At 36.6% G+C, this 60,948-nt stretch overlaps 3 protein-coding genes, 1 long non-coding RNA gene and 1 pseudogene across 19 annotated transcripts in view; 2 read left to right on the top strand and 3 right to left on the bottom strand.

The window, feature by feature from the left end:
- Positions 1–722: 722 nt before the first annotated feature.
- On the bottom strand, positions 723–4,199 carry LOC147478574 (transcription factor bHLH144 pseudogene; annotated as a pseudogene). Its single transcript, XR_015208634.1, has 4 exons — positions 4,001–4,199; positions 3,613–3,720; positions 3,328–3,517; positions 723–2,229 (listed from the first exon to the last, which is right to left on the bottom strand). The product of XR_015208634.1 is annotated as a transcription factor bHLH144 pseudogene (transcript).
- Positions 4,200–5,047: 848 nt separating this feature from the next.
- LOC147478573 (callose synthase 7-like) lies at positions 5,048–15,829 on the bottom strand. The gene is given in 16 exon segments (XM_086584652.1): positions 5,048–5,472; positions 5,714–5,899; positions 6,358–6,408; positions 6,498–7,295; positions 7,537–7,667; positions 7,670–7,765; positions 7,839–7,951; positions 8,352–8,435; positions 8,589–8,707; positions 8,795–8,917; positions 9,105–9,216; positions 9,352–9,559; positions 9,740–9,808; positions 9,911–10,021; positions 10,113–10,222; positions 15,710–15,829. Coding segments are annotated over 16 exon segments (2,649 nt in total). The 5' UTR covers positions 15,808–15,829; the 3' UTR covers positions 5,048–5,232.
- An 11,721-nt stretch (positions 15,830–27,550) lies between these two features.
- On the top strand, positions 27,551–30,574 carry LOC147478572 (replication protein A 70 kDa DNA-binding subunit D-like). Its single transcript, XM_086583395.1, has 14 exons — positions 27,551–27,713; positions 27,809–27,974; positions 28,058–28,331; positions 28,415–28,499; positions 28,585–28,706; positions 28,787–28,868; positions 28,963–29,095; positions 29,169–29,332; positions 29,421–29,541; positions 29,652–29,834; positions 30,002–30,094; positions 30,202–30,294; positions 30,377–30,466; positions 30,569–30,574. Exons 2-14 carry the CDS (start codon positions 27,822–27,824, stop codon positions 30,572–30,574), a joined length of 1,599 nt encoding a protein of 532 aa, XP_086439521.1. The 5' UTR covers positions 27,551–27,713; positions 27,809–27,821.
- Positions 30,575–42,567: 11,993 nt separating this feature from the next.
- Positions 42,568–43,865, top strand: LOC147478571 (xyloglucan endotransglucosylase protein 8-like). The gene is made up of 4 exons (XM_086586265.1): positions 42,568–42,634; positions 42,744–42,991; positions 43,331–43,524; positions 43,619–43,865. The coding sequence occupies exons 1-4, from the start codon at positions 42,568–42,570 to the stop codon at positions 43,863–43,865; spliced, it is 756 nt and encodes a 251-aa protein (XP_086442391.1).
- Positions 43,866–56,086: 12,221 nt separating this feature from the next.
- LOC147478570 (uncharacterized) overlaps positions 56,087–60,948 on the bottom strand; it is a 9,662-nt gene continuing 4,800 nt past the window's right edge. For 4 of the 15 annotated variants that reach the window (XR_015209236.1, XR_015209232.1, XR_015209238.1 and 1 more), the window contains 6 exons: positions 60,209–60,279; positions 58,355–58,433; positions 58,145–58,220; positions 57,759–57,834; positions 56,862–57,002; positions 56,087–56,700 (listed from right to left, as the gene is read on the bottom strand). This is a non-coding gene — a long non-coding RNA (uncharacterized LOC147478570). Of the gene's footprint in view, positions 56,701–56,861; positions 57,003–57,268; positions 57,384–57,758; positions 57,847–58,144; positions 58,221–58,354; positions 58,434–58,572; positions 58,862–59,331; positions 60,138–60,208; positions 60,280–60,607 lie in introns of those variants that run through there. The other 11 variants (XR_015209234.1, XR_015209235.1, XR_015209233.1 and 8 more) reach the window with 9 other exon arrangements.

Below are 60,948 nucleotides of genomic sequence, written 5' to 3'. Positions count from 1 at the left end.
GTAGTTGGATAGATGTTTCATGCAAACAACAAGCAAGTACACTACTCTTTTCCTGGACTGGATAAAGAACCGTATAACACAGCCATTTTCACTTCCAAGAAAACACTCGCATGAAAAATTCACGGATTGACAATGCTTTATTCAGATAAGGATGAGACATAACCATCTTAGCAAGTACAGAACGAATATTTTATACGACCAAGTTCATGGCTTACAGACCCGTTTTACACCCCAACCACATCGGGGAGCAAATGATACCCAAAGTGGGAAGCTAACAGGCATGTCTCAAAGTGCCAAGTTACATCATCCATCCAAAGCACAGTTGATTGGAGACAGAAAAAGTAAAAAGACAATGCATCATTGGCATCGACAATAATAAAGTTTGAAAGTTGGCCATGAACATACCAAACATATTCAATCCAAAGACTTAGGGAGTTTTTTCCACCAACACCGCTAGCTATTGGTTAGTACAGAGCACAGAATAGTTTATATGCATGCAACAATATGCATCCTGTCTCTGTGTTATGAAGCATAAATGAAATTTTAATGTTTAACGTTGCATAGCGACCCCAAAAAGTAAGCTTCATGTCAAGCCCGCATAAAGTGTTCTCCATTTTCAATTTAAGTACATATTTAGATAGAATGATTAGGACAGCCACCAACATTATAAAATGTTTGTGGGCTTCATATTTCAAAGGTAGAAAGAGATGCAGACAGAACACTAGTATGTGAATGCACTTATTAAATATAAATAAACACGTTTAGAAAAGATAAGGTACCTAGAAGTCGTAACATCATTAGTACCAAGTCCGAAATGATGTTTGACATAATAATGATAAAAGAAAAAGAAAATAACTTGCAGATTACATAGTAGACTCTCTTCACACTCATTTCCCAGCCCTCACGTTCATCCGAAAGAACAAATCATAGATCAGTCAATAAAGTTGGGGAGCTGAAACCCCACCATACTGGCTCTAAGAGAATGCTGCTTACCACCCGGCATACGCCCACTGCCAAAAGCATCATTTGCCTTCTTCACACGCTAATTCCAATCTTAGTCGGTATTATGATCTCCTTAATGTCTCCTTGCAACTGAACTGTGTATCAATAGACATAAAGGAAAGAGATGATAATGAAAAATACTATCTGTAGAATAAAGTACTTGACTTTTGTTACAGTGGCAACGCTTTACTCAATTACTGAAATTCCCAAGCCCATGTTTCTTCACTTCAACCTTTAAGGACTTGAGGTAAGTAACAGCTTCATCAATAACAGTGGCAGTATTCATCTGGTCGGCACCGGGAACAATTGAACGCAGTGCCTTAACCATTTTCTTCATCCTCCGTCGCTGCTTTTCACTGTCGTCACTGCTGCTGCAGCATCCAGAGCATGACTTCTCAGTCGAAGAAAACCTCGGCTTGCGGGATTTGGAACAAAAATTGGAGCATGAGTCAGGGGAGCCACATTCATAGCTGCCAAAAGTCCGTGCAGTGCTAACCACCTCATCATCCTCTTCGAGTTCATCTTCTTCCAAACTCATTAAAGCATCGATATCTTTTGAATCCTCTTTCAAAAAAGAGGAAGATTCAGCGTTCTCGGTACATGTATTTTTCCTTGTGTCATTATCTTCGAGAAATGCTGCATGCATATCAATGCCAGGGGAATTGAACTTCTGGGGGGTCAGAGCAGGGTGGTACATGATGCGACTTCTGTTATTAGTCTGATCAAAGATAATGAAGTTCTTTGGACATACTTCTGAGGGTTGGAATTCAACCCCATGAAAGGGCCTCAAGTCTGGAGCCAGTGGTAGGATAGGACCTAGGTCATGTTCAACAGGGCCATAATTCATATAAGAGGCACCTACTTGATACCGAGTAGGGGACACTGCCTTTTCTCGGAAAAATTGTTTGTCACTCATGAGTGTAGGAATATCACTTAAGATTCAGAGTAAAGCTGTTTTGACAAAGTAGTTGTTTGGTCTGAAGAGGATGTGATCTAAAGTTCCGGAGGTAAAAGGGGAGATTTATGCCATTACCGTGGCAGCAGGGAAGCCCTTTTCACTAATTTAAGATGCCATACGCAATTTCTGATTACTTTTACTTCTTATTTGTGAATTGTAATACTTCTTATTTGTGAATTGTGATACAAGGAAGACCAGTTCTTGAGATGCAGAGCTTTTCGATATACAAACTACGTGACAGGCTTAAGTAACAGACGGAAATACTTGGCCTGACATATCAAGGGAAAGATATAATAAGTAGCGGTTAAAATGAACCTACATGAAGATGATAAAATCACAAAACTAAGGTATTGCAAAATACAAAAACCCAACAACTCACTCATAAGAACAAAAAAACTAAAATTAAAAATAAATAAATAAAATAATAATCACATAAACATGTCTCACACTCTCACTAGGTGGCTCCAGAAAGGGTATACTAAAATATCCATGAATAGGGATCTGGAAGACTTCTATTCCCATAATTATCCAGTTTTTCGTTAGTAAAAACAACTCAAGTTTATCAATAGAAACACTTCTAATCTTAAACCAAAAGTGGGAAAAATAATCCAAGTATCCAAATGACAAAATCAATATCTCCAAAACTATTGTTGCTTCTTCAAAACCCCAAAATCCTACTTCCTCTTCAACTTCTAGGTACAGCATTACTGTCAAATGCAAACTATTGTTGTTTTACCTTCTTCCTATTTCAAGTTGTGCTGATTTTTTACTGTACCAAATACAAGTGGACAGTTTTCTAGACTAGTGACAATCTTGCTTTATCATTCATAGATGTAAGGTATGGTCAAAACTAAATCTCCAAGTCCTCAAATAATTTTATCTTTTAATATTTTATGTGCCTACGCAAAGCTCAAGGCATTTATCAAGATCCACCTAACTACTTTCGTTCACAACTAGTTACTCCTTATAAGATTTTGATTCATCCGTTTAACGAATTTGGTTGACCTAAGTTTAGTGGGAAATACAAAGTCCAATTAGATTTATCCAACAATCTACAACCAGAGTGAGTTCTCAGTTCTTACGCTAGGCTTACTAGTTGTATATCATACCTTAAATAGTTAAATCTCTAACTTCAGTACCCATATAAATCCATTAATTGAATTACTGTTCCAAAGCCCAGACCTTACGGGGAAAATACAACAGTAGTCTTCCACCACAATACAGATAGCTTTAATCTTAGAAAAGAATAAACTCAAATGATGCTTCTAAAACTAAATAAATAGAACATCATATTATTGTACTACTGCATAATTCAAATTCATTCAAGGCTATAAAATACACAAAATGATACAAGAAAAAATAATTACCTGACAAATTTGCAACAATTGGTAATAAGCAATAATTCTCACGTTCATCGTAATATTTCCTCCCTCCTTCACTTTTTGGTATCTCTTCAAATTGATCGCAATGTACATTCTAACTTTTTCAACAACAGTAGAAATCGAAAAAAAAAATCACAAATGCAAAGAACCCCGTCACTCAACCAGAGAAATTCACCTGCAGCAGTACATTTAAAAAACAATCTCAATAAGCTAAAAAACACAACCAAAGAATATATATATATTGACAAAGTTCTTGGATACTAAACTTACAGTCTTTACAGTATCACGCGGAAAAACACGACACAACAAATACACTTCCTGTTGTAATTAACAAATGATGTCCAAGGCATGTTGATAGATTTTTCTTCAACTCAATATCTGAAACAAATAGTATATAACAAATGAGCTCCAATAACAAAGCAAAACAAAACCCAAGTCACTAAATTTCAAATTGAGCTACAACTATACAACAAATAATACTAAACTAAAAAAAAATGAAGTAAAAATCATATAAATGAAAATTTTACCAAAAGGGGTCTCATAAAACACTTCTAAATCAACATAAAACCATCAAAGATCAAAACTTGGACAGCCCCAGAGACTAAAATCAGCTCATAAACAGTTGGCACTATTGAAAAGTGTGATTTAGAAGACAAACCTTGTATATTTTAGAAGATCTTTACATGTAGAATCCAAAAATGAGCTCAACACAAACTAGAAATGAAAGCTTTTTAATGGATTTGAAGATTTGTTGTCTATAACAATGGAAGGTAAGATTTGCAAAGTAGTGAAAAAGAGATGTGTACTCTTTTTTCAGTTGAGAATTTAGAGAGAGAAAGTGGTTAAAGTTTAACTACGGTTGAGTTAGCTTTTGACTATATAGTTAAGTTAGTTAAAAGTCAAAAGTATCGAGATTTGTGTTGACTATTTCGGATTTGATTGTGACCGTTGATTGGATTTGGAATGACGAGATTGGCTTACGTGGTTGTGACGTAGTCATTTCGTATTGGGCTTGGGTTTGAGATCCACATATCAAAAAGATGTAATGTGTATGTCTTAGGGCCCATATGTTTCCTTGTCTATAAAAATGTTTTGTATAACATGGCTTGACACTGATTATCATAAAATTGACTATACATACAAGTTTTTTTACCTGTAGAATCCAAGAGTTGGACAATAATATCTCCAGTATAATTGTGTCCATCACTAGCTAGATCACAATTCTGTTTCAGTCACTTTTCTTTATAAATCAGTTAAAGATGAAGTACACAATTACTTGTACTCGAAACACTTTTAAATTTTAATGTTACTCTCATATGTTTTTCATTTCTATATGCTGGATACATTTTGACTTGGCCATAATGTGCCTTTAAACTTTTAGCTACTTTTAAATAATCTCAGTTTAGACTTTAGACCAACCAATTACCATTTACCAGTGGCAGAAATTTGTCTCAGGCTTCTCATCACTATATTCAGATTTTAGCTAATAGGGACGCCACGAGGATATCCCTATAAGGACGCCAGCCGAGACCGTTGGATCCGAGATCTAACTGTCCGAAAATCCAAAACAAACCCATATTCTTTCTCTTCCTTTTTGTTTTTGATTTTCGGACAGATCCAACGGTCTCGAAACACTCATCCCTATAGGGATATCCTCGTGGTAGCCCAGATATTACTTGATACACAACTAAAAGAAGTTCTGCTATGACTGGGAATGCATTCGGTTAATAAAGTACAAATAAAAATCATCAGATCATAAATACAAAAAGAATAATTTAAGTTATCCCCAAGAATTACTATTCAATTAGAAAAATTGTGACAGGAATAAACACTGTCAAAGAATGAGAAATGTACAAGGCCTGGAAAAAACTGTGGAATGAAAATTTCGGCTCAGGTGGATGCTGCCCTCTGATTCTTCCCAGCAAGAATCATTGAGATCTGTAGACCTCTACTGAATGCTTGGTTGAAGAGCAAGCGAGTTTGAAACTCTGATACAAAGGGGAACCATGACAGTATGACTATAGGCATGAAGATTAGGAGCCCCATCACATACTCATAGGCTCGTGCTAGTTCTTTTATCGATTCCCAGAATCCTATATACTTCAGCAAGGATCTGCATGCTTGCCCAATCTTTAAGAGAAGAAAAAAGAAAAAGAATCAATACTGATGAACGAGTTTGAAGTGTAAACAAGAATGATGGAAAAATAACTTTGCAAACACAGAACTGGACATTCTACTACTTGAACCATTTGTCATGTTCCACATAATTTTAAAAATATAGGATTGCATGGACCAGCCATTTCAAAACCTAAATAGTGAATACCATTTACGTCCCTATCTTAGAATTAATTAGGTGAAGAATATCACTTACGAGAATAAAGGCCCACCCTGTGGGCATGAAACAAAGTATCGCTGCAAACACGTCTGAGATAGTGAGGCCACAAACTACAAATAAGACGGTCATGACAGATATGAAGCCTAGAAATAGAAGTCCTTTGAGGATTCTAAACATTAGCTGGAAGTCGGTGCCAAATCTTCGTCTACCCATTGAAACCATCTGAATGGAAAGAGAGAAAATAATTCCATGGCATCAGACTTAAGTGGGAGGAACCAACATTTTAGAAGCAAAAAACTAAGTAATGGTTGTAAATACATATATCTTTACACCAGTAGTATGACAAAAGGGATAGATAGGGTTGGCTGTGTGATTCCCTGCACGTAAGCGCATATATAAGACAAAGGCCAACTCTAACCAGAACATTTTCCAAAGGAAATGCAACAAAGGCACAACAGTGTCTCTGTTTCTGACTTATATGATGAGTCAGACATGCTGATTTCTAGATACACAAATTCAATTATTTTGACATGTTCTGACTCGTGCTCCAACACGATAACTGACACATTAAGTCCTTGAAAGTGGATGCCCTCTTAAGTTTTAATATAGTCCACAGTTCATGTTTAATTGTGGATACCCATTTAACATAGTACACAGTTCACGGTTGTGAATGTCATTACCTTAAGAACCAGCAGCACAGTTGCCATGACAAGCCAAGAAAGTCCATAAACCTGAAAAATAAACAGTAAAATGTGATGAGGTCCAGTAAAATATTATACATATGATTTAGAGTAGCATAACTGATGAAACGCAACCATACCAGTATACTTTTGACATGGTGGGCTATGTTAAGGTGGTACACAATCCCGTATTGATAGATCAAGAAGCGACAGGCCAGGATAATTTCTAGCACACGACCCCTGATATCTGTATATTTGAGGTGTTCCTGTTCTGAATCCCACCAGGACTCCCAACTTCTATCAGGTTGGATACCAATACCACCGCGGTTACCCATCCACCTTTTCCAATCTGTCCAGTCGTCCACAGTCTTTTGCCACTCAAAGCCGGAAGGATTAAAAACAAAAGGGGCAAACAACCAGGAAGCAACCAAGAACCACATGGAGAATGTGACAAATAAGTACAGATTTGAACTGCGGTAAGCGTTTCCATAAACTTGGTACACAATTAATAGAATCATGAGTTCCAATCCCTTGACGAAATGACTCCGTGAGTAAAGCCTATAATTATCAGCGAACTTTGCATGAAACACAACAAATCCTCGACCAGTTGCTCTGTATTTTGAACCTCCATGCAATATTGTCCTACCAAAATAATGTGCTTTTGTGCCAAGCTGGAACGTGAAGAACACAGAGGCCAGTTGCAGCTGCATGATTATAAATTCACCCAAGGCAGTACGGAACCCTCTTTCTAGTCCAATTTCCATAACCATGGGAAGGACCAGTAATAAGCCCAGCTGAAAGACTGACTGGGTAGCCAGAGCCGCTTCAAGAGCCTTGCTATCGCGAACACTTGGATCCTCGAGAACAGCCCTTTCTAGACCACTCAGAACCAAATATAGACGCCCATATAGGAATACATACACAGTAAGCACCGTAACCTGAAACATAGTAGATGCTGAAATAAAGCTTACAACAAAATTTTCTCAAAAATGTTAAAGCATGACTGCATGAGGAATGTTTCCACGTAGAAGGCGTAGCATTCCAGAATACCAGAGAAACATTACAATTACCCTACTAATACAGACTTCTAAGTATCAGATCTAATCATCTTCTAAATATTCTAATTATGAAATAAAAAAAATACTGTAGTCTTAAGAAGAAAGTGTATTCGGCGTGTACCATGCTACTAAAGTAGAAACCAACTGTGGTAAAGTAGAATGATAACATTCTATAGAAGTCAAAGCGGCGCCCCAAGCTATAGACATCACGACTAAGTGTCTGCTCTCCATTACCATTTGCTACCTTCGCCTGAACTGTGAAATTTGATTCATTCCCACATCTCGTCCCTTTCCCACTTGCATATACTCATGATGAGTTACATATCCCCCACGCAGTGTTGAATTAAACCCTGTAAAGTTTCCACTATTAATCGTCTGATTTTTAATGGTAATCAATACTAGTTTAGAGAAACCTTAACCTACCTGAAAATATATCTTCACTTAAATTAATAATTTTTGAAGCTTTGCTAATGCCTCCCCTTGTTATGTGAAAGATTCTGTCAAAGACATCAGGATGTCCATAATGAAATCGGACTCTGCAAGATAGAAGTAAACAATAATCAGGGAATCACATATGGAGATCCTACATAGGAAAATCAATTTTACAGGCTCTTTAAGAAACTAATGTTATTCAAACTCTGAAGCTTGACAGAAAACATAAAGCTCTTATCTGATCAGAAACACAAAAAGGTCTTCCTGCGGGAGCTTACCACTTTAGGAAGTAAATATTACACCTAATATTACTAAAAATGGAAAGTCAAACTTTTACATCTATAAATTTGAAGTAATCTGGTAACACGAAAATAATAACTCTCCACTGCGTGAAACTTATCTACCAACTATAAAAAGCTAGAACTTAGCACCAACAATATAGTATATGTTACATAGAAATAATCAGTCCCTACATATCCTGGAAAAAAATAATGATAAATATACCTAAGAGGACTGGCTAATATCCGCTGGCCAATAGTAACGAAACTCGTTTCCTGATTAGACATGAACCAAGCAAGTGATGAAACACTGTTGAAAGAACCAAAATGGACTATATCAGCAAATAGATAATATTAAGGATTGAAAGATATACTGATTCACAGTTTTACACTCAATTAGTTACAATACAAACTCAAAACTCTTGAAACCACTAAATGATGCTGCAATTATGTTAAAACTAGCCTTCCAGTAAAAATATGCTCTCGCAGACCCAAGATGGTGGGTTTCCGATCACCACGATGAGATTTCAGAAGCTCCTCCAAAACGTTCCTCATTTTAAAAGCTTCTTCAATGTAATTATCCTGAAAATAGAGTATAGGACAAATGGACAATTAATAACACAGATACATAAATATGTTGACTAATTGAGGAATGAAATAGAATAATGCCTGATTCATGTCTATGGTCTGAAGTGCTTCCCCACGAGTGAATACAATGGCATGATTTTGATTTTCAGGTTTCCCTTCACCAATATCTGTTGGACGACCAGGGAGCTTGATACGGTAGACTTCCTGAAATTCAAAACCAATCCATCACAGTGAAATACACACATACCAAACAAATCTTGATATATGCCTAATACTTCAGAGTTCAAACGAACAAATCTTTTAAATAAGCCAAATACTTCTCAAACTAAATCTTGATATAAGCCAAATATTTCTCAAGTAACTTGCATTGACGGTTTTCCGAGTGCCATACCTCGTCGAACTTATCTCCTCCTTTAACAAGAACAGAGTAGTATAACTTTTCAGATTTCCCACCAACAGTCTCTTCTCTCTCATCTATGTAAGCGACACGAAGTGATGGATACCTGTCCAATTTCGAGGAAAGAGAAAGTGGAATGATCTTGAGTCAAACAACAGGATTGCACCTAATCTCTGGTTACATTATGTTACCTAGAAATACATAAATTTTATGCACATTAATTAACAATTATGTAGCATACATTAACATGAGACTGAGAATGTTTTGGTAACAACTCTGATCTCTTTTTTCGTTAGATTTCTTCTGGGCACCATAGACCTGACAGGAAACAACGTAGGTGAACTTCATATCAGCCACGGCTTGAGAACGGATTGCAAAAGGCATTTCTTCCCGATGATTTATATCAACTGGACGGTGGCCACGGTGGCCACGGTAGCCACCAAAAATTTCTAGAGAAAGGAGAAGAAGAATACTCTTTGGTTAATCCATTGTTAAAAGTACAAAGAAAGGTAAACTTTTTCTACTCAATTAAGTCATACAGAAGAATATATGTTAAATTTATTCGACTTCAAGTTAGAGACACATATATGTAAGAGCTAGCAGATAAATCTGTGGGAATGGTGGCGTACCAGGATCTTCAGCCATATCTAGGAAACATTGAAGCTCTAGTGCCTGCCTATAATACATCATCCCTCGCACTGAAACAGAGAAAAACTACGGTAAGATGATGTATACAATAAGTAACATATTGTACAGATATTGTTAGAGAAAAGAGCTGAAAGTGCTTTGTAAAGCCAAACCTGTTCTAAAAAGTGTCTGCCCCCTGTAAGATACCCACTGACGAACTAAATCCACCTGTTCTTTAGGGTCATTATCATCTTTTGTACGTTCTATAAAATTGCTCCACTCATCTAATTTTTTTATGGTAGAGAACAAACAATTTATACCGATTACAGAAAAAAGAAGGAAAAGGATAAATCAAGTTTGGACGTCAATACGTACCAGGATATATCTTCTGAAGGTAAAACAAAGTTGATATTCCATCCTCATTTTCCAAGTTAAGTTCTTCCTCTGAGTAGAGAACATCTTCTTTGTAGTATGGAGTCAAAACACTAAAAATAGAACAAGGAGAGGGGAAAAAAAGAGAAAAAGGAAAGAAAAAAAAGATTTACATCACTTGATGGTAGATTGGTAATCAATGTTTTATGACATAGAACCACAGTCCAGAGATTATGTTTGGAAACTATTTCTCTACACATGGACTTGTTCAAAAGTATACAAGGTAGTCATCAATGACCTGCTCTCCCATAAGACAAATCACGGTTATTTTGAAGTTCAAAAATAAAAAAAGGAGAATAGTGATGGGTCTTACTTTGAGACCTAACTTTTACTGTCTCTCTTTCTACATGGTATCAGAAAAAACAGGAAGAGAGAAGTAAGGAGATCAAACCCTAGTCACCACCCTTAGCCACCACCCTAGCCGCCACCCCCTTCCTTCTTCCTGGCTCGGGCAGCGACGCATATTGCGCCTGACCTGTGCCAGTGAGCTGCTCATCTGAGCGCCTGACTTGTGCTGCCTCCTACTGTTTTCCGGTAGGTTTCCGGCGTTTATCACAGTTTTCCGGTAGGTTTCCGGCGTTTATCACATTTTTCCGGCAGGTTTCCGGCGATTATAACTTTTTTTCTCACATCAAGGTACTATTCTTTGCACTATATCCCTTATCATGACGGATAACGACTCTAAAGGTACGGATGATGTCTCCTTGTTGAATAATTTCTCTTCTTCGAAGAAAATTACTACCGCTCTTCTTAATGGGCGGAATTTCCACTCTTGGGCTGGATTACGTTAAAAACTATTTTTGGGGCCAAAGGGAAGATGGATTGGCTTGTTCCCAACAAGATGATTTGTCCATTAATGGGACCACCACTACAATAGTTGGTCCATGACCAAGCGTATGATTCTAAGTTGGTTGTTCAACTCATGGAGCGATGTCTATGAGATGTTTACCTTTTATGAGGACCTGTTGATGGTTTGTGGGCTGCTTTCTCCGAAATGTATGCTACTACGAACAATGAGGTTAATTTATGAGCTCCGTGTGAGTTGGGTCGGGCCTGAGGGGGCTCTTTCTATCTTAGCTTACTTTGGGTACTTGAAGAAGCTTCGGGAGGAGCTTTTCTTACACTTCCTATCGGTGTGCGGTATGACACCTACTATTATGGCATTTCTTGGCGTGAGGAGAAACAGAGAGTTCATCGGTTCCTTATTGGTCTTCACTCACGATTTTGAAGCCATTAGCGCTCAAGTTCTCAATCTTGCACCTCTTCCATCTCTTGGTGGCGTATGCCATTATTGAAAACATGGCGTCGTGTTCGGATTACTTCTTCTCGGTGGTTTTACGATGCACCGTCTTCTGGCGATCGGATGGCGTTTGTTGCTACTACTTCGACCCCTGGGGTCTTACGGTAGTTTAGTTCTCTTGTTCCATCCGGGAACACTGGTGGGCGCTTTTGCGATCATTCGCGAGGCGGCCTACCACCTTATTGATAGTTGCTATCGGTTGCATCGAGCCGTCCCAAGGGGTTGAGGGGCTTAGGAGGCAGCAAACCTCGTATTGCGACTATTACTGATATTTACGGTAGTCATCGTTGGGGAGTTCGGGGATTCGGGACTTTTACCCAAAAGACGCATTGATCGACTTATGCATGCTATGTCTCTCGCGTGGGGGACATCTAGTATACGCCATGACTGCTGCGCCCGCGGGTACACTCATGCGTTCAATATTAGTTCCCGCCTCCCATCCGGTTGGGTCCTTGATTAGGGCAAATGATCATATGATTTGGTGAGTCTAGATTATTGTCGATAGCACACCCTTTTCACATCATGTCCGCCTTGGATGGCTCATCACCACTATTACCCGTAAAGTCTTGTTCGATTATCCCTGCTATCTCTTTAGAGTCGGTCTTTATGTTCCTCAATTTAAAGCTCCGTTATCTTTAGTTAGTCTTGCTAAAGATTATCAACGTTCTGTTGTTTTCTTACCCCATTCTTGTTATCTTGAACCTCGATGCGAGGAAGCAGATTTTTGGCGGGGGCTATGGCGTCTTGGTTATACTACTTTGGAGATCCCCCCATCGATGCACATTCCGCTGATGTCGAGTTTGCATGCTAGTGTGTTGCGTAATGTCGGGCCGTTATTTGTTTTTGGCGAGTCTTTGAAAAGTTGGCATGCTTTCGGTTGGGCCATGTCAACTTCAAGTATCTATGTACTTTATTTCTGAATTAATAAAAGCATGCAAAAATACTCTTTTCATTGTGATACTTGTTAACTTTGTCTAAACGTGTGCTAATTCTTATATTCCTGCCTTTCTAGATCTCCTTGTATGTTTGATGTGATTCATACGGATGTTTGGGGCCATTCTCCTGTGACTACCCTCTCGGCCATAGGTGCTTCGTGACCTTTATAGATGACCATACTCGGTGTACTTGGATCTATTTATTTCATGAAATCATCGAAGTTCTCCTATTTTCACTTTCGGTTTCTCCAACTTCATTTAAAACTTCGTTCAATATCGTGGTTCGCCGGACTTGGTCGATAATGCGAAGGAGTATGTTTCAACCGAATTTGTTGCCCGTCTTAACAGCCGGTATCCTTGATAGTGACTTTGCCCTACGCGAGCAAAATGGTGTTGTTCTGAAACGAAAAAAATCAGTCTTATGGATGTAGTTCGGTGTTTGTTGCAAGGTATGCATGTTCACCGATCCCATCGCATTATCGCGGTTCTTACATTTATCTACGCCGAAACCGCGCACCGGTAGGGGAGTTAATGGTAAGGCCCTCGCAAGTTGTATGCGGTCGTGTTACGTTTCCGTTATTCCCGGTGTTTGGGTATTGTTTGCTATGTTCATGATAAAAGGCTTCACGCTGAACCAAATTGGATGATAAATCCATTCGATTGTGTCTTTCTAGGAGGTATTCCCCTAATGTCGAGGGGTATCGTTGTTATCATCCACTTTAGTAAATTAAACCTCTATCATACCTTGGATGTCACATTTGTCGGCATAGTGCATATTTTGGTCCTTATACATCTGCGGCGGGAATCTTTGTCTTCCCCGGGCGTCTTCGGCTGTTTATCCTATTCACATCTTTAATACTCCTTTGGTGGTCCTCCTACTAAACCTTTCTAGGTGTATACTCGTCGCTGCTTCTCCTCGTGCTTTCATTACTTTCATTACTCGTCGCTCGCGCCCGGCGCCTTCGGGTAACATTCCTTCACCTTCTAGTGATCTACCTATCAGATTGCTCCTCTTTGTTGACTCCCAATTGATTGCTCACGGTGATTCTCCGATTGTTGAGCCCCACGATTTCGCTTCGGGACCGGGCATCCCCGGACAAATCGGGTTTCAGTAACCATCTATTCGCGGTTGTCTCTTTATCGGGGTGTATCTGCTTCTATCGGACATATCGACCCGGTTTCCTGATTAGGATAACATCGGTTCGACGAAGCTCTGTCGGATCCGCGTTAGGTAAGCTTATATCACGGTGAGATAATGACCATGGCGAGAATCGGACTTGGGGAAATGGTTGCTTTACCTCGAAGACTTCGCCTGTTGGATGCAAATGGGTTTTCACGTGAAGTACTTGGCGGATAATACGGTTGACGATATAAGGCCCGTTTGGTTGCTAAAGGGATTTACCACGAGTGCACGGGCGTGACTTTGGTGCGACCTTTGCTCCGGTAGAAGTTAAAATCTGTTCGACTTCTTATTTCCACGGCTGCCTCTTATGATTGGCCTCTTCATCAGTTGGATGTGAAGAATGCCTTCCTTCCGCGGAGATCCAGCCTTAGAGGCGATTTACATGGATCCCCCACCGTGCTTTTCGTGGTGGTGAGGGGAGTATCTTAGGAAAGTTTGTCATTTCGAAGTAAGTCCTTATATGGGCTTAGCGGTCCACCACGAGCCTGGTTCGATGGATTCAAATGGTTATTTTCTGATATGGATTTACCGGTGCCACTCGGACCATACATTGTTTGTTGGGCGGAACTCACGGGGGCACTTATCACCTTTGTATATGTGGGACGACATTATTATTACGAGGAGGCGATCATCGGCGTTGTACAAATTAAGGAATCCGCAGGAAGTCTTTTGAGGTTAAAACTTGGGTCACATGCGTTACTTTCTTGGCATTGAAGTTGCCGCGTAGTCAGGGAATCTCTTTATCCCAGCAAAGTATGTTCTAAGATCTTAAACGACTGAGGGATCTTTGGGTTGTCGACCGGTTTCTACTCTATGGTGCCTAACACGGTTAGTTCGCGAACGATGGACCATTATTATGGATCCATTAACCTCGGTATTGTTGGGCGTCTTATTTATCTAGTTAATACTAGACCGGACATTGCCTATCTTTGTGGCGAGAGTTAGTCGGTTCAATGCATGCTCCACGTCAATCTCATGGATCACGATGGAAGCGTATATTAAAATACCTAAAGTCTTGCCCTGGCTTTAGGTCTCTTCTATGCGGCCGGTTCGAGGGGTCCCAGATTCATGCTTGCGGATTACGATTATGGAGGTTACGGTGGCGATCGTTCCAATACCGGCTTATGTGGCTTTTCGGGAATCACCTTATCTCATGGAAAAAGCGAGCAATCTGTTGTCTCCCGATCATCCGCTGAAAGTCGAGTATCGTGGCGCCACCGGGCTTTGGGCACTTGTGAGATTTTATTGGTTCGCGATCTATTTTGGGAGAGCTTGGTTTTACCACAGTCACGGATCATCCGTCTTATTTGTGACAATCAAAGCCGCCATCCATTTAGCTTGATTCAGTCTACATGAAGCGGACTAAGCACATAGAGATTGATGTGCATTTTTCTCTTGAGGAGAAAGTTAATCTTTGGGATTGTCTCCCCGGGTCGCTGTTAGGGCCAAAGGCACGGCTGCCGATACTCTACAAACCAGTGGGACCTCCTCGCGATCTTCCTTTTTCCATTGGCAAAATTTGGGTCTATTGGATATCTTCGTTGTGGCTTGAGGGGAGTATTGTAATATTAGTCCCATTGGGCCTTATAGGAGCAACCTATGTCCTAATAACTCTAACTTATTATAAATAAAGATGGGTCTTACTTTGAGACTAACTTTTCTTGTCTCTCTTTCTACAAATAAAAGACATTTATAGTTCATTTCTGTGTGTCCTAAGTGATTAAAAATTTCATTTTGTACCTTTTAATAAGTAGATTTAATAAGTTTAATGGTGATAGTACATCATATCATGTGTCCAAATACAAACTAATCAACCAAACCCGAACCCAAACCCAAACCTTATAAATGTCCATAAAGAACTTTTTGTTATCAAATCTACTTTATCCAATCTGACTATTATACTCTCGACTCAGTTCCATTTTTCGTTGTTGATGAAATTTAAAAAGAAAAAAGAAAAAGAAAGCATTTATGTGAAAATGTTATTATTTGGTGGTCAATCCCACTCCGGAAAATATAGCATGACTCTAGAGACAATTGATAAATAAGCATTTTAAAGAAAAACAAAAATTCATTACACTAATGTAGCATCAGAATTGTTGGATTTAGTCTCATAGAACCTAACCTGAAAGATAGCATGTTCTGAACTTTTGGAGCACTTGGCATATTCATAAACAAAGAGTTAGCAAAGAAAGTAATCCGACGACGAGCTTCCAAATTCATAGGAACATTTATTGCAGACTCTTTTACAGTCAAAAGCAAATAAAGTCTTTTACCTGCATGAAAATTAATCCCAAGGAGGATAAAAAATCTTAGCAAACGGAAGAGTATGCAAAAGAGTTTGAACTATCCCATGAATATAATATAACCTTCTCCATCCAGGATCTATTGTGTGTAAGGTCAAAGGTTTAGCTTTTCGAAACTTCTCTTCTTTTTTTCTCGGTCTGATTTTCCGCTTGTGCTGGTGAGATTTTCAAGATTCTACATACAAAAAGTACACCATATAGAGGTTATGAAAGTTCACAGTGTTAAAAATTAGGATTACCACAACATTAACTTACATGTGCCCATTGGTCATGACATCCTGAGTTATAATCTCCATCTAATGGTGAAAAGAAAAATTGGAAATTCAAAAATATGAGCAAAGTATTAATCATATTGTTTCAGAATGAGGAAAATTTTGATTTGGTTTGGTTTAAATGGTATAGAAAAGGATTTGAAGACAATTTAGGCTAATTTATCTTATATATAAAGCGGATACCAGATTTCCCAATTAGTTCTCGTATTCCTGATTTTAACACAGTTTTTAATTGGAAGGGTACCGGAAAGTTAGACAGCCACTTTTTTTTTTGCTCTTCATTGAAAGGGTAAATTGGTCAACATGCTTAGCCTTTAAACCCCTTAAATTACACCCGCGAAAAAACCGACGAGTACATTCTCTTTTCTTTTTACAGATAACAAATAACTACAAACTCTCATCTTCGTTCGTTATTTTCAAGCTTTTCTCATCGCGACCCAACTCTCCTCTCTTCATCTTTCCAAACTCTCTCCCCGACGCTTTTCACTGTTGTTTTCCTTTTTTTTTTTTTTTTTTTTTAAATCTCTCTTATACAGAATTCCGATGCTAGAGGTATTTTGTTATTTCTTTCTTTCAATTACTACTCTCTACGAGCATTTCCTTTGACATTTTCATTTTCCATTTTTTCCAGATCCGAAGTGTTTCCCATCGTCGGCGCCAAACCAGACATCGAAGAAGAATTCCTGAAAATGAACAGCAAAAACAGAGGCGTTCTATTGATCATAGAAATCGCTACCAGAGGCGTATTAATCAACAACACTTATCTTCTACCGTTAATGAAGGTTGGCCATTTCCTTATTCCTTATTCCGTGTTAAAACTTTTTTCTTTCACTCTGTCTAACTTATTTTTTTTTTTAACGATTTCTTTCAGATTCCCATCAACAGCCTGTTCCTGCGACCCAACGCCTGCGACTAACAGCCTCATTGCAAATTGCCAGAAACATAACCACGGATTTAGGTGACATTTATTGTTGTTCCTATTTTATGCTTTTAGTTCTTCTGCGTCTCTCAGACGCACTTTTTTTCCCCTTTTGTGCTTATCTTTTTACTCAATAAACACTTTCTAGGGAGACCCACCTCGCATGTAATGTCAATAACTCTACCATCTTCGAGACCGTCTAGGATAAGTCATGGGTTTTATAGATGTGCGAGAGGTTTTGTTTTTTATCAAAGCTTTGATCCTTACATGTTGCCCGAACCTACACTTTGTCAATACTGTGGAGCCAAACAATTCATTTACGAGACATCTGAGATATGTTGTGGAAAAAGTAGAATAAAGCTTCCTAGGCCATCGGCGCCAGCCGAATTAGTTCAACTATTTCGTGATGGCGGTGACCTTGGTAAACATTTCAGAGAAAACATCCGCTCCTACAATCATATATTTGCGTTTACTTCAATGGGTGTTGATTTTGATAAAGATCTTGCAAATGGTAAAGATGGCGTCTTCTCATTTCGTGCAAGAGCTTCTATTTATCATAGGATTGGAAGTTTGTTGTCGGGACCTAATAGGAAACCTAGATATTTACAGATGTACATCTATGACACTGACCATGAGATTGAGAATCGGAATTCTGAAAATCTTAAATTACGGGCGGGTGTTATATCTACGTTGAAAAATATCGTAGATAATTGCAATAATCCCTTTGTCGGCGTTTTTAGACAACTTGGACAGAGAAATGATTTACAGAATTGTAGGCTCATTATCAAAGAATTAAGAACAGACCGTCGGGAGCATGCTCTACCCACAGCATCACAAGTTGCTGCAGTATTGATAGGAGATACTGATCCAGAGAGAATGGAAGCGAGAGATATTATTGTACAAACACAATCGGGTGAACTTCGGCCAATTCCTGACACTGCTGGATATTATGATCGACCCCTTACAATATCCTCTTATGCTTCCTTTTGGTGAATATGGTTGGGACTTGGGTGTACATCGCAGTGGTACAAGAAGAATAAGCTGCCGCACCTACTATGCTTATATTTTGCAGGTATGCACAAAATTCATTCAACAGTCTTTATATTGATTATAAAAGTTTTTCCTTTTATTACAAATTGTTGCATTTTGTAACTACTGCCGCTACTATTTTGTCAATTGTTAAATGAGGAAGCTACCAAAATTTACTTATGATGAAGAAAAAGCTTTGGAGGTGAGAATTTATCTCAGACAAGCTCATATATAGCTTCATTGAAATCTCTTTTTCTTTTTTGCTGTTTTTTTAAATCTCTGCTTCTTCCTTTTGTATTTAGCAATATTCTTTCCTGAACACTTCAATGAGATAGATGTGAACTATTATAGGCTATAGCATCAAACGATTTTGAGATCATCTTGCACTCTTTTATTAATTGATCAGTTCATCTTTTCTTGAGCTTTCATTAGCTTCTTTACTTTGTATGTCCCGAACCCGGAGAAATTTCAAATTTTCATGCCTTTGCTAGCTAATCAATTGCATTGGAAGTTTACCTGTTGTGGTTTGAGGTTAGCTATGAAATACTTACTAAACGATGTTTAAGGGAAGTCACCCTCTGAATGAAGTTGAGTGAGATGTCGACTAAGCATGTGCTCTGTAAGATGCTTGGAAGTCCATGCATCCCTATTAATCGAGTTCAACATGCACAATAATAAAGTGAAAAATAAACATTTATGAAACGTATGGAAATTGCAGTATACAAGTTATGTTGCTGTTATATGAAATCCTGGCAGTTATTGATAGTTGCAGAAATTGCCAGATTCCGTGGTTCACTTTTATTCTCAGCTTAGCCTTGCAAAATACATTTCATATGTCGTCCCAAGCATTCTTTTTTACACTACTGTTCAGGCTTGAATTATTTTAGGCATATGGGACTGCTGTGCGAGCATTATCGTCTCTCAGTGAGCATCTCTAATTTTATGAGTGCTACCAAGTATTATGCTAATTCAAGTCTTCATATCAAATGTTTCCAGTGTCTTAATACGACGATGCATTTAATAATATTTATTGAAATGTCATTCAACAATCTGATTTAAAAAAATATTTGCTCGCCAATGTTTGTTGTAATTCTTTCTTAAAATGTCATATATTCCATTTTGGAGTAATTTCGTCTTTCATATGTTTATCCATTTATTTATTTATGCCCTCAATTCTTTTAGTAATTTATATATGAATTCTAATTCCTCTTATGGCTTTCATGCGCTCGTAGCCCTAAGTGCTTATATTAAACACGCCCTATAAACAGACTGTTAAACTACACATGACATTTCACGAAAAACTACTTATTTTTTTTTTCAGAGGTAGGCACTGACATAGCCTCCGAGAATACTAGAGACAAAACATTATTGTTTTAAATCAAATGGTATTAATGCATGATAACTTGCTGTCATCAGAGTTTAGGACATATCAGACAATTACAACAAATTATAGAATTTAAACTCATAGTTGTTTCACAGAGTTAACAACGTCTTTGACAAAACCATATATCTAATGATCTAATGGCTCATGTTTCTACATCTTTCAGATTCGTCCCATGGAGGTCTCATTGTTCCTTTTGGGGTGTCGCCTTTTGCAACAATTTGTCGTTGATATATGTGTCAAAATTGAAACAATGAAAATGAGGTATTATCGGGATAATCAACAGAATATTAGAGCTGAACTGTACCAAGGCATTCAAGATGCATTAAATGCAGGGGAAACATCTGCAGGTGCATTATATTTGTCTTTCGATATTCATATTATTAACTAATTGGCATTCTCTTTTTTTACTTTTTATCTTTTGAAAACTAAATTATTTACACTTATGATAACTAGGCAACATTGGTAGAAGGATCATACTTCCACCGTCTCATACGAGTAGCCCTCGGGATATGCATCACCGATATCAGGATGCAATGGCGTTGGTAAGGAGGTATGGAAAACCATATTTATTTATAACTGTCACATGTAACTCATCTTGGCATGCAATAACATGAGAATTAGACCTTGACCTGCGTACACAAGATAGGCCAGATGTGGCCACCAGAACATTCCATTCTATTTTAGGGGAACTTAAACATGATTTATTTAACAGACATATATTAGGTAGAGTTATTGCACAAGTTCATGTTATAGAATTTCAAAAAAGAGGCCTTCCACATGCTCATTTTCTCATCATTCTCCATGAAGATGATAAAATAAATAATCCTGAAGATATAGATAAGATTGTTTATCTTTGAAATTCCGGATCCCGATCACGGATCCCCGATTTGTATCTTTGTTGTTATAAAACATATGATGCATAACGATGTGGAACCATTAATAGGAATGCAGTTTGTATGAAAAATGGTAGATGTAAAAGTGCATTTCCTAAGTCATTTTTACACTCGACTTCACATGGTACTGATTCATATGCTACATATATGAGACGTGATAATGGAAGGCATATAAGTGTTGGAAAATACACATTAGACAATCGTAATGTTGTTCCATACAATCCTTATCTTCTCTTAAAATATAATTGCCATATCAATGTGGAGATTTGTTCCAGCATAACTTCTGTAAAATATTTGTATAAATATGTTTATAAAGGACCTGATCGGGTGTCGTTTGGAGTTAGTAGTAAACCATCTGGTAGTGATGATGAGATAACACAATTTGTAAATGCAAGATGGATTTGCCCTTTGAAGCTTTTTTGGCGATTATATAAGTTCCCTTTAAATGGTATGTTTCCTTCTGTTATAGCCTTGCAAATACATCTACCTAATAGACAACAAGTTACTTACTATAGTGGTGAACTTATAGAGGATATATTAGATGATGAACACTGGCTGAAAACCATGCTCACAAAATTTTTCAAAACAAATCTTATTAATGAGGAAGCACGCCAGTATCTATATTTGGAGTTTCCAGAATACTTTTATTGGGATTCAACTCGTAGGGAATGGTTCCGTAGAAGTCGCAATCGCAGAACGATTGGAAGAATTGCAACAGTTTCTCCTATGGAAGGAGAACGCTATTACTTACGCCTGTTATTGTTACATGTAAGAGGTCCTACTTCTTTTAACGATTTGCTAACAGTCAATGGTGAGCATGTAGGCACTTTTAAGGAATCAGCTAGAAAAAGGGGTTTACTTGAAGATGATGACAGCATCAAAAGTTGTTTAAGCGAGGCTGCAACTACACATATGCCTCTTTCTTTAAGACGATTGTTTGCTACCATTTTAATTTATTGTCAACCAAGTGGAGTAAGACAACTTTGGAATGAATTCTACCCATTTATGATCGAGGACTATGCTTCGACAAATGATAGAAATAGAAATACCCAACTATTTATTAATCGTCTTCTGAAGGAACTTGATGATATTTTAGCTGAGAAACAAAAGAAAATCATTGATTATGATTTAATTCAAATTATTAGGGGGCATTGACGAGGATATTGATTTAACAAGGCTTATTGTTGAAGAGAGATCTTTGCAAATTCCAGAAGGGGACCTTATGGCGATTCAAAACTTGAATGTTGAACAAAAACAGGCTTTTGATGAAATACTTTCATTTGTTAAAGAAAAAAAACATTCTATATTTTTCATTGATGGACCAGGAGGTACGGGGAAGACATTCTTATATAGAGCACTTCTTGCATCTTTAAGGAATGATAATCATATTGCGATAGCGACAGCCACATCAGGGATAGCAGCCATTGCATTACCTGGGGGTAGAACTACACATTCGAGGTTCGCCATTCCAATAAATATAGATTACCTCTCGACGTGTAACATTGGTAAGCGATCTGCACTTGCCAAGCTTTTGTGTTGTGCAGATATACTTATATGGGATGAGGCAACAATGGCTCATAAACACACTTTTGAAGCTCTTGATAGAACCTTAAAAGATATCACTGACTCCGACCTCCCTTTTGGTGGAATTTTTTTTGTTCTTGGAGGTGATTTCCGTCAAACACTTCCTGTTGTTCCGCGTTCTACAAGGGCTCAAGAGATTGACGCATCTGTTGTTAGGTCATGGTTCTGGAACAAGGTAAAAATAATTTCTCTCACACAAAATATGCGTGCACGAACTGATCCATGGTTTGCTGATTTTCTATTACGTGTAGGAAATGGTGACGAGCCTTATATTGATGATGATAGAATGATTAGATTACCTGATGATATTGTATTGCCCTGGACAGGTGATTCGTCAATAAATGATCTAATAGATTTTGTTTATCCTTCACTAAGTCTTAATGGATGTAATAGTAATTACATTATTGATAGGGCTATTTTAACACCGAGGAATGATGTTGTCGATAAACTCAATAATCAGATTATAGACATGTTCCCAGGACAAGAAAAAACCAACTACTCATTTGATATTGTTCCACCTAATCTTCGGAACTTATATCAACAAGAATTTTTGAATTCTATTGCACCAGGTGGCCTGCCCCCACATCAATTAACTCTGAAAAAGGGATGCCCAATCATGCTTCTTAGAAATATTAATCCGACTATAGGGTTCTGTAATGGTACTAGATTAATTTGTATTCATTTCTATGATAATACTATATATGCTGAGATTGCCACTGGGCAGTTCAGAGGTAAAAAAGAGTTTATACCACGAATACCTCTCGAGCCAAATAAAAGCGAACACATGCCGTTTACTTTTATAAGGAAACAATTTCCAATTAAGCTTAGTTTCGCATTGACTATTAATAAATCACAAGGACAAACTATTCGTGATGTTGGTATATACCTTCCTGATCATGTTTTCACTCATGGCCAACTATACGTTGCATTGTCGAGGTGCGTCTCAAGAAATAACATAAAGATTTTAGTCAAAAATGGAACCTTAACTAAAAGTTGTGGAACTTACACTAGAAATATTGTATATCGGGACGTGTTACTTTCAGATGATGATGATGCTATGGATGCTTTACACTGACCTTCTTTTCCTGTCGTTATGTTATCATGCAATGAATCGTTATTCCTTTGTTTTTCACTCCCTGGTTTTCGTATGTACAATAAAATGTGATGAATACTTTTCTACTACAGTTAAGATAAACAATTTCGGGATACCCACCCACAGTTAATATTTGCATTTAGGTATACGTCATCCCCACCACTCCCCCACACTTTACTTTTTAAAAAACTCTCCACGGAGATATAAACATTCATGAATTAGAGATATCATATGAGGAATTTTTTTGGGCAATCCATTGAATTCACAATATTGTCTTTCTATCTGATTTTTCTATTAGACCCCCTAAAACCTATATATGTCTTTAACCACCCAATAATGCTCAAGTAGTCAGTAGGATTTTTAGTAAAGAGTAATGAGAGTGCAAATTGAACGTGCCTTAGAACGTGTAATATTTACTATGTGATTGTTTCCTTTTGTTGGTACAGAACACAGGTGCCTTTAGTTTTTTCGATGAATTCCTGACTGTAAACAAAGCAAACGCTCAAACAATTAGAATAACAACTATTAAAGGGAGGGTATCCACGACTAACCAAAAAAAAATTTAACTCCGCCAATGCATTTTGCGTTTTGCATTGCTGGTCCCAAGCCCAGATAAAGGAGGAGGGGAAATAAATTTATTTTTATGTTGTATGCTATTAGTTATCCTTAGTACTGATAGCTTCATTTCGGAATTTAAACATACCATGCCAGCCATTCTAACTTTTATTAGGAAGTGCTGACTATCGAACTTTTCTTATGAAGTGCTGACTATCAAGCTGTTACTTCCTATCGTTTCGTCCTTTTCCAATTTCAGCTTCTACATGTGGTGGTGCAGCAATTTATCTGTCACTAAAGTTGATTTAAGTTTTTTTTCGTTTGGTGCTGAAACAATAGACACGTCACTGAAGTTGTTCTGCAAGTACAGGTTTGTAAATGTGATATACAAGATGTGCACCCGTTAATGGGTCTATAAGATTAGGATTGAAGAATTTAACTCTGCACAAGAATATTTTGTTTTAAAAATTTGATTTATGCGTCTCCGTACGATCTGTGGACTGGCCTTTTTTTTTATTCAAGTGTATATAGTTCTATTTACCCATCATATGACCAATTTTCCTTATATTCTCCACGTGCTTACATATTACTTTTAAACTTCGTGCAGTTTGTTCAAGATATACAAGTCATCGCATCTGCCTTTTGTTCCATTAACAATCGATTGTGACGATAAAGAGGCCAATAGAGTCAATGGTGGTGCAAAAGCTGAGATATGAACAGTGTTTTCAGACTTAACTAAATTCAATTCTAGCTATTGCCGTCATTGTTATTCAACTTTAAATGATGATCGATGCAAAAGAAGCCGATGGAAAACCAGCACCCTTCTTAACACGTGAATCATTGCATCGATACACACTGGCATCGTTCAAGAAACATTACTCTACTCCTACAACCATATTATGGATGTATTTAGTTTGAGGCTAACACAATCTCAGCTATCCGATATGCATAAACTAGCAGGTGATCGTGCCGCATACCATTGGTCATATGGAGATCTATTTACACAGTTTTGGTTTATGGCCTGCGGCTTCATATTGTAAAAAAGTTATTATCAGATTACTTGACACTGGCCTTTATCTAGGGAGCATTTGTTTCGATGACAGGGCAATGATACCAGTGCCCTTAGGACATAGACATATCCATAAACAAATACATTTGTGTGATGAAGTCCTTGCTCATTGTGGTCATCTCACTAAAGCAGAAGCTGTTTTTAAATATATGAAACTAAATAATTTGGTTCCAGATGAACCTGTCTACGCTCTCCCGTTAGTTTCATGGGGAAAGGCTGGTAAAGCTCGTAGATGGTTTCAGTATAGGGTTGCCGCAGGTCTGTGCCCTAATGTTCCAACATGCAATTATCTTCTTATTGCATTCCTTCTGCCACACCGGTTCCCTGATGCTTATGAAGTGCTACTGAGTATCCTGTTTTTGAGACTGCAACCTTCTTTACAGACTTACAAGTTGCTCCTCATCTGCTTTATAGACAGAATAATTCATGGTCATATGATTTTTTTGTCGCGAGCTCATGACAAACACTGGCCACGCTGCTCATGCATTTCTGGTGTCCATGCCAGTTGCCGGACTATATGGTCAGAACGTGAAATATCATGAAAGCAACTTCATGGATCTATGGATGAGTATGAAACATCAAATATCTTCCAATGGAGAATGATATATGCTCCCTTCCTAATGAATGTATACTCCCATGCCAGTAAGATAATACTCAACAAATAACCCTTGAGAATTCTCAATAGATTTATCACTTTAAATGTCTCACCCCCTACTTCTCCCTCTAATTAGTCTCTCCCCCTGCATACTCTCCATTACCTCTGCAACCACAATGGAAGAGGTAAGATTCCGATTTCCTAATTTCACTTTTACTTTCAGTTTGAATTTAATCTTAAATAGTTTATTGTATGTTGCCTTCCTCTAATTTATTTTTATGCGTGATTTGAACCATTAATGCCGAAAGGCCTTCATCTGTATCCATTGCAAAAAATGAGTTATGATTTCATATGTACATATGTCACATCAAATTTGCAACGTTATTGATTTTAGTCAGATAGGTAGTCCATTACTTTCAAGGACGATAACTAATAAATACATCCTCCTTTCAACAGATAGAGGCTGAGATGAGGAGACTAAAAATGGAGCTAAAGCAAACCATGGACATCTCAGCTAGACACAAGGTAGGATCTCTTCAGTTTGAACACCTGATCATATGTTGTTGAACTACAACAGTTTATAACTGAGAACCTGCTTATAACCCAAGTACCAAATATAAGTTAAGATCAATGGTTGCAACATTTAACTACCATTGACTCGCCAAGTTTGCATGAACCTTTCTTGATTTCCTTCAAAACCAAGTTACTAAGAAAATTGGTATCTGTGATGTTTGATATCAGGTTTTAGAGTTTCACCAATGGAAAATTAATGAAGCTCGCAAGTTTGAGGATGCAAAGCTTGCTGAAGAGGCAGCACTTGCAATTGCCAAGATGCAAAAGGCGAGGACGCAGGCGGCCAATGAAGCTGCTGCAACATCAAAAAGGATAGCCGAACTGGAGACAAAGAGGAGGAAGGATGTCGATATTATGGCTCTGACTGCGGCAGAAGCGAAAACCAATGTCTTGACTGCTTTGGCGAACAGTAACATACGACATAAAAGAGATCGAGATTGCTACTGATAACTTCTCAGATTCTCTAAAGATTGGTGAAGGTGGATATGGGCTAGTTTATAGATCTGAGCTTGATCACACACCAGTTGCCATTAAGGTCTTAAGATCGGATGCAGCACAAGGGATGAAACAATTCCAACAAGAGCTAACATATATAGTGCTAGCGGTGGTGGTAGCATAAGTAAATAACTATGCATTTATGTCTTTATCACGAAATTTTGTATTCATGATGAACAAACATGACTACGCAGGTTGAAGTGTTAAGCTGCATTAGACATCCAAACATGGTTCTTTTGCTTTCGGCTACTCGCCCCGAGTCGGATGCTTAGTCTACGAGTACATGGACAATGGTAGCTTAGAAGAAAGGCTCTTTAGGAGGGGAGGGACACCTACGGTTCCATGGTGGATTAACTGGACTTCTATTCCTTCACCAAACAAAACCAGAGCCCCTGGTGCACCGGGACCTTAAACCATGCAATATTCTCCTATATCACAACTATGTGAGGTCCCACCCTCGGTGGCCAACACGGTTACTCAATATCACATGACATCAGCAGCGGGGACATTCTGTTACATAGACCCAGAGTACCAACAAACGGGCATGCTAGGAACCAAGTCTGATATATACTCTCTAGATAAGACTATATTGTTGTCGTCATTGTTGATCTATGATACTGGAACTTCGTTCTGACATACATAACACACTTGCCTTTGTTCCTTCACATGAATTCATACAGAGATGACTATAATAAAATCATTTACACATGGTGGTAATATAGAACTGACACTCTTTTTCTTCATAGAACTGCAAGCTTCCGTCCCAATTTTTTTGGTTCTATATATTGTAGTCTCCTTTTGAATGTCTTGACGTTATTTTTTTTCAAGTTCCATTTTACAAAAAACGATTGTCGCTAACATTGCTTTTAAAGCTCAACAGAGGTTTGCCTAACAAAAAAAAATATCATAAATCTTTTTGAAAAAAAATTTATCGCTATGTAACATTGTTTATTTTGAATTACACGTTTTTAAATCATATTCAAGAATTTTATTAGGAATTACTACACGTCTTAGAAATATTTTCCCACATTAATTTTTTTTTCTTCCGTTTTTTTCTTGCAAGAAAAATTGGCTTAACCGCCAAGTTTTTCATTTATAAACAGTTACACAACCACTTCCCTTAAAGCCAAGATTATGGGTTTCAGTTGAATCTATTTGAAAAGAGATACATCCTACACACCGTTTAGAATACAGATTCAGTTACTTCATACATTGACAATCCTAACTACCCTGTAACAGGTATGATAATTACTATAAATACTCAAAAAACTACATTTTCAAATCCCTCTCTTCTCCTACTTCTGTTCCATTCTCTTATACGTCATCACCAAGAACAACAAGTACCCAAATCACTCCAAAAAGGTTGGCTTCTAAATCTCCTCACTTTTAAGTTACAACTTTTAAATTTGGCATGTTGTTGCTTTATTCTTCCTTTCAACTAATTCATTGCACTTTAGGTACACGTTACAAATGGGTACAACAGAATATGTTCGATTGTCTGAATTAACAGACAGAACTCATCGGTGTAAAATTAAAGTTCGTGTCTCGAGAAGATGGACCTTAGGCAGTAAAGACTCCCAAGAGAAGAAGAAAAGATTTGATGTTGTCCTGATTGATGAACAGGTAATTCGTATAAGTCATTTATGTTACGTTACATTGAATTCTCCCCATTATGACATTGCCTAAATGCTTTTAATTATTTTCAGGGAAATCAAATTCAAGCCATTGTTCCTAAGAACCATTCAAACACATTCTTAAATGTTCTTCACGAAGGACATGTATATCACATTGAAAACTTCAGTGTGCAAACTAGAACATATTCATACCGCCCAGTTCAACACGAATATCTTATACTTATCAGATGGGATACTATTGTTAGGGGATCTTCCGAAGCACACCCTGAAATTCCAAAATATAATTTTGACTTCGTTGAGTTTAACAAAATTAGGCTGCTTCCAAAAGAAAATCAGAATTTGCAAGGTAAGTTGCCGTGATATAATAGCAGTCTTTCAATTCTAAAAACATCGTTAGAAATGACTATTTCATCAAATTGTTTTTTTCAGATGTGTATGGTACGCTTGAAGGTGTTTCAGAATTGATGTTTAGAAAAGGACTCATGTTGAAAGAGATCTTCTTGAAGAATAGCAGGTTTGCTTTTCCATATGCTTATTTAGAATTTAAAAAATGCATAACCAACTCTATACATTAACACAATAATATATTATCTCTGCAGTGGAACTGAACTGAAAATAAATCTCTGGGAAAATGCAATACAATTGATGGATAATGTTATTACGTATGCAACGAGCGTACCGGTGTTGGTTGTCACTTCGCTAACTGTTGGAAGCTATTATGGTGATTATATTGGATTTTTAATCTATATAGCACTTTTTCTTTTACATAACCTATTTAATCTTAAATTTTTTCTTTTTCAGATCAATACTTCCTTAATTCAACAAGCGCAACCCAATTCTATGTCAACTTGGAAATTCCAGAAGTGTTAGAATTACAAAACAGGTGATCAAATAAAATGAAAACTTATTTAAAATAAAATATACACTTTTATTAACTAGCCATTGATCAAGTATGACTATATTTTATATTTTTACAGCTCCACTTTCAAAGAAAGAAATATTTCAGTGCTACAAGCTTCGTCATCAGTTGAACGTAATATGAAGGACAGATCTTTAAGAAACAGGAAAACGCTTTCGCAAATTCTTCAGATGTTAAACGCAGATTCTGTTGTAAGTTTACTCTACATTTGCCTATCGACCATATTTAATTTTATTTTTCTCAAAATACTTACATTCCATACAGGGACAAGTCTTCACATGCAAAGCAATTATTAATGATATTGTTCATGATTATGCACCGTTCTATAAGTCTTGCACCAAAATCGGCTGCCGGAAAAAAGTTATAGCCAAAGGTGATCACTATTGGTGCAATAATTGCAACAATGCTATTCCATCTCCGGATGCTAGGTGTGTATTCATATTCTTTTTTTTTAAAGATATTCATTCAATACTTCTCTCAACTTTATGATTTTGATCTAATAAAAATGTATGCTAGGTATCAACTGAAAGTTCGCATTCAAGATGACACAGAAAGTACCCTAATAACTATATTTGGCGATGAAGCAGAAGAGCTACTAAAACATCCAACTTCTGAGTTGGCTAGGCTTATCGAATCGGTAAAACCATTACAACGCTATCAAAATTTTCGCATCCGATCTTTATGCCATGCAATATATCTTTACAAAATACAACATTATAACTGAATAATTATCATTTATTGGAGTAGGCAGATGGTATCCAAACTGTTAAGGCCATAACGGATGCAATTATTGGAACTTCGATAGTGTTTGAGATAAAAATCAACCAATACAACATCCAGAGTCAAGGAAGGGATGGCTTTACAGCTAATAAGGTTTTTCAGATGGATTACAATCTTGATTCACACCAAATACAAGAAGAAATTGAACAGGTAAATAGATATACAAACTTTTCCTTTATGATTGTGTTTTATCTATTAGATACATACTTCATTTTTTCGCCCTTTGGACCTGTTCAATTTTATTACACTCACTACCAATAATATGCTTATTTATCATTGGCTTATATTTATTGGTTTACCTCTTAATATACACTCAGATGACAGAGTCATCACATATTTTAACTGATTCCTTCCAAGCCCAACTACCTGACAACATGAAGCAGCACAACTCAACTCTTATGAAAGAAAAGGTATTCATTTACTTTTACCCTACTGCAAATGACTAAGTATCTATACAAAAACAAAATTGCATATTCCTTTATTCATCGCTTTATTCTTATTATGCTCTTTTGTCTAGCAGCAGATTCTTTCGGCAAGTTCCAATGACATTCCTCAGCCTTCAAATAAGAAAAAAAGATCTAATCAAACTTTCAAAAGAAAAGCTTATATGGTATGTGTTTTACTTTTATATGTTTCCCTTTTTAATAAATAGTTAGACATTCACTTATCTTCTGTCTGCTTATTTCTCAAAGGAATTTTCGACTAAAGATTCGAATGAAACATCCCGAACTTCAGTCATTAGACCTCCATCTAAAAGAATTCGTAGGATAAAAGAAAACAAGGTATTTAAACATTACTTATTTTCAAACAAATTGACCTTTACCACAATTCTACATGACTCTTCTTACTCATTTCAATCACATCTATTTTTTCTTTGTTTGTAGGACTGAAGATCAAATGTGTCAAAGTAGATCATGCCATGGAGATATTCTATATTTATTTGTTTTTATTATTAGTTGTGTTCTTAAAAAGAAAACTTATTGTGCTATCTTCTGTAACTTTATTGCTTTTAGACATGAAGTACATCTCTATCATACGTATCAGAACTAACTATAATAATGTGCATAACTTTATTGCATTTATTGTGCTATTTCTTTGATTCCCTCTATATAATTTCCGTTTTACAGTACATTCGTATATATAATCACTTTGGTTTTAAAGGTTTATAGATTTAAGGGATCAAGATCTAAGGTACTTGAGGGACATATGTTCCAATTTCTGACAGTCTAGCAGGGAAACAAATGCTTCCACTACAAGAAAAGGTTGTAAAAGCTATTAAGGAGGCATTCCACCTGAAAAAAACTGCAACCACTACCGAGTTCTTAGAAAAGGTTACTTGCATTTCATGCTACTCTATCTGAGCATATTAGAAACGGATGTTGTTGGCAGGGTGGAATTCGATTTTGTGTTGAATAAAAAGGCAAAGATTTGGATACTGTTAGGTTTGTTTCCTGTCTCCAAATTCACCATTAGTATTTTTGTAATTATCTTTTATATCTTTTTGCGATTATTAGTTTCATAGTTTCATTTGATAAAGCAATTATTAGAAGGAAAAATAAAACAGTGCATTTGTCATGCATAAACTGCTGTGTTCTGGCTTCTCATACTCTAATGTTGTTTGGTTGTAAAGAGGCCCCCGAAAGTGGCGGCATCAAACAATTATTTTTACATTAGTAGTTAAGGATCTACAAGCAAAGCGATTGAGCCACCTCATGTTGAAGGGGTATGCTTTATGTTTTACATTACGTTTTTGTCGAATTCCCATGTGTTTCATACTGGATATTTTCAGAATGTAACAACGTAGGACATCCAAAAAACAGAAATGGATTCTACTATGCTCTTACTATGTTGGTCCTGCAAATAGCCGATAACTGTTGTGTCATGTTAGAAATAATAACATACTTGGGAAATCGACATCATATTCATTCACAACTTCTTCGATATGTTTCCTTTACTTATTCAGATTTAATAATCAGGAATTGTCCAAGACCTTAAATCGTCATCAAGGAAAGAAGAAGTAATACTCCTTCACTACCCAAGCACTCCTAAGGGTTACAGGGAAGTACCTGTTAAGGGTAAGCTTTGTCTTTTAAACTCTTAGGGTTTTCTATTCTTAATTGACCTTCTTCTTTTCTTCTCGAATATAGGTCGGCTCCTTTCGTTTCTACTGGCAAGCTTTTCCTGAAGCTCAAGGTCTGGAGTGACACCCTATAGAAGGCCTGTGCTAATAAGCAAAAATATTTTTACAACACACCGCTAATAAACAAATAGAGTAGTAGGAGGGAATACAAGTGTTACATTCATGCCTTCATACGAGCCATTGCTTGAAAGCGGATTTCCACTATTACTAACACAAGAGGAAAAAATGTGCGTATTATGTTGGCACAGGAAATTTATGCATTCAATTTTACTGAAACCGTGGAAACTTCAGCCACGACTGCTGCATCTAACAGAATCCGCAGAATTTACCAGGTAATAGACTTTAATTATGTTCAATAAAATGCTAAACTTACATCTATTGTTATATTTAGTTTAAATAAAAGTTTGATGAAAGAATATGTGCTGTGCTGTGGTGTTATGGATGTGGTAGTGTATGGTGTGTTCTGGTTTGGTGGAGGTGGTAGTGTGGGCGTGTTTTGTATTTTGTGTTTATGTGTATGCAGGCAGGCCATGTGCTAGAGTGTTGTGTTTGTGACGTGCTGTTGTGGTGTGATATGGTCTGGTTTGGTGGAAAGCAGACATTGGCAAATACTATGGCTGAAATACTGAAGTTTGTGAAAAATACGCTATGCCAAATAAAGATGGTAACCTATGCCAAATAGCTCAGCTGGTGGTGGGTAGATTGCATGTGTGTTTGACATTATGTAACAGCAGATAAAGAGTGAAGGATCGCATGGGAAAGGGAGTCAGAGTAGTGTATACTTCAAGGAGCTTCTTCCTGGGTCAACTGAGTATAGGAGTACTTCAGAAACAGTTCTTCATACTCTCAAACAAGTGAAATGATTAATGCTCCAGTGAGACGTATTGATGAGATTCTTTAAGAAGAAACTCCAGTTAGACGTATAAGAAGAAGCTGGGAAACTACAAAACCATGATCACTCATCACGCTGCTGTCCCTCTCGAGCTTCGTGAATCTCGAAGAGTTTGACGCCGAAAACATTTGTTCTTGCTGCAACCAAAAGTTTTTTTTCCACATGTTATACCCATGAACTCAATCTGTATGTTTTTGGCGTAATTCAACATTGTGAGATCTCTATAATTATGTACTCATTTCGGTGTACATCAGTTTTTAATCGGTATTGTGTCATTTATACTTACTACTATCTCATAATACAAACTTATATAGTTAACGCCATCAAATATGCATTTTTTTACATGCAACTAAAAAGTCAGTTTCCAACAAATATACATACAAACGTCAATTTTTTTTTACAACACCTTGCTAATACACGGATAGAGTTGTAGGAGGGAGCTACAAGTGTTACATTTAGTCTGCATTCACGCCTTCATACGAGGTATTGCTTGAGAGCGGATTTCCAATATAACTTTTTGTAAATGCCCATACCATAGAGCTTTCAAAACCGGGTTGGGAAGGCCGGGGAATGGGAAAAAACAGACTTATCCCTTCGACCCTCACTGCTTGAAGTTCAATCCCCTCAATCGTCAAAAAACTCTTCCTTCAAAAAATCAAGTACTAACTGCTTCAACTACCGCTCGTATGGTTCCTTCAAACTATAACCGTTTCTTAAGCGAAACTGTCAGTATACATACAAACAACAATCCATTGTCAAAGCCTCACTTATTCTCTTCTTTCCCAATTTCTCATGTGCCATCTTTGGCATCAACAAATAGCATTATCCTGCAAAAAAGGTTTGATAATGACTAATTTCAGTCTCTTCAACAACATATTCCAACTTTAAATAGACCATTTTAACTCTACTAAATTGTTTCATCGTATCATTTTTTCTTTCATAGTGTTGTAGTTTTCAAGACTGTACATCACGTACACTTTTAAGAGCGATTCATTACTTTTTAGTGTACTTTTTCTTATTCACTACTGCATTTCATAAACTCCTTCGTAAAATATTTATCCATGATTCCGCCATTGTTGGGCAATATTTCAATAATTAGTTATTTACCATGCTCAGGCCCAGAACAATATATAAAAATGGTCCAACCCAATCCATCATGAAGCAAAAGATTGATGAATGGCATGTGCAGCTTGGTGCAAAAGAAAAAGGTTCATAAATTGGGACCAAAGAACCAACATTTCATTTCATTATGTTAATCAAGTGGAATCCCGAAACCTTGCAAAATTTTGAATGTGTAACTTGGTGCTAATAACATTTTTAGAATAGGGACCAATAAACAATGTAAGAATTGATCAAATTAATGTGCGACTAACAGAAGGATGACACAGATGTAATTCAGCGATGCAGCTAGCATCCATAATTTCTTCCTTTTTACGCCTCCATACAAATGGATTGAAAAAAATTCAACCCTCCATCATTTGAATAATTCAATCTCCATACATATGAAATGGATCCACATTATATTAAAAAAATTTAATTTGTAATTTTGCAACATAGCCATCTTACCGAAAACTATTATTTACACATTCAATTCAGTCCACATATTATATCAACTTAAATGTGAACGTTCCTAAATAAAACAAACAAAAAATGGCTTTTTTTAGCTACCAACCCTCCAAGCTTCCTACTTATTTAAACCGATCCAAATAATTAACGACAAAAAAAAAAAAAAAAAAAAAGGAATCGCTAGATCATTCTGAAGACAATAAAAAGAAAAAGGTTACTCTTCTTGCATTTTTTTTTAGCTATTTTATTCTTCAGTTTAGAATATCAATTATATTGCACAACATGATGTAATATTCTTATATCTTACAGGTAATACCCTCATATAAATCCAACAATGTTCCTCCATCAATTATAAATGCTCCACAAAAGAATCACACGACTAGCAGCACAAAAGTAAACTTCATCAACATAATACCTATTTTTTAGGTAAATTAGTTTGTGCCATATACAATACTAATTACATACTAACTAAATTACAGGCGGTTAAATACCTCTTCAAATGTATTTATTCGCAGCATTGCAGAGCAGCAAAAATCGAATCAAACAAAGACTAAAACTAGCGTATTCAATCGTTTTTTTTCTCTTATTGAAGTTCTTTGAATATAAACCATTTTACATACTCCATTCAGACAAATGTAATATATGTCATATTTTACATTATACATAATTCTTTCCTTTGATTTTTCTACCCCAATTTTCTTTCCTAGCACGTGCAACGCACGTGCCCGTTTACTAGTACATATAACAATTTTAGGAAATAATAAAAAGAAAATAATATAATTAATTTATATCAAGAATAGAAAACTTAGAAATTTTTGTATAAAAATGAAAAGCTATTTGATTTTAATTAGGATTAAGTTGGCAAGACTTAAATGAGAAAACCAAGTTAAGTTAGGAGTGATTGCCCAACACAAATATTTAAAAAAACTTTTATGTTAATTTTAAAAGTAGAAATTTTTTTATTTGGCTCGATTTAAGTTGGAAAGAATATGAATATTGTCTGTCAGCCCAAATTGAAAAAGTTAAAAAAAAAATAAAATAACTCATGTGACATTGGCAATGGCGCGGAGTGCTCGTCAAAAAAAAAAAATTGGGGCGACATTTGAAATGGCGCGCGACATTACCACTGTCGCTCCGCATCCGCATCCGATCCAAAATTCCAAATTTGCTTCTAAAGATGCGGCTAAACAGGTTATACAACCGAATTTGTTTCCACCTAGAGTTGGATTTCCACGAAATTCCGAGTTTTGAAAGCAAATTTGGACATTTGGGAGGTGATACTAGGGGTGGGCAATGGGCCAGGTCGAGCTAGCCCGGCCCTAAACATTTAAAGTCTTTTAGTTATTAGGGCCGGGCTGGCCCGGCCCTAAAGTCCCCATCGGGCCGGGTCATAAGTCTAAATTTCAAGTCCTGACCCTACCCTAAGCCCTCTTTAACAGGTTTAGGAATTAGGGCCTATATATTTTCTTCTTTTTACTGCATCAGTTTTAAAACTCATTTATATTACAAAAAAATTTCAAAGATTTACAAACTCAAAGTCCCACCACTTTGAAATTTGAATAACAACCAATCTAGTAATAATTCTTGATAAGTCCAACAATTTAAAATGCATATCCACAATCTAATAAACTGAAGTACATAGAGACTCATATTTATATTTCAAAATTACAGTTAAAATGCACAAGACACATTTTGGAATGAGCTTTCACTGACATAAATCCGTTATTTCTTGTACTCAAATCTCACCAAAATTACATTTAACATTGAAGAACACAAAGACAAATAAGAGTATGGAATGAGTTTTTACTGACGTCAACCTATTTTTCATTAGGCTAGTGCCCAGTGCTCATTATTGTTCTTGGCGACTAGGTTACACGGGGAGTTGTGAGGTGTACATGAGTTGTGAGATAGAAACAATATAATTAGGTTTACAAGTTTTTATGATATAAGACAAGTTATTAGAAGTACTATACGGTAAGTGATAAATTACAAATGACAGTGTTATTTTAATTGAAAATATGTAACAAGGAGTTGGATAGTTTTAGTTGTGTATTTTATAGTGAAATTATAACTAGGGCTTAGTTAGGGTCGGGCCTATGTTTCAGAACCTTAACCCTGACCCTGCCTTAGAAGGCATTAGGGCCGGGTCGGCCCTGCCCTAAACTCTGTGAGGGCTTTAGTTGTAAGGGTTTTATAGGGCTTAGGGTCGGGTCGGTCAGGGCCGGGTTAGGGTCGTTAGGGCCAAATTCCCACCCCTAGGTGATACTACCACCTAGATGATATTCTCACTAAATTGATTTGAAGAAAATTAGAATTAGAATTCATCACTTAAATACAATTTGATATTTCGAATTCTCAAACTTGAGAATCTCATACCTCTATTAAGTAAGCTCCTCTAACTATGAGAATAACATAAACTCAAATGAAATTACAAAGAGGATATGCAAAGATAAAAAGAAGTTTAGCACGAAACCCTTCCTTTTTATTATATAACATGTAAAAAAGAAAGAACATTTTTTTGCTTGAAGTGGATGAGTGTAGTCAACAACAAAGAGGACTCTTATGTCCCACAAAATAAATAATCTTTAAATGGGTGTAGTTCTTAATATGGTGAGTGCCAATATCACCACCCTAACATTGGTCCGTGGGTTATTAAAAGGTGGAATTTGGTATTGTAAGAGATGGAAATGGAATAATAGACACATAGGCACTTGGTTAGTCAAAATATGCCATTTAGGCAACGCCTAGTGTGTGAAAAGCAATACCGTTCCACTCGGCAATTCCCCCATGCGGGATATTTTCTTTGCAAATTTCCAATGCTAGAGTGATAGACTGAAATAATGGTTTAGTTCAAAACCAAAATTTGCCTAATGTCCTAATCCTACTGCCAACTCACACATCTTATATCTCCACTAACCAATTCCCAAAAACCATCCGTCCCCTACTTTCTTCTCTCTTCGTGAACTTTACCTATAAATGGCAGTATCTACACTCACTTCACCAACTCCCTATGCACAAAGTAAAGCTCTGCACCCATACTTGTATTCAGCACTACTACAACTTCAAGATTACCTCCATTTCGTTCATTTTCTCTTCCAACTTACACAAAATATGTTCAAGGTGGTTTGTTTGATGCTCATTTTGTTGCTGTCCTTGTTGATAGAATAATGATGAAAGATAAAATGATTATATTGGAATTGAATTATTACAACCTTAGTTCTCTATTTATACACCGTATATGATTAGGCAACTAAACAGGGTTTGTTGTAACCGCCTAGTAAAAGGTGGCATTCTAGTGGTGGCATTACGGTTAGTCGGGTATTCTTTGTTGACTTCCTTGAGAAGATTCGTTGTCTTGTGATTATCTCCAATACCCCCTTTCAAAATTTGAAGGAGTATGTTGAACTGAAAGCTTGGATAGAAGAAATTCAAATCTTTGTCTCGACAACCCCTTTGTAAATATATCAGCTATTTGATCCTTGGTGGATAAATATTGAATAGTGATTGCTTTATCGAGAACTAGCTCGAACATAATGGTAATCAATTTCCACGTGTTTGGTGCGGCGTGAAATACCGGATTGCGCGGGCTAAGGAGATGGCACCGATGTTGTCCAGTGAAGCATAGGACATTGAGATAGGGGAATGTGCAAATCTTTGAGAAGAATACATAACCAATAGATTTCTGCTGCGGTATGAGCAAGTGCTCTATACTAAACTTCGATGAATGCTTTGGCCCGCGATATGTTGTTTCTTGGTCGACCATGAGATAGGATTGGAGCCAAAGAAAACACAAAACCTGTAATTGACCTTCTATCCATGGGACACCCAGCCCAATCGGCATCACGGTATGCATTCAAGCTTGATGTACCTTTCGGAACCAAATACCATGTGAAATAGTACCTTTGAGGTACCTTAAAATCCTTTGCTGCAAACAAGATGTGGCAATCTTGGATTTTGTGCATGGCCCGACATACCATATTCACTGCAAAAAGAAATTTCTGGTCGAGTCCAAGTTAAGTATTGCAGGCCCCCAACAATAGATCGTAAGCGATGGGATCATCCAATAAAGCTCGATTATGATTGTCCGGTTTACATGTGGTAGATATGGGAGTAGAGCAAGGCTTTGCATTGATCATGTTGGCCTTGGTAAGAATGTCAAAGATGTATTTTTTCGTGATGAAATAAGCCATCTGAACTTCTTGTAGCTTCAAGACCCGAGAAAGTAACTAATAGAACCTAGATCCTTCATTGAGAAGATATTGCTCAACTGATGAATGATATGTTGATAAACTTTGGTAGAGCTCCCTGTGATTAAGATATCATCAACATATACAAGTACATATGTAGTAGATTGAGTATCCTTTTTGATGAACAGAGAGAATGATCTGCCTGTGATGCTATGAAACCAATGGATAAAGAGCTTGATAGAGCTCCTCATACCAAGCTCTAGGAGCTTGTTTGAGGCCATAAAAAGAGATTTGAGCGGTCGGCCGGACATGATTAGGTTTGTGAGGATCCACAAATCCTTTTGGTTGAGTCATGAAAACTTGCTCTTTTAGATGACCATGTAGAAAAGCATTTGAGACATCCAACTGTCTGATATCCCAATTAAAATTGACTGCAAGAGAGAGAATGACCTTTATTGTTGCAGGGCTTTGCAAATGAGGCTGAAAGTCCGATCATAATCTAATCCACTCTTTTGATGATACCCCTTGGCAACTAATCTAGCTTTGAACTTATCTATAGTGCCATCAACCTTCTGTTTTAATCGAAAACCCACTTGTTATCCACAAGATTTTGAGTAGAAGAGAATGGCACTAACTCCCAAGTGCCATTTTTATCAAGGCATTGTACTCCTTTGTCCATAGCAGACCCTCCGGTTGGAATCTTTGATTGCTTGAGTGTAGCATGTAGGAGTTATTGGTATAGAAGAAAGAGAGGTGTATAAAGCATGTGAAATAGGATGTTTAGAAGAAATGAGGACTTTAGGTTTAAAGATGCCACTTTTGGATCTAGTTTGCATAGAATGTCTTGTGTCGAATTTGTATTAAGCGAAGGTGAATTTGCTTTTGTCGAACTTGGAATTTCTAAAATGGAAGGAACTGAGGTGTTTGTGCTGGCAAGTTTGTCAAAAGAAATGATGTTTGGTATTGGAACTTCAAAAACAGAAGGACAACAAAACTCAGAATTTAAGAAAGATTGAAGTGAAGCTGTAGGAATAGTTTCTTTGAATGGAAAGTCTTGTTCATTGAACACTACATGTCTTGATATATACACTCTCCCAGTTGTAGTATCAAGACATTTGTAACCTTTGTGATGTAAACTATAACCTATAAAGATGCATGATTTTGATCTTAGGTCAAGTTTATTTGAAATGTATGGTTTGAGCCAAGGGTAGCATCTACACCCAAAAGCTTTTAACACAGAGTAATTTGGAGATGTTTTGTACAGTTTTTCCCAAGGAGAAACATGATTCAATGATTTGGAAGGAAGTCCGTTGATAAGATATCGCTAGATTTTGAAAACATCAGTCAAAGATTTTGATGGTAAATGAGGCTCGAGAGATGAGAGTTCTAGATGTATCTAGGATATGTCGTGTTTCCTCTCTCCACTACACCATTTTGCTCGGTGTATGTGGACAAGAAAACCGATGAGAGATACCATTATTTGAAAGAAAAGTCTTAAGTTGAGTACTAATAAATTCACCACCACCATCGGGTTCTTACGGTCTTAATTTTCATATTCAAGAAGTTTTCAATGAAAGATTTGAAAGAATAGAATCTGAGAATCAAACTCGGACTTTTGATGTAAAGGAAATATCCAAAAGATTTGGTAAAATCATCAACAATACTTGCATAAAATCTATAGCCATCAACCGATAATACTGAGGAGAAGGACCCCAAAGGTCAATATGTAAAAGTTGTAATGGGTGGACAGGTTTTACAAGTTGGATGACTAAAAGAAAGTTTAGTACTTTTGCCCAAAGCACGCCTGAGTCTTGACAAAAGAAGTTGTGAATGTGCCTTGAACGCAAGATCTTTGCTTTGAGAACTTTGGCCAATACCGCTGAAGCGGGATGACCTAGTCTGTTATGCCATGTTGAAATAGATGCTTTTGTGGCGAAAAGGGTTGAAATGAATGCATGATGATTAAATTGAGTTGACTTAGATGTGAGATGAATAGGGTATAACCCATGCTCGGTTGGTCCTTGGAAAAGAGTCCTCCCGATGCAATGTCCTTGACATAGAAAGCATGAGGAGTGAACATCGAGCACGATGATTATCGGTGACAAATTGATGCACACTCAAAAGGTTATGTGTGATGTGTGGCACATGTAGAATATTCTTCATTTTGAAACTATGTGATGAATTTATAGGATATAAATAAGATGAACCAGTATGGAGTATAGGCAAACCTTGACCATTGCCAACTGTAATCTTGTCTGAGCCCTTGTAATCTGAGTGAAGTGATAGATTTGATAGATCAGAAGTGAGATGGTTTGTTGCTCCAGTATCTGCATACCACATTGAGTCTTGTGGAGTATATGAAGAGGTAGAAGCTACTGTAGAATCAGTTTCATTCAGATTGGCTAGCATTGCCAGCTTAGCAGGAGGAATTCTGCCCACATAGGAATGATTCATCCTATTGTGGCAGTCTATAGCCACATGACCATATTTGTTACAGATCTGACATTGAGGCCTAGATGTTTGAGTTCCAGTGTTGTTGTAACCATTGTAATGTTGAGATCCAGTATTGGTATAGGAATGATTGTTGTAGTTGGAATGTTTATATCGATCATCATCGTTATTGTTGCCTCTGCCTCTATAATTTCCTCTTGAGGTTCCTCTTCCACCATTATAGTTATTACCTCGCCATTTTCTCTTCCACCATTATAAGTTCCTCTTCCGAGTTTAATGAGCTTCCAAAGATAGAAAGCTTGATGCAACCGATCGAGAATGTCTTTGTAGTTTTGTTGAACTCCTCGGTGATAGTTCTTCACTTAATGCAAGATTATGTAATTCCTCAATAGACACACGGGATCATGTATGCGGACCTTACGCCGCATATAGAAGTACGAAAAAGTCGCATACTCCTTTGGTAAACCTTTTAAGGTGTGGAAGATTAAATCTCCTTCATCGGTTATAGCTCGAGGCGGACTAAGGCATCGCAAGAATTCTCTTTATTTTATAAAGATATTCAGCCATAGTAGAACCATCCTTCTTGATGTCTTGCAACTGACTTTTTAAGCTGAAGTACATGAGACCTAGAAAGTGTAGAAAATCTTGTTTCAGAGCAGTCCATAATGCTCTTGATGTAGGAAGTCCAATGACATATGGAAGAATTTCTTCACTAAGGGTGGAATTTATCCAAATCATTAGCATTTGGTCCTTCTTTATCGGGATACATAATAATGGATTGATTTGAGTGGTAGGATTTCCAACACTATCTAGAACAAATTTAGAAGGACAAGGATCTGATCCATCTATGAAGCCATTTAAGTCATATGTATTGAAAACTGGATAAAAGCAGAATCTCCACAACAAATAGTTTTCTCGTGTGAGTTTGAGTGGAACCATATGAGAAATATTTGGAAAAGATACAGAGGAGGTTTGAGGTGGTACCGCCATTGGTAACTGAGGGTAAAAACTAGAATAATTGTTGAAAGATGCATTCTGAGCTCCATGAATAGTAGATTGTTGAAGATGAGAACCAGTAGTAGAGATTTGAGGATAAGTCCCATATGCTGTTGACTTCTTTAAACCACCATGAAAACTTGGATTTGAAGAAGATACTCCATTAAACATTAGATTTGGAGAGTGTTGATGACTCGTTCCATGAAAAGTTGAAGTATTCTGAGGATTTACTCCAGAGAAGAATGCCTGTTGACTTGAAACTCCATTCACACCAGAAGTGTGATGTTGATCACATAGATTCATTTGATTTATTGCTGAAGAATCATTAATAGGTTGATTTCGTTGAATCGGTGAAGAGTTATTAACAAGTAAGGCTGGAAAATTAGCAGCAGCCATTATTGAAGCTGGATTTTGAGCATCAGCTTGTAACCTTGGATCTTGAGTGTTGATTGTTACTGGATCTTGAGCAGCAGTAACCGAATCGTTTATATTGTTCATGTGTGTTGATGGTTGTGAACTTTGATTAGTTCTTGTCATTGAAATCAAGATTTGAGTGGAATCCTAAAGTTTGGATTGAAGAACACGAAACCCTAAAAAAAAATTGAGGATCACTCACAAAAGTGTGATTGGCTCTGATACCATGATAGAATAATGATGAAAGATAAAATGATTATATTGGAATTGAATTATTACAACCTTAGTTCTCTATTTATACACCGTATATGATTAGGCAACTAAACAGGGTTTGTTGTAACTGTCTAGTAAGTTGGCATTCTAGTGAGCTGGCATTCTGGTTAGCTGGTATTGCTGTTGACTTCCTTGAGAAGATTCGTTGTCTTGTGATTATCTCCAATACTTGTTTCTAGCTTCTAGTGACGATTTTAACTCTGACATCGAAGTAATTTATGGTGGAAACCGTGCAAAAATATTCGATAATGGCACTCTCCTTCAGCTCTCCCTTGATGAAGGAAATGGTTCGGGGTTTCAATACAAGCATGAGATTTTATATGGCAGGATAGACGTGAAAGTAAAACTTGTCCCTGGAGATTCTGCTGGAACAGTCACTACTTTCTATGTACGTAATGTTTTAAGTAACGTCCTACTTTGAGTTTCTATAAACTTGTATCATATGTTGGAGTTTGGAGTTTATTTATGGAGTGATTATTGCTCAATTAGGTGCCTGATTCCTGGTATAAATAAAGGATGGAACTACATGTGCCATGTATTTTGTTTTAATTTTCGGTAGATTTCGGATGATATGTGCTAGTCTATAATTAAGTCCTTAACGCTATGCATGTTGGATGTCCGAGTAGACCTTCGTTTCTATTCCATCTATAGTTTTTTACATATAATTTTCCATGGGTTGTAAAGATAGTTATGACGTTAAATTTCTCTAACAAAATTGTAACTGCAGTTATCATCCCAAGGGGACACAAGGGATGAAGTGGACATGGAATTTCTTGGAAATGTTAGTGGTGAGCCTTACATACTTCACACCAACATATACACCAGAGGGAAGGGTAGCAGAGAGCAACGGTTCCATCTTTGGTTCGACCCTAGACATGACTTTCACTCCTACTCCTTTGTTTGGAGTCCTGCCAATATTTTGTTAAGTGTTCGATCACATCTGAGTTGCTTCTTAGCATTCCTCAAAAGGCATCGGGATTTAACCACTGATATGATTTTCTGTATATGATACCAGATTCCTCGTTGATGAGATACCAATCAGAGTCTACAAAAATGCTGAACGGCAAGGTGTGCCATACTTAAGAGTTGAACCTATGCGAATATACTCAACCATTTGGGAGGCTAGTAGCTGGGCCACAAGAGGTGGGTTAGTCAAGGTTGATTGGACCCATGCACCATTCACAGCTTCCTACCGTGGATTTGAAGTCAATTCATGCGTGTGGGTGAGCGGTCGCGCAAGGTATTGTAATATACGTCTATAATTCATAATTATTCTTCAATTTGTGGATTGGGAACAAGTCTATACATTTAACAAGTCATAAGCTGGAAGTCATTGGACTCAGCCTTAATCGTATTTTAAACAGGGTTTCAATGGTTTAAATAAAAGTAACCAATACTACAATCATAAATTCATAACTAGTTTTCGAACCCGTCCTACGAACGGGTGCCGTTATATGAAAATATTTTTTTTCTTATGATTTGAAAAAAACATATATTTTTATTTTTGCTTTAATAAGTAAAAAAAATATATTAATATTATATTTATCTATTAACTTTTACTTATGATAAATTAGAGATCATACTAAAATCTATTTTATTTTTCAAAACTTAGTGATAGCTTAAAAAAAGACAAACTATATACTTTCGTAGTTGTCTATCGGCTCAAACACTTGTCTATACATACAGTTTTCGATTTCTTGTTAATTATTTTTTTAGCTTAATTCAATGCATTTGCATACAATTTTCGATTTTCCATTAATTATTCTTTGAGGTTAATTCAATGCATTTGCATCCAATTTCAAGTTAATTATTCTTTGAGATTAATTCAATGTATTTATATCCAATTTTCTGTTACTTATTCTTTGAGGTTAGTTCAACACATTTTCATCCAGTTTTATAATTTCTTGTTAATTATTCTTTGAGGTCAGTTAAATGCAATTTCATCAAGTTTCCAATTTACCATCAATTATTCTTTGAGATTAGTTCCATTCAGTTGCAACCAATTTTCGATTTATTGTTAATTATTTTTTAGATTAATTCCTTACATTTGTATCAGGTTTCCAATTTCGTTAATTGATGCATATGCATCATATTTTTAATTTCATTTTAATTATTGTTTGAGCTTAATTCAATGTAGTTGCATCCAGCTTTTGATTCCTATTAATTATTCTATGAGGTCAGTTCAATGTATTTGTATCCCGTTTTCGATTTTTCGTTAGTTCGTTGTATTTGCGATTATGCATCTAGTTTCTGATTTCATGTTAGTTAATGATTCTTTGAGGTTAGCTCGATGTCATTACATCCAATTTCTGATTTTTTTCGTTAATTATTATTTGAGGTTAGTTCGATGTATTTGCATCCAGTTTTCGATTTCCCGTTAATAATTTGTTGAGGTTAGTTCTATGCATTTGTATCCAGTTTCCAATTTTCCATTAATTGTTCTTTGAGATTAGTTCGATGTATTTTTATCCAGTTTCCGATTTTTCGTTAATTATTCTTTGAGATTGTCTGCAAAGTGTGTGCTAGAGCTTATTCTCTATTGCATTAAATCCTGGATAGGGTTTAAGAAAAATTGCTGAGGCTTAAGCCTCAAGGTGCGCCTGGAGCCTTTTATGATTTTACTGCCTTGAGGCTCAAGTCTTATATCTTTTTCCATTTTCTAATTTTATGTATCTCTTTTGATTACCTCATAACTTCTTTAAAGAGTAATGACTACAAACTCCCTATAAGGCTATGTGTTGAAAATCAAAACACCTCAGTCTATTAGAAATCACAACCTTCCATCATCCAACCACATTTTTCCTCATTTACTTGTTATAAATTTTATTACAATTGGTATTACTACTATTATTGCTATTATCTGTTATTATTACTATTTATAATTAGAAAATTATGATAATAATAATAATTATTAAGCCTCAGCCTCGAGACTCACTTCAAGCGTCAAGAAGTACACTTCTCAGTACATGAAGTAATAGAGGGGTGTCCTTTATTTTAGCTCTTGATTTGGGAAACCCCTCATTCGTGCCCTTAGAGATAATGTTTTCTCCTAATATTGTTTTGCATGAACTCGTTATCTTTTCGGTCCTTTTATTGTCATCCAAATGTTTGAGAAAAAAAGAGAGCACCCTAGCTCAGCTTCAAATTTCAAGATGAAATGTTTGGATTAGTTGAGATCGTAGATGTTTGATGTGCTCTTTATTTGTTGAAAACTTGAATAACTAAAACTTGTTTTCAAATTATATAATCCTCTTTGAGGAACACATATTTCTTTAACTCTTGTTGTGCAAGGAGGTTCTTATGTGAACTCCAAAGAAAGTAGTCAAACCTAAATGGTTGGATTTGTTGGCGCAGGGAGTAGGGATTATCAGGGAATCGGCTTGAGACGTCACTTCCCGGTTGAGCGGAAATGGGCTCTTGGACTTCAGGTTAATTTTTATGTTATATTTCTTATCCTTGCATGAAAAACATATACTGTTTCTTGGATCTATTTCGTCGATATAACGGAGTAGGTGCGGAATTCTGAATTCTTTGCTCAGTGAAATCTACGCTAACACTGCTGTCCTACGAACCCGTCCAAGTAATCATGTTGGTCACCTCAATTTATTTGCATGTCACTATATGTCTTTTTATACATACTCTAACAAACTTAAGAGCACGGACAGAAATCGGGACATAGAAACAAAAAATTTGGTGTTTGGAAGCATCGAAGTGTTTAGAATCATTACCTTGGTTCCAAAATGGTCTTCTCACTGCATTGTTGAATGAGTACACAATCGAACATTAATGTACTTAATAAAGTTTGCATGTTAAGAAGAATTCCAAACATTAAAAAATAATTAAGAATATATAAGATTCCATACAATATGATTTAATAGAACCATGAAGAAGACAAGTAGAAGGGAGCGTTAAGGTAGCTAACATTATCTCCATCTTGTCCGAGTAGTACTCTGAGGGCTTAGGAGATAATCAATTCCGCTGAAGTAAGGAGGATTTGATCTCTGTGCTGTTTATGGCCATACTGTCTCTATTTGTTTTCCCTATATTCCGTTGAAAGGAGATTTTCCTATTAAACAATGTAAAAAAAATAAAATCAGTGTCTAAAATATAAAAAATATAATAATCATTTGTTTTAAGAAAATACCTTTGAGTGTAATAATATTCAGATTGAATTGAAAACTTCTTTATAGACAATGTTTTGTGTATGTCCTTCAGGCTCGTCCCCATTCCTTCTGATTAAAAACTTCAGTCCCTCTCGTGAGCTTGTTCTTGAAACTGCAACATATAACTGGCCATGAGTGAAAACTGGCGTTGGCAAATATATTCCAACTTTTTCGAATGTTTGTCCCTGGCTTTTGTTTATGGTCATAGCGAAACAAACTTTAACAGGGAATTGCTTCCTTCTGAATTCAAATGGCCATTTCGTATCGCTTGGGGACAAAACTATTCTTGGAATAAAGACTGGATCTCCTACTCTGTTGCCTGTAATAATATCCGCATATATCACTTTGGAAGCCAATTTTGTGACGATCATCCTAGTCCCATTGCACAGTCCTCGACTCTGATTAAGGTTTCTCATTAACATGATCGGAACACCAACTTTTAAATCCAGTTTGTGGTTCGGTATGCCGGAAAATTCTAGAGTGTTTAAGAATTCTGTCGGGTATAAAACATCTTGTTCAAAGACTTTTACCTTGAATTGGACTTAGTGAGTCCAAGACTTAAGTATCTCTTTTTAGTTCGTTGGGAGTTCGAAATTATTGTGGAGTTAATTTCATCAAACTGTTTTAGTTCCTCGGGGCTAGAATGCTTCTTTCTTTAAGATATTGAATATCGTATATTTGTTGACCAAATCCGGATATATGCATGACACAATATCTTCTCTTTGGATTATCACTATCCCGAATAAGCGTGTCTTACGGAATTTTGATCCAAGTTGATTCCACCTCGTCACTCATTCTAGAAGTAGGAAGATTTCCGTCTCCAAGGTCTAAAACCCATTTGCTAAACTCTTCAATAGACTTTGTTGTAGCTGATTCTATATTTCCATTCTTGATGAGATGTTCTCGTTTAAGTGAAAGACTTTTGCAGTTTTTCCATAATTTTGACTTGTTGATAGAAGCATCAACAACATTAGTTCTTGTGCCTCTTGGAATGACCGGTAATATCATGCGAAATCTCCTCCCATTAGGAATGTTTTACCACCAAATTCTTTGCCTTGTGATTTAAAAGATCCTCCGATTAATGCGGTTTATCGCTTCAAATCCATGTCCGTGAGTCATTGGTGCTTCGTCCCCACACTATTAGATCAGCCCGTCGATAAGGTTGTGTAATAATGTCCCTTGAGAGATGTCACAATTGGTGTTTTCATCGGGAATAACAATTTTAAACCTAGAGTGAGCAAGTACTTCCACGGAAGTAGGAGGCAGACTATCCCGTAAGACGATCGCTGCAAGAACAATCTTTCCTTCGGACCGAAGTTTAGATATAATTGTTTTGTAAAGATATGTTTTGCCGGTTCCTCGCATCCATCCATTACGAAAAAACACCTCGATTGAGATTGAACGCATCATTACAGAGTTGAATACCCGACGTTGATTAGCATTCATTCCGTTGTTAAGAATCTCATATTCTTTTTCGCAACTCATTGCGAAAAGTAGTCTAATTCTTCAGCAATCAATCTGTTATCTGTGGAGATCCTTGAAGACATATTAAATTTCGGGAAATCAGGAATGTTTGTGAGAGATAATCCTTTTTCAGCCATAATTTGTTCAATCTCACAGAGAGTCTCATTTCTAATCTGTTCTTCAGTGAGTTGGAGATTCTCATTATTGTTCTTCTTTCTATATCGAAACAAAATATCTTCTCCGAGGTGCTTTTGATGTTTCTCCCAAAGTTTTTCAGGATATGTCACCCCACAAAACAAAATCAATGTGACGAACAATTGTCTCAAAGATTTTGGAACTTGCCAATGACTTGCTTCCTCCATAGCGTCATCCCATTCCGTAGTCCTCAAGTAATCCATGTGCCTTGATATAAAAATGAAAAATTAGAATAATAATGTAACAATATGAATTGCATTTTAATAGTAAACCATCATAAATGAGCTAAGGTTTTGTTTTATATATAATATTGTCTTCTTATTATTATTTTTCTTCTAATGTATTCAAATATTTATTACATTTAATGGCCTTTTAATTGGAATAACTGTTTTGCAGGATTGGTTTCACGAATCAGGTCGGACCCTGAATATTTTTTGATCTGGAGTTTCTTATTACCTTTTAGATATTTGAGCTTACAGTGCATGCATAATGAAAGATCTCTTGGTCATTGCTGTTTCAAAATATTGTAGTAATTTGAAGCGTAGTTTTACTTCGTGTGAAATTGATTACTTGAGCTCATTTACTACTTCTGTAGATTTTCTACCATAGTATATATCCTATTCTCTTCCATCTCTTTATTGCAGCATTCCCTTTTCTACCGAAGATATATCAAAAGCCATTCCTGCAACAGATCCATCAGATGTTGATCTCCCACCATTTTTTGCGAATGTCCATCTGCTCAGTTCCTAGTTGCTGGGAGTTGAAAATTTGCATAATATGCAGCAAACTTGTGTAATATGCATAGAGGTGGACAATGTACACTAAGTGCACCAAATTTGAGTCTCTTAAGCATTATGGAGGAGGTCCAGTTCAGCTGATGCAAATTCAAGAGAAACTGCCAGTAAATTAGTGTTCATCTCGGTACGGTGGACTTGGACTTGGCAAGTGGAAGTTGAATCTCCTAAAGGCCTTCATTGCAGAGGTTCAGAGATAGAGGGGAGTAAAAACCATCAGCTCCCCACAGTACATATTATGGACTGCAGGATAGGTCCATTTGTAATCTAATTCACGACTCAGTCAGTGAAGGAAGATATCAATCATAGCAATCGCATTGCAAGTCAGGACTGGAAAATGGGCCAGATTCAGCAGAGCGCGAAAACAGAGATTTTTCGAGTTGCTTGTGCCTGACATGCTATAACATGTCACGACTGCAATGAGTACAGTGAATAACATGTCGCAACTCATTGCAGGAAAACAGATAATTATAATGTCTCCTGACATGCTATAACATGTCGCAACTCATTTTTCGCAACTCATTGCAGCCACTGAGTACAGCAGGAAAACAGTTAATTCTATTGGCTAAAATAGCCCCGGCTATGGAACAAAGGATTATCCCGGATTCCTGCTGTACTCAGTGGTGACTCAATTGGGAGGTTCTCTCTTTTTATTAGCTCGCAAATACGCTTAGTGATGTTCATTCGGAAGTGAGATAGTTAAGAACTGCAGAGGTGATCTGATAAGTTGACTGGAGAGGTTTTGGCATGTAAGTCTATAGGCAAGGAGAGACTGGTCACTGCAGAAGATCTTTGTAGTAGAAAACTTGAGATAGAAATAATGGCAAGGTTGTCTGGCCACCAAACGATGAGAAAAGGTACACAGTTTATTCGGAAGTGAGATAGTTAAGAACTGCAGAGGTGACGGAAGCAAATGTCTACAATAAACTGCCGAAACATTAGAGCAAGTGCTCCTTGTAAAGAAATAAAAATACTTGTCACCCCGGCTTTCTGTTATGACTTTATTTATATTTGAAATTCCAAAAATGCGCAGGCAAATAGGTTACTGAAAGCCAGTAACAAAATGTTGTGTGCGAGTTGTGTGCTGTTTTTTAAAACATGAACATAGACTGGAGAGGTTTTGAATCAGTACATATGAATCAGTTTGAACTTCTAAAAGTATATGCGACAGATTTTAGGCAAGAAAACAATATAAAAAAAAGTTAATATGGAATATGTAATAAAATATACCTGACATGCTGCTCTGAAAGTTGGATAAACTTTTCCATTAACAGTTTTAATATCTTCATAAGACAAAGGACCTTTGACGATATTCAGCAACAGCCGCAGATAAAATCTCTCTCCTGAAGTAGGATGTGCGTAGTAGACACGTCCAATTTTCTTCCCATTTTTTCTTGGTTTCCACTTCCTTTCCTTCTTATCCCATACGAATTGAGTAGGAAAATCGACATACGTAAGACCCATAGCTAATTCTGGATATTCAATATTTGCTTTAAACCACTCTGTGAACTTGGTTTTTGATGAAGATTTCCTGTTTACAACATCTCTTGCATCATCTCTCTCACTATAATAAACCAAATGCTCACCTTCAAGATGGAATGGTAACCTTTCAACGCCGGGTCTTCAGATCTTGAATATCAAATTTCAATAGTCTCCAAACCGCTTCGTAAGCGGATAAGAATCGGCATCCTAAGAAATTTGCAACTTCATCAACGCCCTTTACTATTTGATGAGTATTATCTTTGTCTCAGAACCATGTTTTCAACAATAATTGCAGTAGCCCTGTCCCTTCCCTTGTTAATGTATTTGAAAAGGTATTTGATTGATCTTCCCTTGTTGCAGTGTTCCACATTAATATGAGCTTGGTACTTAACTATCAAATCAACATTATGTGGAACAACCCATCTGTTATCAACTTCTATATTCTTCTTCATTCCCTTTCGATGGTTATTTCGCCTCCTGTAAACTGTGAAGTCATTGTCGTCAATGGTTGTTTCTTCACTAAACGGTCTTGGATAGAACTTAGTACACTTTTTCTCATTCATGCAAGGGGAATCTAAGTTTTCTATTCCGCATGGCCCATGTATCATGAATTCTAGCACTGAATCATAAGCAATTTTGTCACCAATTGGGTCTGGTAACTCTGCTGATATGAGCTTGTTGATTAGTGAAGGAGTAGTAGGCTTCGAAGCGTTGTCCAGAAAAAGTAAAATGTGAGCGTGCGGTAAACCTCTCTTTTGGAATTCAATAGTGTATAATGCTGCAAAACATTAACAAAACCCGTATTTATTAATATTTTCATAAAATATTATGAATTTTTAAATTAATTAAAACAATATAGTATATAGGTTTACCTGCCCAAGCCTTTCCAAATTTCTTGCGCTTTTGTAAATCAGTCATCAGTTCGTGCAATTTCATCTCAAAAACTCTTGCAACAATATCGGGAAAGTCTTTCGGTTTATAACCGGGGAGCTATCATGTCAATACATCTCTCGGATTTCTCGCCATTTAGGGTTGCATGTAAAAGTAATGAAGAGATCCGGGAAACTGTGTGCCGTGATATTGCAATGGCATCTTGATAGTTACGTACGTACCATGTACCGGACCACTGTGGAAAGATGAAGGAAGAACTAACCGTTTGCCTACTGATTACCGGGCCTCGTGTCACCAAAGAACAACCGCATCTACTAATCCTTGATACAATTCTGCCCGAATCGTTTGTTGATTATTCGAACCCAATCCATTCTATTTTGTTCAACAAACCTGTATAAGAATCTACACAAAGTTGTTTGTCTCAATTTTTCCCAATTTAACTATAGTCCGGCCTTCATCAAGGCCTCGAAGTTGTAATCTAAAAGCATAGTATTCTCTCATGCTAATATTTTTTCTTTTTCCAACTACTGCATTGTTTCTATATGGAATGTCAAGTCCAGATCCATCTTCAAAGATGGGGAACAAAAGTGGATACCGTGATTGCCATGAAACTTGGAAGCAATTCGTTGATTCTCTTCAAGCCAAATCCTTTTTGTCCCAATAATAACATCTCGTGCTTTCGTTAAATTCATCACCATTGCCAACGATTAGACCAGCTATCTCATTTGATGATGGCAAATTATAAAGTCTTCCATCTTTTTGTCTTCTATTAATCAATTGTATGTCGACGCCGGCCACATGACATTCTTTTTTAAATCTATCCCTTGCCATTCTATAAGTCTTGGTGAGTTCGTTGGTAACATTCAACATATTTATCAGTTCTTGAACAATGCTAGAATCTAAAGCATATTTTGGATTCCTCTTAACAATTTTTTACTAAGAGAGTTCAACCTGTGGGTGACTTCATTTTCAAGATCATGTATGTACAAACTGGCAAACCTTGGACGTGATTCTTCAAATTGGTGGAAGCAATGTTCCAATTTTGTGGTGATTTTGCCCTTTTATTTTATAAACAAAGGGTGCCTTTCCATCATTAATCGAGCTCGAACTTGTCCACCAAGATGTGAACGCGAACATTGAGTTGTAAATGCCGATGTTTTCCATGTAATTTAACGATTTTGACCCTCCATTGCAATCCAAAAGATTCTTCAAAAATTCTCGAGTATCTTTTTAGAAGAGGCAATTGAACCTTTCCATTCTCGACAACATATTGAGAATTTAGGATTAATAGGTTTTTGCTCCTATCATTCCTTTCTTCGCACTCGCATAATAGCTCAAGAAGTTGAGAACATATGGATGTTGGACATCCAAAATCAAAAGGCTCAAAACAACTTCCCCGCAAGGCAAAAGTTAATAAAAATTAAAGAATTTAATTATAATAAGAATATAAAACATTGCTGAATTTAATTATAATAAGAATATAAAACATTCTTTGTAAGAAAATTACTTTTATGTGAGACATCTATTCCACATGAAATGGAAACTTCGGTTTCATTGTCTACTTCAATGTCGAATCTGATCCACTCATTTGTGATAGGTAATCATCATCACTTTCATCGTCAATGTAATTATCGTTTCCAATGCTCTTCAAATTCAGCATCTCTTTTCGTTTAGCTCTATTTATTTTAGCTTCTTCTTCACTTGTTCCGGGCATAGATACTGTTTAAAAAATAATAATATATCATTTAATAAAGTATTTGGTGCTATAAGAACAATAAATTGAATACATAAGAAGAAAATATTTACCAAAACGTTTCATTCTACTAAGACGATTAGATTTATAACTTCTCTTCTGTGTTTTCCTCCTCGATCTGTTTTCTTTTGACTGGGGTAGACTTTGTAGTTGTTGTTTTTCTAACTGATACTTGATACTGACCTGCAATTTAAGAGTAACATTAGTATCATGAATATATAAAGTACTTGTCAGAATCGTTGTAAGTTAAGACATACTTTCTTGTGAAGGAACAATGTCACCAGAAGTTTCTTCCATATTATTAGGCTTGGTCTTCTTTGGAGAAATTTCAATCTCTACTTGAATTTCATCCGAATCTTTCTCTGCGTTAATGAGTGCTTTTCTTTTCAACTTAGCACGCATGTTGCGAAACCAAGTAACTATATTTTTTTCTGAAACATTACCGTGTTGATTTAGTTCAGCCTTCAAATTGTTAATTATCTCTTTATTTGGACTTCCATTGAATTGATCAAATACTTGATGTAGTTTTTCAAGTTGGATTGTTGTTGGTGTCCATCGCTTTCTACTGGATAAATTCTCGTCAACTGAAATCATGTAGAACAGAATACTGCTGGAAGCCTGGAAAGAAAATGAGTAAGTTAAAGTAGAGAATCAAACAAATATGTGAATTTAGTGATATTTCTTGTGCACGTGGTAGTGTTACTTACTTATTTTGACTATACCGGTGCTAGCAAGTTACCCTTTCATAGCTAAGATTTCTGGGTTCAAACGTGACACTTCAGGTGGATGTGAAATGCTGTAGTTTTACAGCTATAGAGCATCAATAAGGGTTTGATGCATGCTATTCACCTGATGGTTGGAAAAATATGTCAGTCTGGATGGCCTCCACAGAGTCGGCCCATGTCACTTTTGGATAAATATGCATCTGAGCTATTTGCTACAGAAGTGCATCATGGCATACATTTACTTTTTATCATTAAAGCTAATAACCCTGTTCAATTCAATGCTTATACATGGTTCTTGAACCATTTCTTTGTGAAGGTTAAAGCTGAAGATGTAACACCCAGGATTGAAAGCCTTTTGGAGGAGTTGCGGATGGCAACAAATGAAGTTTCGGCTCTACAATTGATATAGCCATGACATTATATAAATTAGGTGGCTTACACACTATCCTATCTGATCATGAACAACCACTTCTTCGATCAACATATATTACTCAAGTTTCAACTAAGCCATAATTTCAACCAAGTTTGCTTAAAGCCGTAAACATCGTCATCAAAGGTATATATCAAAATCATTTGGCACTGGCTTCCAGTAAAAACTATGGTATTACTACCAATATATCTGAGGATTTTTAAGACACTGCGCCATTACCATCTTTGGTGGATAAGAGTAAAATTGGCTCACACCACTGCAATTGCCGACGTGGTGTATGTGCCGTCTTCCAGTTTGTCTAAAGCATAGGGCATTCCACATGCCACATGCCACAGGGTATGTAATAGGTAGTGCTTTTTACTTACAGTCGACATAATACTCCATGAAAGTGTTGTTATAGCAGTTTTAATAACTCTCTTTCAAAGAAATTAGACAGATTATCATGCAGGCTTGCTTTTGATTCCGTTCATATTTGGGAATCCGGCGAAGAAGTAGTTGATCTTGGTTTGGTCAATCTCCGTGCCAAACTTAGCATAGTTGTTTTAATATGCATGTTGTATGCCCAAGTATGCAGCTAGTTGTTTAGTATGCATCTATCTTTACTCTGAAAATAAAATTATATCTAATATGTGATTTATTGGAGTCTAACACCTATTTTCTTTCTCGTGTTTATGCCAATCACGCCCTCGAGTTTGGTTCCATTGATCCTATATATGGGCGAGAGACAGATGACGACAATGGACAGTTTGTCGAATCCGGAAACTATATATAGCACTGGAAACTATTCTAGGAGAAGTTCGAATCCGTTCCGTTCGGATATTGATCGGTCTTGGTTTGACATGGTTTACGCGTTACTGGTTCCCGGAAGAGTCGGGATCCACCCAACGGGAAATAACGCTTCATACTAAAAAATATGTACCAAAAAATATGTACTAACAGTAAAAAAAATACTAACCTTCAGTGGAAAGAATTTGGAGTCCTTTGAAAGATGGTGTACCAGGGAAAAACCTTCAGTCCAGGAAAAAAAAACAAACTTGCAGTAGAAGGATGATGGTGTGTGCTTCGTGAATATTGATGTGTTTTCTTAGGATTTCTTTCTCTATATTGGTGTATGGTTTCAATAGGTTTTTGTTGAATGCTTCATGAATATTTATGTCTTTATATAGATTTTAATATGACAGCAGTTGTATAGCATAAGAATTCTGTTGTTGATCCATTAACTAATTCGTATCCATATCTATTAATTAATCCATATCCATATCCATATCTAATAACTAATACATATCAATTAACTAATCCATTATAGATATGCATTTTTTTATCGAACTTGTTCACGGGATACTCTAATGGCAACTATAGACGATTGTATTGTATTACACGTATATTCCGATTATGTTTGCGCATCTCGTTTCTTTTTCTTTTTCACGTATATTCCGATTATGTTTGTGCATCTCGTTTCATTTGTTTTGTAAAAAGAACGGCAGGTTTAACAATATCTAATAATCAAGTTTTGAAAATGTAATTCGTGATCCGTTAATTTGGTATGCTTACTTTTTGGTTTGGGATCAAAACAGTTTAGAGTGATAATCAAGGCAACAACAAAGCCGCAGCAATCACATAGTAATTTAACATTAAAAAAAGTGCTGAAATCTACCCTTGCACTAAATCCTTCTACAAAAACAATTTGGACAGCATCTCTTTTGTAGGACTGTCAGTAACTGAGGTCGTCACCTCAAGCATAACTGTTGTTATAGGTCTGTTGTATAGTACCAGTGTACCATCTACAAACCGATATATTTCATCTGAATACTTTTTTTTATGGATTATGGTGATAAATGTATTTGTGGAACAGGCACTACCCTGAACTATTTCTTAGATGACCGCATCAATAAAGCCCTGAACTATTTCTTAGATGACCGCATCAATAAAGCCGAAATTCTTTTCCCTGGTGTTGGATTCTTTCTCATTGCAGTTTTCCTTGGAGCTGCTGTTCACTCATCAAATGGAGCTGATAATAAAGCAAAGCTCAGTAGCTTGTCTAAAGATAATACGGATGAGGCAGGGTATCTGTAAAGACGCGGTCATGGCAGTTGGACAGCCGGCGCCTGCCGTTACCCAATTACGTTCAGCTTCTAGAAGAAGATCAAGTGCAATTCAAGAGGCTGCTTCAATCAGGATTCAGGCATTCTTCCGTGGGTATCTGGTATAATTTTCAAAACAATCACCATTTGTCAATATAAAGATTACCAATTAGAAGTCTCGTGTTAGATAAATCAACTCTGTATCTTCCATTGCAACAGTCAAGGAAAGCTTTGTGCACTGAAAGAACTGGTGAAGTTGCAAGCACTTGTAAGGGGTTACCTTGTGAGAAAACAGGCTGCTAGGACCCTCCGGTGTATGCAATCCTTGGTGACTGTTCAGGCTAGAGCTCGAGCCCAAAGGAACCAGATGGCTGAGGAAACACATCTCCTTGCCCATAGGTCATCAAACTACAGAAATTTGCTGCAGGCAAATCACATTCGACCAACATATAATGTAAGCCTCCTAGAAATCAGTCCATATGTTAAACATTTCTACTGAATGTTAAAAATGCTAAAGATTTAGCATTCAATCTTGCCAAAAAGAAGTCTTCTTGAAGTGTACAACTTACGGGCTATGCATTTATGCAAGTACCAATACGACCAATAATCTCATAGCTATGTATAATCTCATATAACTTCAGTTAAGATGAAACATAAAAAACCAAAATAAGAAGTCGAAAAACTCACATTTGTTCCTTCTAACTTAAAAGGACAATCCAGGTCCATTGTAGGTATGTCATTGCCTAGAAAAATTATTGTAGCTTTGTAGCAATTTCCAATTTGGCTGGACTCAATCACAGACCTTAAGAAGGGTTCTTATTGTTAACACTCGTTGCAGTATTATCAATTTAAGCACAACAATACCTCAATGAAAAACTTACATTGCAACACACATTTCAAAATAATAATAATAATAATAATAATAATTGTAGATATCTGCTCCGTGAATTATATTCTTAGTTCTCGAACTACTACGAAACAAAAAAAATCAATCAATAATCAAGTAATACCATTAAGTTTAATAAAATCAAACTACCATAGTAAGTAAATTTCATACAATTAAATTTCAGTGGCCTTATTGTTTATTATATTACTATTTTTGAAAAAAGAGAAGGATTAGGACATAACGTGAGTTGGTAGCATAAAACTTCAATTGATATTAGATTTAACAACTTACAGATGAGTAGATGCATTGAGAGAGCGGCAAGAGATATATCATCGGAAGAAAACCCACGTGTTCCTTTCATGTAATACTGTTATGAAGACTTTCCTCAAACAATTAATATGCAGGGTTGAAATTTAATCTACCAGCATTATAACAACAAAACAATAAAACCATTGATTCCCAACAACAGTAACAACAACAAAAACAATAATAATTGATTATGATTCCTAGACATATCAAGATTATATTCATAAAGAAAGATTTGATGGCAATATTCACGTGAAAAATCACCTAAAAAGTCTAAATTAAGTAACTTAAGTTTGAGCCGAACAGAGATGGAGCCAAGAAGTCTAAATTCACCTAAAAAGGTATTAAACATGACATATATAATTAAGTACCTTTGAAAGGAAAACTGTGTTTACATCTGGACTTTTCTTAAAAGTGTGCAGAAGAATTCTTGTTCTCTCCTGATGGCTGAGCAAACAAAACGCCTATTAGGATTCCAAACGTTCACAATACATAAAGCAAAACTCATACAAATAATCTGTCACACGGATAAAAACATGGTAGCACCATATATCAAAGGTTTACGGAGCTTCACGACATACTTAGTGAGCACTGTGGTTCATGAAACTGAATCAGGAACTCGCAAGCCCTGAACTTATTTGGATTCATCACATAAAGTGCCTGAAGAAAGAAAGAGATCGTGTTAAACATGAGAGGGGGATATATAATAACTCTTAACTCAGGAAAATATATATGTGTCAACATACATCCATTTATTCCTACTTTGTTATGGGAAAGTCACATTTTTTTTTTAACTTACACTGACATTGATACGTATGTTTGTGTCCAACATGGATACGCAAGGTCCAACACAGAGAAAAACCAAAGTGAGGTATTATAACACATACAACATACGTGTGTCGTCCCATGAAGCTTTGGTTTTTCAGCATAGTCAACTAACAAAAGTCTTAATTACTGGGTCACAAAATCATGAGTAAACTTTATTTAATGCGTAAAGAGTTAAAATTCATGGCGAAGAAGTTTTTTTTTCTTAATATAACGTTCTTTTCAAGTGTAATAGAATTCTTTTTAGTATCACTTCAATTGGAGATAATAGTTGATAATGCAAAAACAACATTGAGTCTGAATACACGACTATAAAGCCTACCACATGGGAATTCCACATTTTTTAGTGTGTGGAGACAAAAGCATGGTCTCACAAAAATCACGGTCTCACAAAAATCAGAACCATTCTAATAGGCAGGGTTAAACAGCTGGATAGGGGAGCCAACAGACACGCAAATGGTTTCACTCAAAGATAGTGATTTTGATAAAGCTTGACTTTACAGTTTCTGAAGGATGAGTTCCAGACCACAAACTCAGTCGTGTTTGGTTTTAAAGGAGATAGTGCATGCATTACATGTAACTTTGTAAGTTCAAAATCATAAGAACAAAAGTACTAAACTGTTTTACCAATGCCAAAAATGAAGCCTAATATAGTAATATGTTATAAAAATGTAGTATATAGTATTCGGGTTTTGGACTATAATCGACAATATGATAACATTATCCTTGTGACCTTATCAAGTATTGCTCTGTTAAGCTTCATAACTACTGATATCTAATTCAAGAGCTAGTGTTGCAACTTGCTAGTGTTGCAACTAAAATATCCCAACACGTAGAGTTGCTGCCTCAACTTGAAGGGATCTCTCTTTCTTTGTCTATATCCCAAGTTTCATATTACTAAACTCAATTCAGGAAGAGACAAAGTTGATTTCCTGAGAAAACAAATGAAGAGAATCTGAGTGAATATATTAAACTGTCCTGCAAGGCTGCAGCTCAGAAACATAAAGTCTAGTTTAATGTTTGGGGCTTCATGAATTAATTAACCTAACTAAAACATAATGGTCTGAAAGACACTGAGAGGGTGGGCAACTTAGCTTATGATAGTAGTCGTAGTACTTCGTAGACCTCTGTGATCATTAGGGGGGGATTAGGTTCGGTTCATTGATTAGTTCCTACTTTTAAGCGATGAAATGGGAGTGATGATGACCAATTTCAGTTTTTTATGTGACTAAACATTAAAACACCAGCCTCAATTTTGCCGTAGCACTTTGAACCTAAGCGAACGGCTTGTTTGCTTAGGTAGCTAGGAAAATAGAAAAAGAGAAAAACACTCACACCCTAACCAATTCAGGCCTAGTCATACACTCTTAGCATATCATAAATACTCTCTAGTCTCCACTGAACAGGTATTTAAGCAATCTACGGCTAATATGGCCACTCAAACTTGAAATCGGATCTCACTCTCTAAAATTCATATCAACGATCCACCATTGATTTTTATGTTCATTGAGCTTCGATTGAAATCGGATTTTTATTAAATACTAAATAAGTGTCTTTCAATCTTCAAAGAATAAAATTAAATATAATAAAAAATCAGAGATAAAACTTGCCTGATATCAATGGTGGTATCATCAGGGCAGGGTTGAGATGGAACAGGCGCAGTATATCCAGGCTGGTAAGTCTGAACTTAAGAAAAAATCTGAGTCAGCAATTGGTCCAAACTCCATCATATTGTAGCAGAAAACAAATATGGGCAAGTTTGGTTGATTGATATACATATCAAGTTCAAAGCTCAATGAACATAAAAAGTAATGAGAGGGGAGCATATGGATGTAGATAGGGTTGTAGGAAAAAAAAAATAAACACACACACACACACACACACACACACACACAGAAAAGAAAAGAAGAAGGCCTGAAGCCCTGAGCAAAATGAATCATATTCCTAAAAATCTTTTTGTCAGAAACAGAACAGTAGCCACCAACCCAGTAGTGCAAAGAGCTAATGACCTTTAATTACAGACAGCTGCATCTGGTAATCTTGGGGAATCATGTAGTCATGAGTTGCGACCCAAAAGTTTTGGGAATGACCATCATCATGCTAAGGTCCTCAAAAAGATAGAATGGTAATCTTTCCTCCATCTTGAATTAGGAAAAATGTGGAATAGTGCTGCGACAGGCTATTGAGGTCCAGCTATTTCATTTCATAGTGAATTACTGGGTAATTGGCAGCAGCATATATCACATTGAACCAACATAGGACTCCACCATAATTGTAACTGTATTGTGAAGGAATGTCTTAACTTTCAATACCATAGAAGCATCTTGACTTGGTTAGGGGTCTCTTCCCT

The sequence above is a fragment of the Coptis chinensis genome, chromosome 9 (genome assembly GCF_015680905.1).
Source record: "Coptis chinensis isolate HL-2020 chromosome 9, ASM1568090v1, whole genome shotgun sequence".
Taxonomy (NCBI): domain Eukaryota; kingdom Viridiplantae; phylum Streptophyta; class Magnoliopsida; order Ranunculales; family Ranunculaceae; genus Coptis; species Coptis chinensis.
Note: the sequence above shows the minus strand (reverse complement) of the source record. Positions and strands in the feature narration are given on the sequence as shown.

Bases quoted from the DNA above. Each gene is read 5' to 3' on its own strand.
- LOC147478572 (XM_086583395.1), top strand. From the start codon at position 27,822: ATGGGTACAACAGAATATGTTCGATTGTCTGAATTAACAGACAGAACT. The intron at 29,096-29,168 runs GTAAGTTTACTC...CATTCCATACAG, and splicing joins TGTTAAACGCAGATTCTGTT to GGACAAGTCTTCACATGCAA. The intron at 29,835-30,001 runs GTAAATAGATAT...ATATACACTCAG, and splicing joins TACAAGAAGAAATTGAACAG to ATGACAGAGTCATCACATAT.
- LOC147478571 (XM_086586265.1), top strand. From the start codon at position 42,568: ATGATGAAAGATAAAATGATTATATTGGAATTGAATTATTACAACCTT. The intron at 42,635-42,743 runs GTATATGATTAG...TTCCTTGAGAAG, and splicing joins TAGTTCTCTATTTATACACC to ATTCGTTGTCTTGTGATTAT. The intron at 42,992-43,330 runs GTACGTAATGTT...TTGTAACTGCAG, and splicing joins GAACAGTCACTACTTTCTAT to TTATCATCCCAAGGGGACAC.